This window comes from Rhamphochromis sp. 'chilingali' (genome assembly GCF_963969265.1).
Source record: "Rhamphochromis sp. 'chilingali' genome assembly, chromosome: 3".
Lineage (NCBI taxonomy): Eukaryota > Metazoa > Chordata > Actinopteri > Cichliformes > Cichlidae > Rhamphochromis > Rhamphochromis sp. 'chilingali'.
The window spans coordinates 38828758-38900407 of NC_137931.1; the positions used below are offsets into that span (position 1 = coordinate 38828758).

At 39.0% G+C, this 71650-nt stretch overlaps 4 protein-coding genes and 1 long non-coding RNA gene across 8 annotated transcripts in view; 3 read left to right on the forward strand and 2 right to left on the reverse strand.

The window, feature by feature from the left end:
* Positions 1–11453, forward strand: part of kita (KIT proto-oncogene, receptor tyrosine kinase a) — a 23060-nt gene extending 11607 nt beyond the window's left edge. For both annotated transcript variants that reach the window (XM_080878593.1, XM_080878594.1), the window contains exons 9-21: positions 1138–1322; positions 2663–2769; positions 2915–3029; positions 3584–3688; positions 4058–4168; positions 4275–4416; positions 4581–4675; positions 4782–4912; positions 5622–5744; positions 6872–6983; positions 7077–7176; positions 7436–7541; positions 8604–11453. In XM_080878593.1, the coding sequence (XP_080734719.1) occupies positions 1138–1322; positions 2663–2769; positions 2915–3029; positions 3584–3688; positions 4058–4168; positions 4275–4416; positions 4581–4675; positions 4782–4912; positions 5622–5744; positions 6872–6983; positions 7077–7176; positions 7436–7541; positions 8604–8786 (1615 nt within the window). In that variant the 3' untranslated portion in view covers positions 8787–11453. The remainder of the gene's footprint in view (positions 1–1137; positions 1323–2662; positions 2770–2914; positions 3030–3583; positions 3689–4057; positions 4169–4274; positions 4417–4580; positions 4676–4781; positions 4913–5621; positions 5745–6871; positions 6984–7076; positions 7177–7435; positions 7542–8603) is intronic.
* Positions 11454–14082: 2629 nt separating this feature from the next.
* Positions 14083–17930, reverse strand: LOC308394265. 2 transcript variants are annotated; one of them, XR_013971150.1, is made up of 4 exons: positions 17184–17930; positions 16658–16810; positions 16200–16287; positions 14083–15607 (listed from the first exon to the last, which is right to left on the reverse strand). It is a non-coding gene; the product is annotated as an uncharacterized lncRNA (long non-coding RNA). The 2 variants fall into 2 exon arrangements; XR_013971151.1 differs by having other exon boundaries at positions 16658–17930.
* Positions 17931–32893: 14963 nt separating this feature from the next.
* Positions 32894–52367, reverse strand: kdr (kinase insert domain receptor (a type III receptor tyrosine kinase)). 2 transcript variants are annotated; one of them, XM_080878682.1, is made up of 30 exons: positions 52062–52367; positions 51093–51186; positions 47762–47964; positions 47490–47611; positions 47136–47301; positions 46751–46890; positions 45709–45892; positions 44247–44364; positions 43975–44138; positions 43717–43891; positions 42585–42705; positions 42346–42457; positions 41844–42188; positions 41593–41739; positions 41375–41506; positions 39685–39791; positions 39147–39282; positions 37563–37667; positions 37358–37471; positions 37078–37166; positions 36682–36844; positions 36509–36600; positions 36277–36399; positions 35617–35728; positions 35430–35529; positions 35236–35341; positions 34722–34864; positions 34536–34620; positions 33782–33867; positions 32894–33674 (listed from the first exon to the last, which is right to left on the reverse strand). In XM_080878682.1, the coding sequence occupies exons 1-30, from the start codon at positions 52126–52128 to the stop codon at positions 33458–33460; spliced, it is 4068 nt and encodes a 1355-aa protein (XP_080734808.1). In that variant the 5' UTR covers positions 52129–52367; the 3' UTR covers positions 32894–33457. The 2 variants fall into 2 exon arrangements, with proteins under 2 accessions (XP_080734808.1, XP_080734807.1); XM_080878681.1 differs by having other exon boundaries at positions 47136–47304.
* A 13565-nt stretch (positions 52368–65932) lies between these two features.
* Positions 65933–68390, forward strand: srd5a3 (steroid 5 alpha-reductase 3). The gene is made up of 5 exons (XM_080877853.1): positions 65933–66190; positions 66321–66472; positions 66546–66731; positions 66822–66947; positions 67607–68390. The coding sequence occupies exons 1-5, from the start codon at positions 65970–65972 to the stop codon at positions 67864–67866; spliced, it is 945 nt and encodes a 314-aa protein (XP_080733979.1). The 5' UTR covers positions 65933–65969; the 3' UTR covers positions 67867–68390.
* Positions 68391–70725: 2335 nt separating this feature from the next.
* Positions 70726–71650, forward strand: part of tmem165 (transmembrane protein 165) — a 6314-nt gene continuing 5389 nt past the window's right edge. Inside the window, exons 1-2 of the mRNA XM_080876911.1 lie at positions 70726–71072; positions 71463–71650. The exon at positions 71463–71650 is cut by the window's right edge and continues 38 nt beyond it. Coding sequence (XP_080733037.1) covers positions 70920–71072; positions 71463–71650 — 341 coding nt within the window. The 5' untranslated portion in view covers positions 70726–70919. The remainder of the gene's footprint in view (positions 71073–71462) is intronic.

Here is a 71650-nt window from a genome sequence, read left to right on the forward strand (position 1 = left end):
CTGGTTGGAAACTCATATTAGCCAGATCGGTCATCTGTCTCATAAACTGACTAAACAAAGGAAAACCTGCCAAACCAAAATCAATAGCAGCTCTGTAATTTGTAGCCAACAAACAAAATTCTCTAATGTTATCCAATTATTAGATTTATGTCTGCAAAAAAAAGTCTCATGGCTTTAGCAAGGCAATGAGGCATGCATGCATCTGTGAATTTAACAAAATACTTTCCAGAAAATCTTTCTAAATACAACATTTTCATTTTGCATTTCGGAGAATTCTTCTTGGTTTACTGCGTATTTTAGCACTGTGTTTGCACACAACACTAACCATTTATTTATTTGGAGTTTTATCTCCATATTCAACCTTTAACATGGCTGAAATGAAGTGCATGTCAAGGGTCCTAAAGGTCACACTAAAGACACATTGGAAAGAGTCAGGAATGATGATGATGGTGGAATGTGAGATTGAGGGATTTGACTGGGCTGACCTGTGATTGGTTGACTGTGATAAGATGACCCTCCCATGTGACAGGGGATTGAGAAGTATTGATTTGTGATTGGTTGGTGCTACAAGTGAACAGGGTTCATCTTGTGTCAAACATAAAGTGTGCTGAAGGAGGAGCCCTGGGTTGCTGTAGCAATACCAATCCAAAGCAGCTGGGTCAATGAATCACTGCTGATAATCCAAACTTTAGCCAGTCATTTTTAAAAAAAAAATTGTAGTCAAATCCACTTAACGCTCACTACATGCACAATCATTAAAGGCATGTAAGGCATGTATATCCAAGTAGAAGGTAACCTGATCTAAGTCAGCCTATCACCAGAGAGCACTTAAATAACTGCTACTCTTATTAGTACAGTACCGTCAAAGGTTAATTACAAATATTTCATCTTTGGTTCATGAGCACAAAAAGACATCACAAAAGGTGAAACTAACAGCTGCTGTTGTACTAAAATAGAAGTGCATGCTTCTGTGGTTCTGCATATTGTAAAGTTAGGTTATTTGAAAGGGTTTTATAGCCTCAGGAAAGTAATCTTTCAGAGACATACAGAAGAGATTCCAGACAACAGACAACCGTTTTGAAATCTAGACGATCCCATCAACTCTTTTGTCAACAGTATATAATCTTCTGCCTTCAGGTGCTCCCAGCAGGTAAATTCCACCCAGGAGGAGCTCAATGTCATCACCATCACACTGTTCAGTCCCATGTTTGGGAAGACAGAGGTGGAGAGTCGGGTGAACATCAGCAGAGCACGGTTCAATACTCTGGAATGTGTGGCTACAGTGGAGGGAGAGCAAGCCTACATACTTTACTCTATTAGTGGTGAGTTGAATTCACGGATATACATCCAGTCATACATAAGCAGCACAGGTAGTCTAAATAGGGGTTGTGGAATTAAAGGAGGCTTCACATGTTTTGCTGCTGAAGTGATGCAATCCTCTCCATGCTTTCTTTGTAATATTATAGGACAACAACAGAGGACATAGGTGTAAGAATTTATTTACTTTTTGGAACACAAAAAAATTACTGATCTGGCAAACTCTGTCTGTGACTCCATGCACTAAGTTATCTAAGCAGGTCTTCCCCTCAGTGAACGCCACTGAGGGGAAGGATAATTCCTCAGCAAAATATTTACTGAAAACATGACTTTGGCAGGGATTAACCCATAAATGAAGTCCTACTACTAGATGTTGTTCGTCTATGATCTGTTAGGTAAACATTGGTGAAGAGATACCACCGACATGATTGGCTCAGATAGCATTTGGTGAGTCCATTGTTTACTTCATGACCCCAAAACCACTTTTTTGTAACGGCCTCCCCATCTGCTCTGCAGTGTCCTCAAAGTAGTCTGAGTCTGAGCTGAGTTGTCCCCAAATGAGCCTGGAGGACTGGGTTTATGCAAGACACAGGGGCTAACTGTGGCTCCAGCGGGTATGTGGGCGAGCATTATGAGGAAGACGAGTGTTTGTGGCCAGACAGGACAGGCCTTTGGGAGTGTGTGCCCAGGATTTTTCTGCTTTACAGAGTAACAGCGGACCAGACGGAGGCGCTGAGACTGTGGAGCACAGTAGGAGTCCTGGCAATGCCGGGCATTGTGGGGCTGTGGGAGGCTCGGAGGTGTCAGTGAGCTGCAGCAGAGAACACGCAGAGCTTTAGAAACCACTGACAGGTTTACAGGGGATTAGTTCCTGCAGACTCTGCATTCTCAGATTTGAAGTGGAGAGAAAGCTTCTTATCGCTAAAGAGCTTATTACACCCCACTGTACAGAGGAGCAAAACAATAAGGCATCACAATGAGCCAGACACAAAGGAACAGAACACTGATTACTTCTAATTATTCCCAGCACAGCTGTATAAAATAAGGACAACATTGTGGCTTAAAAAAAAAACAAACTAAAAACAAGGGGAATTTCAGCAACTAGCAAAACAAAGTGCATAATTTTTTAAACAAAGAATAAAAGCACAGAACTCCACAGTATGTATACTTGTATAATTGGATTAGTTTGTGGTTATTTGATCAAAGTGGGCTTCACTGTGACTTAGACTTCTCTGTCTTACCTTATTGCCTCCGTGTCAATGTCGTTTAGAATGTAAACATGACAAACCTTGAAAAGATTCCCCGATTGGCTCTATCAAACATTACTGTTTCTGTCTCTCTGCAGAGAAAAGAGTTCCACATGACCTGTTCACCCCTCTGCTAATTGGCTCCATTTCAGCAGCAGGCATCCTCTGCCTCATCCTTATCATGCTGTTCTACAAGTACATGCAGGTAAGAAAGCACTGTACTTTTCCTGCATGCCCCACCCTCTTTGATTACATTTATAAACAAGTGAATAGAAAGACCAGAGAGATGCCACGTGTAATTAATGCATGAATTGTCTTTTGATATCTCCGTGTCTTATTGTTCACACTAGAAACCCAAATATCAGATTCAGTGGAAAGTTATCGGAAACGACTATGTGGACATTGACCCCACCCAGCTACCGTACGATGACCAGTGGGAGTTTCCGCGAAACAACTTGCGCTTTGGTGAGCATCCGGAACCTATTCACCAAAATCTGTACTGTGTTCCGTATCTAGGCTCCCGTAATTACATTAATCCATAATTTCTGACACACTGCAGCCCTAAAATTTATGTTCTGGGTGCCATGTCTTAGGTGTAAGTAGGGAGCAGGATGATATGAAGATAAATGGGGGCTTGTATCTGTAATAAAGCCTAACAGTCCAGTGGGTATGACATCATCGTTGCCACCCTCAGGCTAGTTCCCATTGATTGACAGCCACTCTGGTTTCTGTGTATGGACACAGCATTAGGGGCTTAGCCATGTCTGTGGTCTTTATTTACTAACCAGTTCCACAGTTCATTAATGATGAAACCCCACTCCCTCACTGCAAACACAATATTGTTGACATATTCTGGGTGTTTTCAACAAACCTTAAACAGGATCCTGCATGTCCTGGTGCCTACGTACACAGCCTGGGGGTTAAACTGCTGCTGTCCTAGGAACACTACCATGGAACTTGTTTGTTGGAGAAAAAACAGGATGGGGATTAACAGTTTTGTTTCTGTCTCCATTTTTTAGGGAAGACTCTGGGATCTGGTGCATTTGGAAAAGTGGTGGAAGCCACTGCATATGGACTCTCCAAAGCAGATTCAGTCATGACTGTGGCTGTGAAAATGCTCAAATGTAAGTGCTGTCAACACACATGCAAATGAAGTGGGATAAGCACTGTGTAGCTGTTTTGACTATGTGAGAAATGTGCACAGTAGCTTCACGCTGTCCAGAAATTCTAATGAAAACATAATTTGCCTGCAGATGCCTGTAAACAGAGTCATTACGTGGATATTTTTTGGTGGTTTGCACGCTATGCTATATAGCTATATTAAAACATTTCAACAGAGCTCTTTTATTTCATTTAGCTCTCAACAATTATGTATTTTAAGCTAGCAAATACCAGATCACGATACGCAAGCACTGCTTAACATGAGTTTGGCTACAGTGTACCCTTAATATTTCAGTGAATAATGAGTGCATTGCATATTTTTCTTTCCACAGCTAGCGCTCATGCCACAGAGAAAGAAGCACTAATGTCAGAGCTGAAAGTCCTCAGTTACTTGGGAAACCACATTAATATTGTCAACCTGCTGGGAGCCTGCACAGTTGGAGGTGAGGCAACCATTTTCGCTTGCGTTATTGTTTATGACTGGAATAAAGTTGTAAACTTCATAAATTGCTGCAACTTTTGAGGAGATTTATTTTCACTGTACTGCAGGTCCTACCCTGGTGATCACAGAGTACTGCTGTTTCGGAGATCTGCTCAACTTTCTACGCAGAAAGAGAGACTTGTGCATCTGCTTTAAGCTTGAGGACGATTACTACAACCGCAACGTCATGCAGCAGAGAGTCACAGATGGGTCAGGTTCTTTTTTATCTTTAAAAAGTGATTTATTGTCCTGTGGAAAAGACAGAACTAGTATTTACTATCCAGAACGTGCGTAGGAGGAAGTTATTTGGACAGCAGCATGCTTATGTGTGGCTGTATTCAGCTGAGACCAGACTGCTCCTTTCCTCTTCACAGTGACAGCTTGAACAGCTACATGACCATGAAGCCTTCTGTTGCTGGCAACGCACCGGTCAGCTCATCCTCTGAGAAGAGAAACTCGCTACGCAAAGGCAAGCCGGCCAGCCATTCATCAAATTTCTCCTATCTTTATTAGCACGCCAAGGTGGTTACATCATCACATTGGAAAAATCATCTTCATTTTGTTTGTCTTCTCAGGTGGTCCTTACGTTGAAGCAGACACGGAGAATGAGATGTTTGCTGATGACGGTTTGTCTCTGGACACCGAAGATCTCCTCAGTTTCTCATATCAAGTTGCCAAAGGCATGGAGTTCTTAGCCTCGAAAAATGTGAGCATCCACTTGAATGTCATTTTTTAATGGCAGTCCATATAAAGCAGCAAAATACATATGTTCTGATTTTTTCACTCACAGTGAAAAAATTTGGTGTCCTTCCAGAACATTCTAGGGAGGTTTTTACTCTTAAATTTCTGTACACCTTTAACATTATCATTACCACCCCACATTCTGTCCTTTTGAGCTAATGCTATAGGGTTATATTGCTTGCATAAGATCAGTATTTCTTGTCCATTTTCCTCATAACTGTGCTGCAGGTTTTGATGTCCAGTCATGACAATATTAGGCTGGACACAAACGGCAGTCCACATTTGTTTCACTATTTATTTTCTACCATATATAAAATGCATTTTCTTTACATGGACTACCAAATTAGATTTGTGGATAAAACTCTGATGCCTGATAATCTGACCTTTTTAACGCAGCACATGGATCATGTTTCCACAGCTAGTAAACAGATCCAAAATGGATGTTGAAGCAAGCTGCTGAAAAATTCATTGGTTGTGGAGGCAATGATACTGAGGCCAGTGTTCTCATGTATCAGTGTCAGTGGTTGTATGTTACAGACCCAAGTGTGGAAGCTCAGTAGCAAAGAGCATTCAAAAAAAGCACCTCATTCATGACTATGTGATTAACTGTTAATGTATGTAACATGTATCATGTATCACTGGATTGTATAAGTAATGATGCATTTGTTTTTCAGTGTATTCACAGAGACCTGGCTGCCAGAAATATCCTACTGACTGAAGGAAGAGTGGCCAAAATCTGTGATTTTGGCCTTGCCCGAGACATCACCACAGATTCTAATTATGTCGTCAAAGGCAATGTAAGTCTGCACTAGCTGCAGGACACACAGGGATATAATATTAGAGGCGTGATACATCTTTAGTATCACTAGTTTGGAGTAGGATAAGACTGTTTGATAGGTTTGGAGGTCATCCGCTTAATTCATCACCATTCAGACCTACTATAAAAATGAATTCCTTCCTTATGACCTATTCTAGTTCACTAGAAAGTGAGATTTAGTTTAAATGATGCTTCATTTGAATTCACTAGCAAAACTTTCACGTGCTAGAAAATAACTAGCAGGAAAGTCTAAATTTAAGATTTCACCAGAATCAAAATCATCAACAGTGTCACAAGGAAAGATTTGGACTTTATAAGTGATTATTTGAACAAGATTTTTGTTTGTTTGTTTGTTGATTTTAGCTTTCTTGCTAGTATGAACTCTACTCTTGTAATGGATTCGCAGGAACATGGTACAGACAAATCCGGAAAACTGGAAGCTTTTGTTTGTGTAGTTCTCAAATTGTAAATCCAGGGGTTCATTTGCCTTGCCACACTTCCTGATATGTAAATTCAGGAGTTATCTAACGTACCTGTCTATAAGACGAGCTTTTGTGAACACAGTAGCTTACGTGTATTTTTCCCAAACCAGTGTAGGTACCTGATCTTATCTGTCTATGGAGAACCTGTACTGTATTTAATTTACATTTTATAGAAGAATCTCTTTGTGATAAAGTTTTCTTTTAGCATATTACATTTTTTCCTTGTTTCAACAGTGGCCTCAGTTGTTCTGTATCCCTCAGGTGCTAGACAGCTGCAAACACAGTACTTTATTAAAAAGAAAAAAACTTTAACACTTACATCTCTTATGCAAGTAGTCTTATTTCTGACTGACCTCTATCCCAAATTTATTTCTCTATGCATGACAGCCAATAAACTGATTGTCAAATTTGTGAGGTATGAGCCTCACAAATTTGTGCCGAGCTCTGCGTGTTCTTTGGGACCCCAGGCAAATACCTTCTGCATACTTTGTCAAGGCTATTCATTTATCAACCCTCTGTTGCACATTTTCTGTCCCCAGCCACATAAAAAAAACATTTCCAGGAAAAGGTTTCATGTCACATTGTAATTTATTGCAAGTTGCCATATACTCACTTTACCTTTCAGGCTCGTCTGCCAGTGAAATGGATGTCTCCAGAAAGTATCTTTGAGTGTGTTTACACATTCGAGAGTGACGTGTGGTCATATGGCATCTTGCTTTGGGAAATCTTCTCACTGGGTATGTCTCTCCATCCACTTTATGTGTGTTTGTCTGGCTATCTGTGTGTTTTCACAAGTGTGTAATGTAACTAAATATCTTGGCTGAACATAGGAAACAGTCCGTACCCTGGTATGCAGGTGGACGCCAAGTTCTACAAACTAATAAAAGAAGGATACAGAATGGATGCCCCAGAGTTTGCGCCCAGTGAAATGTGAGTTTTTGTTGAATTGAAATGTGGATCATCAAAAGGAGAGATTTAGTGAGACAGATGGAGGTGGACTAGGACTAGGAAAGAGTGTAATGAGCAGGATATCAATAGCAGCTTTCTTTCTTCCTGTTGTGCTTGGCTTTTCACAAGAAAAACTAAAAATGAGGATGTGTTAAAACTTTCAGATGGAAGTGAGAACAGAAAACAATATACACAAAAGAAACAGGATATAATAATTGTATGTTTGATTACTGCTGTGCAGGTATGAGATTATGAGGTGCTGCTGGGATGCTGACCCCTTCAACAGACCCCCGTTCAGGAAGGTCGTGGAAACGATTGAACAGCAGCTGTCAGATGCCACTAAGCGTGTAGGTTTCAACATTTGAGTGTTGTTTTCTTTTATTATCCAAGGCAACATTCCTGGAAAATAATGTACCCAGAATACCTCACAGACCGTGAGTTTAGCTTAGATAGACTTTTGTTCCAGTTGGTAGGGTTTATTAAAGGACAGGAAATTATTGTTAGACAAGCCTAGAAATAACAAGATATCATTTCATTTTTGGAATCATATTAAATATAATAAAAGCAGTGATTCATACTGTATTATCTTTTGTGTGACAGGACCACTTTAGCCAAAATAGGATTGTTATTACATTTGAAAATAATTTCTATTTGGGAGTATGGCTTAATTTTGGATGGACCCAGGCCTTGCACATGTATACATGTGGAGCTTAATGTCTAAGAGAGAGTAACAGCACAAGCAGCAATCACTGACAAAAAACATGAGACCGAGCAAGTTAGAAATGGTAAATGGCCTGTATTTGTATAGCGCTTTACACTACATTCAGTCATCCACCCATTCACACACTGGTGATGGCAAGCTACATTGTAGCCACAGCTGCCCTGGGGCGAGGCTGCCGGACACTGGCGCCACCGGGCTCTCTGATCACCACCAGTAGGCAAACATTGGGTTAGTATCTTGCCCAAGATATTTGGGAGGGCCTGGGATCAAACCACTGACTTTCTGGTTAGTGGCTGACCTGCTCTGCCACCTGAGCTACAGCAATCCTAGAAATAGCAAGAATGTTTGAAAAGGACACGATATGTTAGAGATGTGTTGTGAAGTCTCCTGCAGAGGCATTATATGATGAGTAATTCTGCATCCCGTATGAAAATTGTCAAGATAACAGAGCTGTAGAATTTTATTACAATGCTGTTGATGGTTGTTTAGGCTCTGCCTAAAACCTGGTTTTGATCTTGAGAAAAAAAAAGAAAAATAAGAAAGAATGAATAGGAAAACAACACAGCTAAAAGACAGAGTAATTGTGTAGATGAGACAACACTGATCACTGATATGTTTAAAGTTAAACACGCCAGTAACAGTATCAACCGTCACAGATTTTTGTTTCGCTCTTTCATCTTATCTTTAGATTTATCTGAACTTCAGCTCCATGCTTCCTATGATGCCTAGAGCAAGGGAGGAGCAGAGTTCTCAGAGCCCAGCGTCTCACCATCTCAACTCAGCCGGCAGTAACAACACTCCAACTCAGCCCTTACTAGTCCAACACGAGGTCTTCCTGGAGGGAACAATCCTCTCAGCCGAGTGGGTGTGAGAACCCACCCGACCTGTCTGGCTGCCTCATAAAGTGCCTGTAATGATCCGCCACAAAACACCCAACCACTACACCTGCTCCTCAACCTGGTACCAGCAGCATTTTTTTGTCCTGTGTTGCAGAAGGAAGGCATTTATCTTTGCCACTGTTGTTGACGACTACGGGGAGAACAGTTGGACTAATGCTCCCCTGCTTCCAGGAAGGAACTGTTAAGGCACCAGGGAGAATTGAGGGACATCAAGCGTTACTCTAAAACTGTCATTATGTAAAACCATATTACACTGTAATCAGTTTTGTTTTGTTTTTCCAGTTAATTTTTTCCTTACACATTTCATACAGGTTGTTTTGGTGTTTTTATTTTTTTACCTCTTTTTGTTTCTTGCGTTTTTTCCGGGGCGTGGGGGGAGTGTCTCTTTTCTCTCTCCGATATATATATATATATATATATATATATATATATATATATATATATATATATATATATATATATATATATATATATATATATAGTAGTGCTGTCAGCATTAATCTTGCATTAACGGCATAACCCGCATTAACGTGGCAAATCTCCGTTAGCGAGTTAGCGTGGGGCTGCGCAGCATCAATGCTTTAGCGCAGTTAGCTCGTTAGCGTGGTTTGCTTGTTAACGCGTTAGTGCTGTCCAGACCCACGCATGGGCCGATCTGCGCTAACTCGCTAACGGAGATTTAATTAATGCAGTTATGCCGTTAATGTCATTTTAACGAGATTAACACTGACAGCACTAAGATATACATATATATATACTTTTTGCATTTATGTGTTCTGTTATTGTTTGTTGTTTCCTTTCATGAAAATGTATGTAGCATTTTTATTTTTACTGTGGTTTGCTGTTGCAGTTGTTGGAGGAAAAAGCACTCAAGGCACTTGAACTTCACATCATTCCACATACTAACTAATGCAGCTTTTACTTTTTTTTGATATCCTGTTCTGTTATCATCAGTATTATACCCATCTGTTTAGATCTATTTTACATGAAGGAGCTACTTTTCAGGGGCCAATTGAAAATGAGATGATAAGATTCTGGTGTATAAGCTATTAGACAGCATGTTATGCCATGCTTAGAGTCCGTAAGTGCTTCATGTTAGTTAGAACGTATTTCTGCTTTTTTGTATGCTGGAGGTCATTTCCTAGACACTAAACACCTGTCTTTGCTGAACCATATTACCACATTACCATGACTTGGGGTGGCACTTATTCTTTACACACAGTTGTCTTCAGAGAGATGGTACGCTAGCTTTTCATTTATTCGACTTTTAACTGCTTAACTGTATATAGGTATAGGTAATAATGCTTTACGATGAGATGTTAGATCATTCTTTACAACAGAGACGATTCCTGAAGCCTTTAAGTCTTCATTTTAGTTTTCTTAGACAAGCAGGTCGTTTTTGACAGATGCATTGCTGGAGTTCTCCTGTTAAGGGTGTAAATAGCTGTTAAGGTTGATATAGTTCCTCTCCTGCCACATCCAGTGTATGATATTTGTTTACAAGCATGAGACAGGTACTGCCATTTCTGCGCTGTGTTTTCTCTGTATTTCACCTTCTATCCCTTCACAAAGGACAAGGAAACAGAAAGGCAGTTGTTTTCACCCCATGCTAACGCTGTACTTCTGTATTGCAGTACAGTGGTTAAAGTCATATGAAATGCCATTAAGTGGACTGCAGTATTCCCTGAGGTGACAAGCAAGAGGAAAACACAGGGTCTTCCAGGCTCTAACTTCAGATATTGACACTGGGTACAGAATTCAGCGTGTCGGTCATCTCATTGTTCTCCGGCCAGTAGCTGGTTTCCCAGCAGTACCTCTCTTCTTTGTATCCAGCTGTTTCCTCCACCAGAAGCGGGACTTTCAGCACCTCTCAGCCAGTAGTCTGTATCAGTCCAGACCTTTATGAAACCCCCTCTTCCTTGTGGTGGATGTTATGAGGAGCACCCAGAAAGTGTCCTGTTTGAGTGTATGAACATGTGTGCTTTGTTCTATGCTTGTGTGTGTGTGTGTGTATGTGTGTTTGTGTGTGTGTGCATGCATGTGTGTGTGTGTCTGCATGTGTCTGTATGATTACTGTCAAGAGGTGCCACTACTAAAGAGTCATCAAGTCATTTAGGCTTCAAAAACCCCACAGTCTTACTGCTCTGTCTTTTTGTAAATATAAATGTGCATATATTTTAAAGTAACATTGCTTTTGAAGATGTTTATCTTATTGAGGATATGGTACAGAATTTTATTATGGTGTGTTTTATGTGCGCACAAACTTCCTACTGTAGATTCAACTTGAGAAATTGCTTTTGTCTGTGTTGCCACTGCAACTTTTCACTCTGGCTAATTTTAGCTAATTCATTATCTCAGCCAGTTTTGCCAGTTCACTTGGTAACTGCCAAAGCTGAACTGCTCCTTATGGTCATGTGTGATCATCACAAAGTCAATACAATTCTACAACCAGGAAGAAGATGTCTCAGAATAATAGAGAGATCAGTTGTAACTGCATTTCCCTCCTCTCATTTAAGAGCTTTTGGTTGCATTTTGCTGAATATTTATTAAAAGCTTTAGAGTTATTCTGTAAATTTGATGTGTTGTTATTACACGTGTCAGTGTAAATAAAATTTGTGTATATTGAATTCCCAATCAAACCTTTTGGTCCTTATTTTACATCTTTGCTCCCACAATTCAACTTACTGTATAGCTCTGGCAATTTTAACTCTCTTTATACTAAGTCATTAGAATAAAGAGAACACATGATGGCTTAGTATAAAGGAAATCCTTAGGTTTCTAGGCTGAGGAACACATGTCCTTATATGTTTCTCTGCCACCTGGATGGGGATGAATCTTCACTGCAGGTTTTTGCCCTCAGGCCGCTGTCACAAGTGATTTTGATAAGCTCTACATTACCAGAAAATTGAGGTTAACTGGATCTCAGTTTTGCCAAATAAAGTTACAGATGATACACTATCTGATATTTTTTTGCCATTCTTCCTGCTGTATTTTAAATCCTTTGGCTTGAACCCAGAAAAGGACATCTGTTCATGAGGGGAAAGCCACGAGGAGGACAGCAGCACTTGAAGCAGCCCCTCAGAAAGACCCGGTGCAGAAAGTTGCGGGGGCAGAGTCCATTGTTTCAGGATCTAGCTGATAAGAGACTGCCAGGAAATCCCATCATTGAGGCAAAGATGTTTGTTAGTCAGACTTTAGGAAGTTTTAGAAAGAAAGGTTAAGATGAATCTGTAATTAGGACACTGGTAGAAATATAGATCTTTAGCAGATTTCCCACAGCATAAAACAAGACATTTTAAATTCACACATATAACTAATCCCACAGTACATTTATCCTACCCTCAGGATTGGCTAGTGTTTTGCATTTTAATGGAAACAACAGTCACAAAACTGGTTTTCTCTTTGCATAACTTATGCAAGTGTATAGATATACTGACTTCTAGGCTTACGCATTTCTTCTAGGATTAACAGGTTTGCACTCTTTTGAAAACTATTACTACGACAGCAAAAACGTTTGCCAAAGCATATCACACCATTATTAATCAGAATCAGAATCAATCAGAATCGGAATACTTTAATAATCCCTTACAATGACATTGAATGCAGCTTTTCTTCCTAAACAAAAATCAGTATCAAAAAATGTTCTAATAATCCTCTGTTTTGCTCAGACAAAACTGACACAAATGATATGTTTCATCATAAAGTAGAAAGAAATAGAAATAAAAACATCAAAGCATGTCTTTGTAACCCATGTGTTGTGTGCAAAAACGTCCCTGTCAATATTTTGTGTCTGCAATTGCTCAACGCATTGCGGTTCCTTGCTGTGGCTGTAAATTTGATAAGCATGTCACTTTCCTTTGGACGCTGTTCATGGTAAATCTGGCGGTTTAATACGAAAACCTCCGGTGTGTTTCTAAGCTCATGGTAAGAAGGAAACAGAAAAACTAGTGGATTGTGGCCATTACAAAGACTTTTCTCAGGAGATAAACAATGATAACAGTCTGTTCTTTTTCAGATTTCCAGAAAGTAAAATATTGTTGCAATACCCGGTAACACAATTGCCTCCAGTATCTGTGAAGTTGACTAATCATAATTGTATTTCCAGAAAGAAACATTCAGCAATATCCCTCCAGGGCCTCTATTAAATGACCTCCTTGACCACAGTGTCTTTACTCAGCATCATGTGATGCTTCATGCATTACCATGTGATGCGCGAGCTCTGTCTTTCTCCAGCGAGCGAATATGTAACAGAGATAACATCGAGTCTTTACTCAGAAAAAAAAAGGGTTGTCTTGATGTACACCAAAACACATTCCCATACCCACAAGACCCCCATGACTTGAGTCAGGAGCTTACTACTTCATTAGTAATAACATGACAAGAAGGTCTTTCTCAGAAAAAGATACCTCTCAAACTAAATTGCACAAATTGAATAACACTAGAAGCCTCCAAATTGTTTTTATTGCACATATTTAGCAGTTAACGGATGTGTCGGGTTGAAAATGGAAAGGAGCGTAGCATATGGGTAATTTTTTGGGTCACCACCACTTCCCATATTTGCTCAAGCTGCTCAGGAAACATGCACCCCTCTGTGCACCCTGTCAGGGCTGAAGAGGGGTGCTCCTGTGGCCTGCCTGCCAGAAGCTCTGAGATACACAGACCGCAGAGGGAGTGGGCAGATTTGGGTGGGTGAGGAGGAGCGTGTGTATTGCATGTGTGTGTGGGTGTGTGGGTATGGTAAAAAAAATTTTTATCTAAGGTACACTGCACTTCCTCTTGTGTTAAGAGTGAACCTTCTGTTCCTATAACTGTGTATCAGTTCATTAACAGGCAACTCTCAGGCAGAAGGGCTCAGGGCCCCAGCAGATGGCTTCCATCACTCTGTTGTAAATACAAAAACAGTGAGCAAACTTCAAGGCCGACTTTGTTTAAGTTGCAGTATTTTATAGAGTTTTTCTTATAACAGATATACAATTACTTAATTAAATTGATTCAGTGTGTAAACATGAGGAGATCTATTCTACCTTATAAAGTCAGAAGACCTAACTAATGAACATGTTATGCTTTATTTGCTTAATTCTTCCAAAAAATACACTTTGTGGTTTTATAGGAGATTTAATGCCACACTGTTGTCTTCCCGGGGCCATGATGTGATGGTCATGGTAGATCTTGTTTACTATATACGAGAACATATCTTTCTACTTAATTACAAAAGGAAATACTTGCTTTTTCTTTGTGTCATTCAATCAAAGTACACTGAAAAAAATATGTTGTTGGATTTACTTAATTCAATGGTGGACATTTGTTGCACACAGATGTTTTGCTTTGGCAGCAACTTAAACAATTGAGTTAAATTAACACAATTTATTCATGTTCAATAAACCTGTGCAATTTGTGTTGATAAAATGTGACTTAAACATGTTTTGATGAAGTAATTTGAGCTCTTGGAATATTTTAATCCTTCACAATTTTTTCACTTTATCCCAACACCATTCAATAACTTTTACCCAATACTACTTGGTCACTTAAATACTACATGTTATCTTCAAATTACATTTTGCTATTATATTCTAGTATCAAATACACAATTTTCAAATGGAGGCCTTATAACAGATTGTATTGTTCTCTTCCAAGATGGTTGCTGGCATCCACCAGTAACCTTTAAAAACAAAATGTCTAATTTCACTGCATTGACAGTAGGTAAAGAATTAAACTGACATTACTCCTCCACTGAATCTATATAAATCAACAGTTAAATAATGTCAGTTCTTCCGTGTTCTCTGGAATCAATCACAGCAAAGAAATTAGACTGTTTCTTTTGAAAAATGTTACAGGACAATACAAAACATTCTATTTAAGGCCTCTGACGTCAAGATTCAGTTAAACAACAATTATAACTAAACAATTTGAGGAAATGTTAGTTTCCATTAACATTAAATTAGGTTACTGAATTGGCAAACACCTTCCTATTAACATTACCCATTTTACCCCAATAACTAAAGAAATTAGCACTTGCAGGTCAAAAACTTTATTCAAGAGACGCAAAAATAACATTGATACAGTGACTGTCAAAAATTACAGCACTGATCATACTGTGACATCTTGGTTCAAAACAGCATACTTAGAAATATTCAACGTTCTTTACTTCAACTGAATGAAACTGAAAATACCATTTCACACGACCCATATGGGATATTTAGACTGTATAACTGTTCACGCTACATCTCTTCACTAGTAAAAAAAAAGAAAAAATACAAACAGAAATTGAAAAATGCTGCCAAACAGACAAACAGAGAACTTGCACAGAGCAAAAGGAAAAACAAACAACAACAACAAAAACAGCTTGTCCTCATGGCAGTTGCAGAGTATATAAAAATGAACCCTGCGATCTGCTCCTGGAATTGAGCTTCAAAAATGCAGCAGAACAAGTGTGAGATTTAAATGTCCTCTCACCTAGAGCTGATCAGCTTGCATGCATAACAGTGAGCTTTCCTTGCAGGAGCAGTTTTGTCTTAGTTGTGAGCTTTTCTTGAGAGCTGAGTTGCATCCAACTCCATTACCACCCATTGAATCACCTCAAAAGTGTAGCAGAGCTGTGATGGGTAACTCATATTGAAGGAATAAAAAAGGTCCAAACAGCATGGCTACTGCAAAGGTCACGTTATCCAGATCTTGAAGAACTACTATACCCTCGATGATGATGCCAACATCAGAAAAGTCATTGCCTGGCGCATCTCTGGAGACAGATGTTCATTGTGGTTTTCTCAATCTGTGCAGTGGCCTCAGTCAAGTCCTGGTTAAACACAAAACATTTTTTTAAGATTCCCTTTTAAACTCATCTCTTTTGAATCTACCAGTTCTAATGTTAGAGTAATTTAAACCATAGTAAATAGCTATAGCCAAAGAGTTGCCTGCCATGCTGCCATTCATGGTCTAACAGAGTTTCTAAGAGAGAGTGAAAAACATAATAATTTCAAATGCTTTACATTAGTTTTTGTTAGAAAGACACCGGCCCATCAGAAATCCAGGTTATGTCACTCAGAAGATGTTAGAATTTAGACTTTCAGCCCCACAATTTGGTTAGCTGTTGGTCAGTTGGTCTTTTTTTTTTTTTTTTCCAAACAAAAGCTAATGTAAATATTGGGGGGATTTTTCTTTGTTCACTAGAATGACAAATTTAAAGTTTTTTCACACTGATGTGACCCCTAATACAGGGGTAGGGGTGGGGCCTCAAGGGCCGGCGGCCGAGTTCACTACTAGGCCTCATGTGAACTTCAAATTATTAAAGAGGACTACTGGTCCTAACCAGTCCAATGAGGATCAAGTGGATAACTAAATGCATTTTTAAATGTTGCAAAGCCACAATCTACTCATAAAACACTCACCATGAACTCCTGCACCAAGATGTTGCAATTGTCTTTCACACAGATGCGGAGCACTTTGATGAGACTCCCTTTGAGCATTAATGTCATCCTAAAGTATTATAACAAAGAAAACAGAGATTTGTGAACTTTTCAGTAGCACAGAAGAAAATGATCCCAGACAAAAACTTGACTTTTTAAACCAGTCAACATGCAACACCAGCATCTACAAAGCAATATCAAAAATTCCTGTTTGACATCAACTTTATGGATATATAGTTTCCAGAACATATATTTTTAAAAAAAGATAATTTTTTCTCAGTGGGCCAGTAAATGCATGACAAAAAAGAATGGCATCCTTTCAGTGGAATCAGTACTCACAGGTAATAGTTGACTGTTTCAATGGATGCAGCATAAAAATCTTTTACTGACCTAATGCAATACATATACACTTTGTAGTTAAAGAATTTTAAAGTTCTTACTGTCATCATGGCAGCTACATCCTTTAGCTTTGTGCACTGTTCCCCCGATCACTTTGCAAACACTTTCAGCAGACTGTCAGAGAGAAACTCAGCTCCGTCAGAAACCTTGACTGTAAAGGCATGGTTGGGATGCACTGGAATGCTGCATTTTATCTGAAATAACATTTTGAAATTTTGAAATAACAGCAGGCACTGTGCTTGGTTAATCAGTAATGTTTTGTTGAATAAAAACTGTGTTTCCAGATCTTATGGGATTAAAAAAATCCAAAGATGTTTGTTTCTGATTTGCAACCCAAGAACCCACAAGTTACAACCTCATTTTAGTTCAAGTGTGCATTAATGTGAGTCCAGTAATCACCTTTCTGACAATACATACAGGTATAAGTTAAACCTATGGCAGATTTTGGATTTCTCAGTTGTTTTAATAGGGTGGTCTATTTGTGTATGCATGCACCTAATAATTATACAAAACCTATTATAATTAAGTTACAGAAACCTTAAGCGAAAATAGAATATACTTTCTTACCATAACACCTTGAACCCACAATCCATCAGCTGACTCCTGGTGAAATGCAGAATAGATGTGGTCTCTCAATGTGCAGCAAAAAAAACAAAAAGAAAAGGACAGCAGGTGAGGGCAGGAGGGGTAGGGATGTAAGCTAGCATAATGCCGCTAATGATATTAGCTAAAGCTGTTCAATGTCCAAAATCTCACTAACACCACGGTGCAGTAAATACACAATGTAACTGAAGAGTCAGTTGGCAAATCTATTCACACAGAAAACCAAATTATGTTATGAGTGCCTCATAATTAGGTTTAATGTGATATTACGGCTCTTGTGCCAAAGACAAATTCAAATGAAAAAGCGCCAATTCTTTGACAACAGATAAAACAGCAAATAAGCTAATGGCTCTTTTTTAGCATGTTACATGGCGACACTCTAGACGTTTAACTACATTTGGCTGAAATATGGTAAATATTAATTCAAAAAAATCAAGACATACCAAAAACGTAGAGTTGGCTGCTCGACTTGACTGAGATGGATGCCTTTTTTGAACCACGATCCAAAGCCCGCGAGATGAAATCACGCGTGGTTTCACGAGATTTAACGTTGCTATCTTATTGACTTACTTCACCTGAACATGATATGAACAATTTAATACACCCTTTCTGCATATCATGTAGTTTTTACACTATATAGTTACATTTATCTTTAAAACATGAGGTAATTGTGTTAAATACATGCAAGATGCTTACATAAATCCAAGAGATGGCCAGTCCCTTTTTTTCAGTGTATAGTTTTCACTTATATAACCTGACAAACCTCACAAAATTTCACATCCTGCTTTGGATCCTACCATTGGATTTCATAAGAGATTTATGACACTAATTTATGACACGATGGGATGTGCTTTTAACAGAACCACAAACATAAATCACTACTGCAGAAAAAAACTAAAACCTGTTGACATTGCTTGGTTTAAACAGGACTGAAGCTGTACTTATATTCAGTGTTTCTACAAATTAAAAGCATATGTCAGTAGATTACCATGCTCACAGAGGTTAAATCCTGATATCTAGCAGGCATACAGTAAAGTAAGTTCACGAATTTGGTGGATGGTAACTTCAGATTTTAACCTTTGAGCCAATTTTTTACATCATGTCATTGTTTATTTAGCACAAAGAAAATCAAACTGCAGAAAGTCCGTGGAAAACTTAGATTGTTTTCTTTTCTTCATGAATGCTGGTCTCAACTGTCTAAAGGCCATTGTTCTGTACGTCTCGCAGTTTGTTTAGATGCAGTTTAGCATTTACAAGAAGAGAACCCTGCCAAGCAAGCCATACTTGTTCAGTCTTTTTTTAGTTGACATTTAACATGCTCACTGAGGCCTGTACAGTCTGGCATGTAGCACTGGGATTGTTGTTGTTTCTTTGAACTTGGGCTGAATTTGCTGAGGACATCCACTCTTAGAAGGATTGGCAGCAGTTTTGAATGTTCCCCACTTAATAATCTTTCTCCCTGCAGAATAATGGACTTCAAATTGTTGAGAAATGGCCTTATAACCTTCCTCAGATTAATGGGTATCTTTCCTCTGTGGCATTTTGTTAAAGCACACCTGCATGTTCCAGATCAGTCAAAACTTCTGCTTTTATGGAGGTGCTCACACCTTGCTCATGATAACCAAATGCAACTGATTAACTTCTGTACCCTTTTATTTCCTATGGAAGCACCAAGAGTGTACCTAGTTTTTCATAAAGTACTTCTGCATTTTGGCTTAATATTTGTGGAATAAACAATGATACAGTGTAATATGTCATGTGTTGTAGTCCATCTGAGGTTGTTTTCACCTCATTTTCAGAATATTTTAATTATTTTGTCCTGATATGTTAAAAATTAGAATTTAATGAGGCTGCTTTTTAAATGACAATGTATTAAAAATTTGTAAAGGCTTACATATTAAAAATAACCACATAGTGGTTGTAGCTCTTCACTTCCAGCTAAACCTTTACACTGTTCTGGACTACACATACCATGGAAACCACAAAGCAATTCACAAGAATCTAAATCTGAACATAACATAAGTTGACAACAATACTATATAAAGGATTTGAACATTAACAGGACCATGAATCTTTACAATTACCATTGCAGAAGAATGCACAGCTATACTCTTCAGTATGGGGGCAGATAGTACAACTCAGTAACTCAACATAAGTACTTCAATTCAATTTTCACTCCAATTTTATTTACATATATATCATCTCAAAGTGCTTTATATTTCAAAGACCCTACAATACTTGAAGCACAATCTATATATTTAAAAATGTAATAGAAATTAAGTTAGAGTCAAAAAAGCAATTAACTACGGACATTATATTGCAGTATGCAGTGCACCTGAGTGGAAACATTTGTATTTGTCATGGGTTTTTTCTTTTTGTTTGTTTGTTTGGTTTTTTTTGTTCAGGTCCTCCTTTTACTTCTGTTTACTTATAAAAGGCTAAAATTAATCCAAAAAGCAAACTGGAAATTTATAATCAGCATTATAAAGAGGGGTAGTTGAAAAACTCTCCTGCATTGTGTTTATCTTTCTCAAAGGTCAAGTGAGAGAAGTCAACATCCTTGTGCAGTTCAGGTATTCATTAACCTGATGCCACATTGTTGGTGCCAGCTCACGGCACAGCATGGCAACTATGCTAGCTAACATTTCTGTGCCTGATATCAAACAGAATTGCCACTTTGTTAAACATCGTTTTCCTGGACCCAGGCAACATCTCTATAAAGGTGAGCCAAAGTTTCTCCAAAACAGTTCTCACTCTCCAGTGTGAGTCATGGAAACATCTGGTTCCCTCACATTAAACCTATAAATTGTCAACAGGCCTCATAGTTTCATGTATTTGAAATAATTATACCTATAGAGGTTATCAGTTTATCTTATCAGGAAATACATTTTCGATGTTCGGTGTTTTCTTCTGTAACATGTTTTTAAGCCTTTTTGTTCATTGGAACATTCCACTGGTATGTGCAGGTATCACCTGTCTGCTCATTAAACATTTAGTTTGTGTTTCAAGGCTGACTAAAGCAAGGTGTTCATTTCATTTTAATCTCCAGTTTCATTGAAAACTGCACACAGCTCATGACGTTCACCCGGAGTTCAGTTTGCCAAACATGCCATTTAAACTTTAACTTTGCTCGATCCACTGTTTTGTCTAACATTGACTTGTCTTGATTCCACTGTGGTCACAGTAAACTCACAGTGATAATATTTTATGTTTAATTGTTCTCTCTCCTAGAAAGTTTAATGGCCTATTTTATAATTAGATGGCAGATATATTACATGAAATTCATCTATGAAGCTTAAAGATAAATTCTTCTAGAGCAGCTCAGATACTCTCTCTCTCTTTGTAAGTAACGCCAAACACAGTTTGGGAATAAGAGACCAAGCAAATAAATACATTTCATCAAAGCTATTTTAGTATTATTAGTACTACTACAAATAATAATAATTTAAATTATCTCTAAACCAGGGGTAAAGGGTTAGGGTTACTCTATCTGTAAAAGCTGGTGTTACTGATACTTATACTTGATTACGTAAAGCATGTATTCTACTTTTGAAGCAATATTCTTGTTTACTGAGAATTATTGTAAAGCATGTAATATGTAGTTCCTCAGGTCAGGTGATGAACGCACAGGACTGTGAAATGACTTTTCACAGTTGCAGGGCCCAGCTTGTCAGAGCCTCTAATCCCCTTCACATATGGTCTAAATGTGAGAGGAAAGCTGTGGGAGCACGCGTGACCAAAGGAAATAAACTGGAGTGAGAATGCCATCAATTAGATGAGACGTGAGCAGCTCCCTGACCCAAACCTGACTCTGCTGTACAGTAAACTTCTGAAAGTATTTGTCGAAGGTTGACAGACTATTATTTGTTACCTTGTAATCCTAACTTCAGAATATACACCTTCCAGGGCTGAAAAACCCCAGCACAAACCACTGTGCAGTGTCTTGTATGTCTGAACAATATTCTGTTTCAAACATGAATCACTTGAACATCACTTCCTGATTTGTATTTCACTGTTTCACTAGTACCTAGTACCTGAAGGAACACACAAACACAGACTGCATTTTTAAAACGAGACCTTGTTTTTCTCCACACTCAAAAAATACTTTAATTAATTTCATTATCCTAAATGTTTCCTTATCATTTATTTGTTCACCGCTGTTCTTATATTTTCATGTTTGTGTTTCTGTTATTTTTGTAAACGTTTAAATTTAACAGATTCTGATCAAATGAAATTCATTTGATTGGCGTACATTCCGTTTATAGCAAGTACTTTACCGTAATGATTAATCAGTTGCATAAATAAACCTTTGATTTTATATATTTCAGTTGCATTTTACTCAAAATTATTGTTTCATCTTTATGAGGGCAAAGAATCATCTTTTTAGTTTAGTAATATTATGCAACAGTGCAACATTATGCAAATAGTGCAACAGTACAATGGTTAGCATTGCCGCCTCACAGCAAGAAGAGCTGTGTGTGTCTGAAACCGGGCTCACAACTTTCTGTGTGGAGTGTACATTCCTTCCAGGTGCTCTGGCTTCTTCCCACAGTCCAAGCACGTGCTTTTTAGGTTACGTGGTGATTTTAAATTGGTTGTAGGTATGAATGTTCTTTTCGTTCTCTCTGTGTTAGCCCTGTGATTAGATGGCTAACTGTCCAGGATGCGTGCTGCCTCTAGCCCAATGACAGGGAGAGGCTCCAGTTCTCAGGCAAGTAGTTGACTGAAAAATATCCTGAGGAAAAAACTTGGCACAGTAATGATACTGACACCTTAAAGCGGTGTAGTTTGCGACAGTTTAAATTATGTTGTGTATGTGATGTCATGCTTGTTTTATGTCAAAGATGACAAATCTTTTTTTTTTTTTTTTACCTCTGAAGAACATTTAAGTGAGGCATATCTAGATATTTGCTTAGATTAAAAGAAGACCTGAGGCTGTTTTCCATTCTCAAGTGGTATCTAAGAAGATGCTGACAAGTACCAACTTTTGTCATGACAGGTTAAAATCCAATCTATTCTGCACTACAGACAACAAATAACAAGGTTAGCGTTCCAGAATGACATAAACATGTCATTTATTGTAGCTTTGATTCATGTGAAGACTGCTCTGCTAAATAAATAAAGATGAATAGTCACTGTTGAAGACTTATTTCTACATAGAAGTGATGTGCAAGTGTGGTGAAATATAGGCAAGGCAAGGCAAGTTTATTTGTATAGCACAATTCAGCAACAAGGTGATTCAATGTGCTTTACAGAGACATTAGAAACAAAAACAAATAAAAAGCATGATTTAAAATTGATTAAAACAATCAAACAAACAAACTAACTAATTAACAAACAAACAAACAAACAAAACAGTATATAAAATCAAAACAGATAAAATCAGAAATAGATAAAATCAGTAGTTAAAATGTTAGTTTTGAAATTTAAGCTTAACAGTGTGGATTTGGTGCTTTATTTAAATGCAGCTGAGAGCAGGTGAGTCTTCAACCTGGATTTAAATAAACTGAGTGTTTCACTTGATCTGAGGCTTTCTGGGAGTTTGTTCCAGATATAAGGAGCATAAAAGCTGAATGGTTTCGGTTTCAGTTCTGCAAAGCCTCTGCAACTTCCTGTCAACTCCTGCAACTTAGTCATTCTGAAAGACACACACACACTGTTTAAACCTCTGAATACAATATCAATACTGTAAATTATATTATTAATGCAATGGTAATGATGATTATTTACCAATAGCAGTAAAATAATTTCCCTGCTCCACACAATATATATAATGACTAGTTGTTACATGTGTATTAGTTACAAGGGTGGACGCTTAGTGCTAAAGTTTCAGATAATGGGTTCAGCAAAAAGCTCCGTCATCAGACTGCTCTGCCCTTCATTGTCAGGAACTGTTTGAATATGAATCATACTAAGCTAATGAGGGAGGGGCAGACAGGTTAGCTTGGACTCTAAGCTAATCTAGAGTCCAACAACACATATGTGGAGCTAGAAATAAGCATGATAGGTCATCATTCTAATTATTCTTCTAATTATAATTGCTCTTATTTTTCAATGAAAAACATCACTTTCATACTTTAAATCACAACAAAAGTCGCCTCAAGGTGCTTTATATTGTACAGTAGATACAGAGAAAAGCCCAACAATCATATGACTCCCTATGAGGAAGCACTTTGGCGACAGTGGGAAGGAAAAACCTGGATGTGACTCGAGACCACATTAACCGCAGCCTCACCCCTCCAACCCTTGTCTGTGGGAAATGGAAGGGAAGGACTCCCTTTGTTATTGTTCTGCTTTTATGATGCTATTGAGCTTTGGTTCCTGTTTTGATTTTGTTATTTCAGATGTCCTCTGTCTTTTCCATCCCCTGTCTTGTCTATGTGTTTGTGCTGTCGCCCCCATGGTATATTCAGGTAAATTATTTTCTTTGTTCTTCTCTTATGCTTTTACACCCTGTCTTTTTTCCTCCCGCTGATATTTTCCACCTGTGTCTTATTTCCTGTCTGCCCCTCTCTCATTTTTTCACCTGATTTTCATTGTTTTCAGCTGTTCTCACCTGTGTCTCATCATATATTCAGTATTTGACCTGGTCTCTCCTTTTACTCTTTGCCAGACATGTTAAACTGTGATGTTTTTGAATGCATTAGTGAACGTTTTTGAATCATCTATAGAATTATTATAACTGAACATTATTGGATTCCTAGAAGGCCGACTGTCCAGATAACATTCAATGTCATTTCAGGAATCCATGATTGGTTTGGAGGTAACTGACCTAAAAAGAAAAAAATACTTTATTGAATGTTTTTTTTAATCAAACATTGTTTATGCAAGACAAATTCAATAAAATAAGATTATGGAAAGTAATGATTAACAAATCTCACTCCATGACCATGATATTTGGGATAGGCGCCAGCCGCCTCAAAGCCCCTTAACTGGATTAGTGGTTAAGAGATGCATGGATGACATGATGAAATTAATCTGTTGTTTGACAGTTCAAAAATTGGAGGAATTGCATTATAATAATAACAATTTTTATTATCAATATTATTATTACCAATAAAATTCTTTATCACAAATAGAATTAGATGGATTAAATGACTTGACTGGAGGCACAGCATTTGCAGCTGTCATACTGACCATGCTGGACACAATGGCGTTATCTCCCCTTGTGCACACCAAACATCCTGTTTCTGCTTTCTTTATTTTCAGTGTTAGGATATCGGTCTTCCTTCCCCTCCAATCTGAGCTGTTTACGACTAAATAAATATCCATGCACACGCATGCACGCATCCTCCAATCCTACATTGATGAGTTTGTGTGTGATGTTTAACTTAATGTCATTCCACCCTCCTCAGACAAGTTCAAAAAAGAACAATTAAAACCAAGCTCCATCTAAGAGAGAGCAAGCATGTCTTAATATGTTCAACTACTCCATTAACTTTAGACCGCTTTCTTGTAAGTGCCATAAGCGACCTGCTGAATGTGTGGACCACTGTAGTTGTATGACACCTGGCTACTGTAAGTTAACTAAATAAACTAAATTAAGATCTTCTTCTTAGCAACTTACAAATACAAGCAAACACTTGGACTTATAAAAGCATGTCTTAACTAACAAAATTAAAACCCAGTCTACTTTATTAGGTGCTTTAATATGGCTAGCTAGTGGGTAATTTGGCACAATGCACAGGGAACTCAAATGCAGATCAGTCATCATCAGTATGATTGCTGACACCTGTGCCTTTCCTGATTAAACATGTCAAATTGTCAGCTGAGCCAACCACAGGAATACTTTTAAGTTGTTACAATGTGAGGAAACTGTCGTAGCCAATAAGCACATTGTTGAGTCATCTGGTTTGAGTCAAGTTGGGGTTGGTGTACAACATTAACAATTGTCTTCTTTTCTTTTTCCTGATTTAAAGTTTTTAAAACTCTGATCTGCCAGTGAGTGAGATCTTCTGTCCAAGTGCTGTAGTTCATCGATCCTATTTATGCTCATAACAATGCATAGCCAGGTGACTCTTGCATATACTTTTGCTCCAAGTCCCTTTCTTTCATGTTCATTCTATCACAACTGCAGAAAATAAAGGAGTTCAAGTTACTGGATAGAAAATTCATACTTGAACTAAACTGCATGTATGTCAACATGTTTTCCATTACACTAGTGAATGGACACATATAATCATAGAGATGTTTCTTTCACACGGGTCTTTTCAGACACGTAAACATAGAGGTACTTCCCAGTATTTTAGGTCCCACAGAGATAAAGATCATATTCAATTATAACAACGAAGAAGTGAAGGGAGAATACTTTACAGCATACATAAATATTGGTGCCAAGTGAACCTTTTTTAAAGGGAAAACGAACAAGAGAGGACAAGAAAATGCTTGTAGCAGATTAGGAAATTAATCTTGTGCCATCCTTGACAGAGTGTCTCCCACTCTTCCATGGCTCCTGCTACCTGCCCTATTTCTTTTACCAAGGCTGGAAAAACAGGAAAAGTGATGGACAAGCAGTGAAGAATCTGATCAAAACCTCACAATCTCAAGAAATACAGAATAAGTTAAAACATGTGGAGACTGTCAGAGTGTCAGTGCACTAACAGGCCAGTTCACATATGACTATATATGTCATTCCTGTGCAGGAATGAGTTATTGGTAAACATGATAGATTTGCACATATGGATACCACATTGGCCCCAGAGGTTCAGGATGAGAGAGCCTACTTTGAAACAATAAGACTGCCTCCTAATGCGTGTTGTCTATTGAGGCAGGAGGTATATTCACATGAATTAAGTAAACAAATACAAGTGTTTCTTACCAAAGTAAAGCTTTCTGTCTTATTAGTCAACCAAAGAACTTACTCTTCAACCAATAACCTGCATGGTAACAAAATCTGTATTTTATGTTTAGATTAAATTAACTCCATTAATGTACTCAGTTTGAATTAAAAATATACCCAACACTGCATTTTCAGACTACGGTGCTAATTTAAGATGTTTGAGGGTTTGTTGCTTTTTCTTGTGAGATGTGTGTGTGTGTGTGTGTGTGTGGGGGGGGGGGGGGGGGGGGGGGGGGGAGGCTAAAGTAAGTCAACACCTTTTCCCCAGTACAATATTGCAAAACACCAAATCACCTGTTAAATGTCATGCTCTGCTGTTTAGCTTTTGAACATCTGTCGTTGCAACAACCAAGTGCAGGATTTTTCTCATTTTCGTTTGGTGAAAGAAAATGTTAGCAGGGGCTGTGCATTTCAAAATAAAGAACAGATTAACATTGCCAGGTATCTGTGTGGCATTAAAAAGTATTCAAGATTAGATGATAAAACGCACTATTAGCAAATACCAGATACAAAATCAATCTTGTGAAGATTAAAAAAATGTGGAAAGGGAAGAAGGGAAGTAGTGCAGCATAAAAAGCACAATCTGCTCTCCAATTATGGGATTTCTCCAGTAATTGGGCTATTAAACTCATCATCACCCTCTATGTAACCCACAACACACTTGCATTTTTAAAAAAAAACACAATTGTTACCATAATGATTTTGATAGTTTCATCTTGTTTCACTTCATAAAAAAGTCACTTTAAATAGCAAAACAAGAACATTCACATTTAGGAATTTTGTTGCAAAATTCTTCTTTACAAAGTCATGCTTTGCTGGTTTGGAATTAGCATAAATACAGCAGCTACAGGCATGTGGTCCCCACATCAAACAGTGTTTTGACAGTACTGCTTATCTCTTGCGAAAGACAAAATACATGAACATACAGTTTAACAGGAATGTAATGCAACAGTTATGAATTATGATCTTTTGACTATCACTTTGTGTTTAGGAATTGTGCAACTGTCATTCTGTGCAATGTCCCTGTCACCACTATAGTTTTCCTGCCGTGTTTTCCCTCCTGGGGCACAGAAAAACACATCTGCAGCGGAGCTGGGCAATGACGTGAGCGTCCAGTGAGAGCAGTGATAACCTAAGAGGTTCTCCTTCCTGTACAGCTGTGTTTGACCGGCACAAAAACACTTCTCAGCGATTACTCACCAAAGACACGTGCGCACACTCACAAACCTAAAGAGGTAATTGTGACACCGATAGTCTTCTTTTCCTTGATATGAAGTGTATTTACAGTACCTGGACATTCCTTTTTCTAAGGAAGGAACTAGCAGTGTTATCATGACAGTGAGAAAAACATCCTCTGGGTTATTACTGTTTTACTGCCCCTCCTCTACCAGCACTACCACAGCCTCCCCACTGGCTTTTAATATCCAACAGTTGAGTGACCTCATGAGAAATTTGTGAATGGACAGTCCGGCCGGCACTCTTATCTGGCTTTGCAGATTTCAACCCCCTTGTAGGAAGACACACAATAACAGTGTGGCAGCACATCCTGCTCTGCTCAATACATAATGGATAATTGTGCAATCAATTGTTGTGAATATACAGCACAGTTGTGAAGGAATCATTCAGTTTATAACCTGATACCAGCTGCAGATAGCAGTATTGCACTAACAATGTTGGGCTGGAGCTGGGCCATTTTATTCATGCTCCCTTTTGAAAACAAAGCGATGTGACTAAAAAGTACCATGGGAAATCTGAGGCTTGGTGTCATTAAATAAACGTACATTCAAATATCGTCCTGCCTGTTTCTTCAGCATGCATTATTCATGTGATGTGTCTCTGAAATGTCGTTATCCCAAGCCATCTGACGTGATAAAACAACTTTATTACATCCATGTTTTCTCGCAGACAAAAGAACCTCTTGCTTAAAAAAATACTTTAATCTTATTGTATTCAAATTATAGATGTTATCTCTTTCTGAAAGCTTCTGTAATGTAATTTATGACAGTTTTTCATATTGCTGTCTGGGATATTAATCTGATTCAATTTCCAGCTTGTTAATATGTATGATTCCAAGCACCATTTAATACAGGTCTCTGCTCACAAATGTCCGACAGTTTCCTGCAACGTTGTGGCGTGTCGTGAATAATTGACACATCAAAGCCATACAAGTATGTTTCTGCTTTTGTAAACAGTTCCTGATATCACCCATGATATTTAATCTCGTAAACACTATACTAGCGTTTATTCTCGTAAACACTAGTGTTTATGAGAATAAACGCTAGTATAGTGTTTACGAGAATAAAATCAGTCTTTACAATCACACCGCTCATTTACATTTATACCTGGTGGGTCTGGATTTCTGGCAGTTGAGGATTATGTTGTGACTTGAGCTCAAACATGTGTTGGCAAATTATAGTCAGTGTGTGTGCTAGTACCTGTCCATAATTCTGATGTCTCCTTTTCATTAAAGAGGAATCTTGGGTTTGACTAGTGGATGGGTGGCACATCAGTTAAATAAATAAACATTAAATCAACAATGAATGAATAAAAGTAAAGTGGTTTTTTCACCATTTAATAATAATTATCCCTGCAACGGAAATGCATTTGATTACATTGGAAAGTTTGCAAACCACAGGTATGACTTAAGTCAGCACTGCATCAGCAGCTTAGTTGGCAGGTCTCAGTCAGTTACACATATTGCATATTGGAGGGAGATCTTCCTTATGACTGAGCAGCATATCCCACAGGCTGGCAGGTCAGACTGACAGACTGATAGAAACATTGCTTCCAATCCAAGCCCAGAGGCTCCAACAGTACTCCATATCACCTCCCACTCCTATCAGACCTCAGCTCTCCTTCTAGGCACAGTCGACAGTGTAGCTTAAATCCCATGGTCTCCCTGCACACTACATGATATTTTCTTTGCTGTGGTTGATTTAATTTGTTAATTATGTTGTAATTCAATCATATTCCCTTGGCATCCATTTCCCATGTTTTTTCTTAGAAATTTTCATAACATTTTGCTTCCAAGTTACCTCTTCTGATAAATGCCACAGGAGTTAATTTGCTGCTAAATACTTGTGTATCATGGAAAGCAATCTTGACAGCCAGCCTCTGAACGCTTAGGGCAAATGACAGGCATTTCAGATAAAGGTGTCAGTCAAACAAGCATGAGTGAAACTGTAAATAAGTGTGTATGCACATATATAGACAAAGATAGATTGATGGGGGTTGCAAGTGAGGCGGTGCGTGCACCTAAGCCTCTTTGTTAAAAGTTCTCTGACTCACTCTTTTTTCGATCTATGCAGGCATTTAGACACTGACAGACTAATGACATCCTGGTCATAAGACCTCACAGTTTGTTATCTGTGAGTGACGCACTAACCCAGGTCTGACAGTTTAACAAGGCATTCTGTCAACTCCAGACTTTGTGTGTGTGCACAAATGTTTCAGCTAATCTTTTCAAATATGATTAGATGAGTGAAAGAGCAAGGTAGATCGCCTGTATGATCCAGAATGGTGCTGCTACCCTCTTTTGTTTTCATGCTCGTACTTGATGTTGCATACCATCAGGACCTTGGGGTTCCAAAATTGAGGTGCAGTCACCTATCAAGAGCCCTTTGGCTCTTTGTGATCTTAGACTGGATGTTAGAACATTACTGCCCCTCAGTGGTGTAAATGATAGATCAAAGTCCCTGAATGAGAATTCTTGTTTTATAGTTTAAGTGGTGATAACTTTTGTTTGCTATATTTATAGCACAACAGTATAATAGATGTACCCCAACAGACAAATGAGAAGAATTCTGCTACTAGCACAAGAGCTCAGATTTCATGTACTTTACATCAAATTTAATTCTACAAATGCTTTGTCCTTTTTAAAATGAAATAGAAACTGGACTTTTATAGTTTCCAAGCTGTCTACCATTGGAAAAGGTTTATTTTTTGAAACCTAAAGCAGATCATTTTTAAACCACCTTGTTAAGTCTCCTCGAGGGCAGGAGGGGATAACACAACAACTCTGGAAACTCTGTACAGGTGTTATGAAAAAGGTTTAATGGCAGCGCTCTCACAGATTAAATAACCCAGATTCAAACAACAAATGTGGGGGAGAAAGGGACAGTTAGGTTGTGCCAAAAAAAAAACCCCCCCCCCCCCCCCACACACACACACACACACACACACACACACACACACACACACACACACACACACCCACCAAAAAGACAAAACCAAAACTTAGCTGAGCTATTATCCTAGAATAGCAAAAACAAGAGGGAAAGACCCTAAACCTCAACTCAAAACAAGCTCAAAATTACATTACCAACCTACTTACCTAGTGTTTCTAACAAAAAGACTCCACGTGAGTAAGTGTATGGGGTCCCCAAACTTACCTAGTCCACTTTACTCCCACCACAATCATCAAACAAAAGCAGGACAGCAGAGAAAGCTCACACATGTACCAAACAATTCAAAGGAGGGAAGAGAGCCACACCCAGCCACAGGTGAGTCTCCTTATCAAGGTGTGCACTCCTGGATTGTCCAATCAGAGCCTCCCTCCTCTAATTAGTTGGACGTCCCCAGATTGACATCAGTCTGCGACCTAAGGGAACGGCAAACAAAAGGAGAGGGAAAGAAAACATGCAGCCTGCAGACACGTAACACACCTAAAATAATCATTAAAAAAATTATTGTTTTGTGTCACTAAAACAAGATGCCTGTGTGTCCACGATGTGCAACACTGCATACATGCCTAGAAACTTGTCAGTCCAATGGTAAGCACACTCTGTCATAACCAATGTGCAGACTGGACCCAAACACAGGACTCTGAGAGATCAGTTTCAGCAACTTAATTTACAACATTGAGAGGTGATTCCAACAGTAAAGGTCCAGGCTCCACTTGGCTTCAGGTCCAAGTCAGAAATCTCCTCCACAGATACTTTACCAGAATTTTCTCTCTCACAAGGGCAAAACCAGGTGTTCTATGCAGAGGAGAAAACTGGTAAGTTGCAGGCAAGGTGCAAAACCAGATCATACTTACCACATGAGGAGCCAGTTTTACTAACATAGCTTAAAACTCAGTCAACAACAGAAGGCGTTCCTCAATCAAAATAGTGGTGAGACAATCACCTGATGACAAACAGGAGAGCTTATTAGCCTCAGGTGTGTAGAAAAAACGGCAGGAAACCAAAAGCTATTCTGCCCCTGCAAGAAAAGGGTGTGGTTAGATACACACACTCAAACACACTCACACAAACATACTGAGAGAGAGAAAGCAAAAAGAGGACAGATGAGAGAAGCGCAAAGAACCACTGAGGAGTGGAGGGCCATCAGACAAGCTACTTTAAAAAAATTTATTAAGTTTTTCTTTTTTTGTTTTGATCAAATGAATATCATATTGCAAAGAACTCTTGAAACTAGTGTTTACAATGATAAACTCCCTAGAAGAATGTTTATAGAAGTCAGAGATCATTCTTCCCACATCTTTCTGTTGGCCATAAAAGAATGCAGGTTTACAGCACTTCCACATTGGCTACACCTTACAGACTCTGTCTATGTTTCAGAATACCATCTTTAGCCATTTCACATCTGCACTCTTCCTGTAACTTTATTACAGCATAATTCAAGCATTAATGCTGGGGAAGGATGTCTGTCTGCATGTGTTTTCTTTTATGTCTGGGTACATTTGGTGAGCTGGCAGTCTGGTTTGTTGGGGGTGTAACACGAGATGATGTTCACAAGCAGTCTGTTTGTGGATGCCAAGGTATTTCCTGCCCGTGCAGAGCTCTGTCTTTGGCCTGCTTATCCATTCCTGAGGAAACTGCTCCAAATTCCTGCAGTGGACAGCTGTCATTTATTTGTTGCAGATATAAATTTTGTTCAGTCTTTTAAATGTTCCAGCAACGTTCTTTTTCATATAATTAATTGGTGGTGTATCTAATCTACTGTATTTTTTTTGAGAGGGGGGGTGTAGCTATATCATTTCCACAACAGAGGGCGCTGTTGCTCACTTATAGTTAATAGAATGAGGTTAATGCAACTTGTGCTTAATTCCTATACAGTCAATACTTTTCTTTAATATGAATAAGGTTTGCTTTATTGGTGCCTTTGATCAGATCTCAGTTAGAATATGCATTACACAAATTAGGTTTAAAAATTCTAATTTGTCGTTTTCAGTAAATCTGCATTGGACTATCCTCTGGCCTCCTCTGGCAGCACTTGGGAGGACATTCTAAATTTAACTACAATATAACCGCTTTAAAGTTTGGAAACAACTCCATGGAGACAGTATCGTTTCCTCCAGTCTATGCTATAATTAGCTGGGCTTGTTGTCCTTGATTGTAGACAAAATATGTTTTGTTGTCATGCATCCCATTCATTCATCACCCACTCAGCTTTTAAACCCCACCTCAGTAACTGCAGCAACAAGGCTTAAAAACATTAGCTATTTAAAAATACATATAACAACCCAGGAAGATGATAACATTCGGAGTAAAGTGTGGAATACAACCGTTGCCATTAGCCTGCAAACCTGCTTTAATAATATGCACTTTAAATGTGTTTGTGGCCACAGTGACCTTGGTTGTTATTATGGGCACCGAGACCTGAATACACCAAAGAAAATAACCAAGGCAGAAGGGCATTGTTCCGATAGCACACCCACACACATGAACAATAAATGACCAAGGCTGGGAAAACATTGTTTGCTTTGACGCAGAAAGGAAATGACATGTATGACACAAAGAAACAGACAAACACACTCACGAATTATCATAGTGGGATGAACAATAAGTGATAAGTGATTTAAAGGAAACAAATAACAACACACGAGAAGAGCTTTCATCTATGATTATTTTTATTTTATGAAACTACTTACATTTAATGCCATTTTACTAATGTTTTTTCAATAAAATAATGCAAGTAATATGAATAAAGAAACTGTACAAATAATACTCTAAAAATATCGATATCAGAGAACTGCCTCCTTATCAGCCATTCAATGTGCCACCAATAAAAAAGGATAAAAGAGTGAAAGAAAATATTTGCTGGTTCAATTATCTAAAAATTCCAGATGCCATTTCCTGTAGTAAAGGAAGTGGGTGGATTGTGCCTCAGGAAGTAGGCATTCCTTCACATTTGGGCACCTTAGACATTTTGGGGTTTTTTATTCGCTGAGTAAACACGATAGCATTTCTCCGGCTGTCCAAAGAGAGCTGCACTTACAAACTTATCATACAACCTTCATTTTTCTCTGCTGAATAATTACATTATTGCTTGTGAAAATATCTCAGCTCCACAGTGAACACGTGAAGTTCTATTACTTGTATCGTTCCTTGTGTGAAATACCCGCAGAGAGTAAATGAATACTGTACAGTGAAACAACTGCGGGGAAAAAATGGGGTCAGACTGGTGGCGTGCTGTAGCGGATCTCCATGTTGAATTTGTCCGGCGTCTTGGGAAGAGGAGGCTTCTTCAGCATTTTGTGCTTCATGATGATTTCCTCGTTGGCATATATTGGGGTGTCTGCGTCGTCAGAGTGGTACCCTGACTGATATCCACTCGTCTGATTGGATGACTCCGAACCCAGAGACTCTTTACTCTTGCACCGCAACAGTTGGCTAAAGAGTCAAAGCAAGACAAGGACACATTTAAAACAGATTCACAGGGTAAAAAAACAATATGAAATAAACCACTCAAAGAAAGCATGCAAAGGCTTAGTCCCCACCTTAAGTTGGGTGTGGTTGGTAGATGTTGATTCAGACCCTTCATCTCCTCTGGTGAGAAGTCCATGCCACTGTCTGTGTGACCCTCCTGCCAAGAAGACAGCACTTAAATGAACTTAAGTGGTTGCTGCATGGCGGGAAGGTATTAACTTTCAATCACATTTGTTAGTGCCCACTTTGTTGTTTTATGAAATGGGAATTGAATGATTATTTAATTATCAATTAGCTGTATTTGTAAAAAATATTAAGCAATTAAGAAAATTCATTAATAGATATTTGAGGGTTTTTTTCTCTATTGCACAAAAAGTTTTGCTTAATACAAATTAGATTTTTTTTTTTTTGTTCGTCTGAAAGTTATTGTCCTAGTTCAAAAGATTTTTTGCATTCTTGTATTCTCCAAAATGTCAGTCAGGGATTTTGCTAAAATGTCACATCCATTAAGTGTCCTCTCTGGCTAACAAATAATCTTTATTTCCCATATCAGTGATCCTGTTGTTTTAACTAAACTCTAAGAAAACCTTTAAACACAAGACAACACAAAAGTGTAAAGTCCAGTAAAACTGGAAATGCTTCTGAGCGTTTCAACAATTCAACATTTCAAAGGAGAGCTACAACTCAGGACACATAAAATCTTGTTCCTTCTAAAGGTGCTGATTGCTCTTTGTAGACTTTTTGAAGACTTTTTGTACTAAGTAGATTAACTGTGCTCTTGTTTTATGAATGAGGTGGTTGTTAAATGTGTAGTTTTACACTAACCATGACACTGCTGTGCGCCACAGGGACATCTTCAAATGTCTTCACACTGAGGGGACGACTGCACCTCTCATTCTGTTGGGACAACCTGTACAAAGAGGATGTGTCAATAAAACCACAACTGAGTGCTCTAGCATTAACAAAATGAGAGAAGCAGTGGACAGAAGGAGGTAAGAGCATGACGCTGACCCAAGGGATGATGGGTTGTCATAGTTAAGCCGGGCTTCAAGAATTTCGCCACTTTGAGGCCTGCTATATGGTCTCCTGGGGTCAGGGGCTGCTTGGCATTCTTCTGCTTCACCTACTGTCAAAGGTATATAGTCCTTCCCATCCTGGAGATACAGAGTACGTTACTGGCTCAAATACACACTGAATTAAATAATTATACATAAACAATTAGAGATATAACCTTTAAAAATCTAATACATAAGCCACATTATAAATCCATTTCAAATATATGTGATATTTTCATATTTGCTGTCATTTGCTTTTTGATTTTGTTTCACCTAAAAAACTTGCCAAAGCTCCCATAAAAGGCATTCAGGGTATGCTGCACAGATGTAACAATAGCACAGAGAAAGAGATGAAACTAAGGAAGCTTCTTTGTAGCTGACAATATTTAAGTGTTGCTGAAGCACAAAGGAATTTTAAATATCCTATTACTTATGAACACTGCTGCCTTTTTGTTTAGGCCGGAACTGACCTGCTGGGCACTAGCCTGTAGCAGGTTTCCCAGGTGTTCAACCAGTTCGGTAAATGTTGGCCTGTCTGTGGGACGATTCAGCCAGCAGTCCAACATGGTCTGGTATCTGAGAATATGGACAATGAGGATCGCAATAAGAGCAAATGATTCAAGTTACATTTCTGTAAATCGTTCAACCGTCACTGTCTACTTACATCTCAGTGGTGGCATATTCGGGTGGTCTCATCCTGGTACCTTCCTTAAGCCTCCTGCAGAATGATTCATCAATGCAAACACCCGGATAAGGAGAAGCCCCTGAAGAAGACATTACAGAAGTTTCATTGCAGATATAAAGTGGTCATTAAGCAGTGTTATGTGATTACTTCTAAACTTAACCCTTACCCAAGGAAAAGATCTCCCAGAGAAGGACGCCAAAGGACCAAACATCACTTTGCGTGGTGTATACGCGGTCAAATATGGTCTCAGGAGCCATCCACTTTAGAGGGAGACGTGCCTGTGGTAACAATAAAACAGCAAATTATTCCTTCTTATGCTTTATTTGTGTAAATGAGTATGTAATAAAGTGAATAACGTTTACTATCCTAATACAGTGGTATCTGGTAATGTGCATGGATATAGTGGATAGCAGGTGAACATGATACAAAGATATCAGACAGGTCAGAACGCCCATGCTGACCCAGGTCTACCTACAATGGGCACAAGAGCATCAGAAGCTGACTATGGAAGAATGGCAGATAGCTTTGGTGACTTTCACTGTCTTTTCAATCATATGAACACCTGGGTGCACAAGGATCATTTAACTAGGGAGGAGAAAGCAACAGGATGAACTTTTTGAAGAAGGCAAGACAGGATCCTATTTGGCACTAACATTGACTAAAATGAACTTCAGGTAATGTGTTGGTGAATGGTGTGATAGGATAACTTGAGTCTCAGCTTCAATGGGTCAGAACTGATTTACAGCATGAGGGCAGCCCAAGCGCTATTAGATTAGTGCTTCTAATGAAGGGACACACTGGTGGAGTATCGGTTAAGAGGACTCACGTCTCCTTTGCGGACATAGTCCGGGTCTTTGTAGACATCTCTAGCGAGACCAAAGTCACAAATCTTCACCACATTGTTTTCTGAAAGAAGGATGTTTCTGGCCGCCAGATCTCTGTGAATGCACTATCGACCAAACAGAGACATTTATATTCAAAGCATGGAAGAATTAAGTAATATCTCCAATTTCAATGCAGATTTGTGCACCAAAAAATTCAGACACTTGTGATTTCACCTTGCGAGAAGACAGAAACTCCATTCCTTTGGCCACCTGGAAACTGTAGCTTATCAGGTCTTCCATGGTTAGATGGTCATCATCTGAACTCTCTGTAATAACGGGATTTCACAGGAATAAATACGAAGCCTGAGTGGCACCACAGTAATGTTATTCTAAGTTGTCTTCAGAACCTTTCTGAATGTCCATGTTGCTGCCTGAAGCCCTGTCTGAAGTGGTAGAACAGACCGCTGTTCCTGTGCAGATGTCCAGCTGGGCAATCTTCCCCAGACCCAGATCCCCTTCAGTCACATCCTCCTCTGCAGACACCCACCTCTGGCTATTTACTCGCTTCCTCTGTTCACCACATAACAGTTAAACTAATGAAAAAATCCCAACATTTCATGCAGGAATTGTTTGTATTGCCTGCAATATGGTTCATGTTAGATACAATCTGTGGACAGTACAGAACTGCACTACTACTTAATGATCGGTCAGTCTATTTGATTGTGTGCAACCATCTGGATTGTAAACCACATCAGTGGACTGACTGTGGTTTACTGGGTGCATGTGGGTTACACATAATTTACCTTGTAGGGGCTGTATTCTCCGCGCTTGCTCTTAAGGTAGCTGGATAGATTTCCATGTTTACAGTATTCAACAATAACCATCAGCGGTCCTGCAAGCAGAAGGAAGAGAAAGAAGTTTAATTATCAGAGGAAGAATGAACATTAACACATTAAAGGACAACAGATGGCACACTGATGTTGATTTATAAAGATTATAAGATTCAAATTCATGTGAAGAAAAGTTGCATATACAGGACATGCTTAGTCAGCTAAAGTAAATAATGCACTTGGTTTGACTGACCCCCAGGTTTCGTGCAGGCTCCCAGCAGGTTGACCACATTAAGATAATGTCCAATGTGGATGAGAATTTTCAGCTCTGACATCAAGGCGCGGTACTCACTTGCTGTGGCTCCCTCTGCACATAGAGATAACATTAGTTCTGCGTGTTTGAAGGTTTTTATTGTGTTTGCTCGCTGTGTGTAATAAAAGGAGGACAAAATACAAACCCTTAAGCATCTTGACTGCAACTGTGGTGCATGTGGTCGCTTTCTCAATGCCGAATGCAGCTGCTTCTACCACCTGGCCAAATGCCCCTCGTCCCAGTGGGTCACCTTTAAAGTAAAATGTTTGTCATGACCAAAATCCCTAAAAAAAATACTTTTAGTACTTATGATTTTAAAACAACTAGTTTTTAATAGAAATATTGCAACTAGTGAGGACAGTGCTAGAAATTTTAAAATGCCAAACTAAGGTGGTAAAAAAAAGCTTCTGGCAGGTATGATGGTTGTTAGCATGCTGAACATGAAGGAGAAGCCTCTTTCAGCTGCTCCCTTATTCACAAAGGGTCACCACAGCAGATAGCTCAGATGGCCTTCGTGACAAAACACTAAAGGGACTTTTCACATGTTAGGCAAATGTGTAACCCACTATGCTATAGGGCCATTTATGTTAGCTGAGCTGTTCCCTGATCTTTCTACACTTGTAGGTAAGTGTAAAGGTCTCTGAGATACTCCAAATGATACAGAATTCTACAGCAAGAGTCTACTGACAATATCACACCTTCATTAGCTCCCCATTTGCTAACATATCCAATAAAGATTCTGCTTCTCACTTTAAAGCTTTCAGTTACATGGTACCCCATATCTATCATACCTCCTTCATCCTTATACCCTTTCCCTGTGCTGCCCTACACTCAGCAGCTCTATTGACTGCTCCTCGTTTCAAACTTAACACGATGGCTACCAGAACCTTCAGATGTGATGCAGTTTTTCTTTGGAACTTATTACCACTTCACTTTAATCAGCTAGACCAGGGCTGCCCAATCCCAGTCCTCGAGAGCTACTATCCTGCAGCTTTTAGATGCATCCCCACTCCAACACAGCTGAATCAAATGGTTTGATTACCTCTTCAGCATGCCATCATGTTTGGCAAAGGCCTGATAACAAGCCGTTCATTTGATTCGGGTGTGTGGGAACAAGGATGCATCTAAAAGCTGCAGGACGGTAGCTCTCGAGGACCGGGATTGGGCACCCCTGAGCTAGACTTATCAGCCCAGTTCAAATAGCAGCTCAGAACTCAGAAGTAGGTAGTGCTAGCATTAGCCATTTAATATCATTCTCCTATCCAAATATTGGCACAGTTTCAAAACGCCAAAATGGCAACAGACAAAAATTCATCAGGTTTTGTTTTGTTTTTTGTTTGTTTGTGGGGGGGGGGGGATGTCAAAGTGTCTGCTTTGACCATCTCAAGCATCTTATCAGCCATTGTGACAGGAAGTATCAAAAACAAGTGTTTCAAATCACAGCACTGATCTTGAACTTTCTGTTGTATTTGATGTATATGGTGCAAGTCTTGATTGACTGGCTTGTTGGTCTATGGGCTTAAAAACAATATTTAGAATCTCATGATTGCCTATTTTTGCCTCTGGCTGGCCAGTGATCAAAACACTGAAAGTTTAAATCAAATGTGGGCTGTAACTTCATGTAATGTTTTATAAACTCTTTCATAAGGTAGGCACTGGTTGGTAGCAGCGCAGATGTTTGTTTTAACAAGTCTTCTCAAAGATTGTTTGAATGCTAATCATGTCTCACCAAGTTTCAGCCTGTCCCGGGGGAATTCCCATTTGCTAGCATCGTAGGTGAGCCTCTCACACTGCTCATCCATTGGCATATCCTCTGAGTCAAGGATCATGGAGAGGTAGCCGGTCTTCAGATCCACTCCATTTGGCTGAAACAGTGATGCAGTGGCAAATTTTAAAGACAAACAGAGATGTAACATGTAAATTAATGAGCTGCCATTTCTCTCAGTTATTCCCTTTCACCACAATCAAAGTGTACAACAGTTTGCCAGTGACTCCCGTGGCCATTCAATAAAAGGGGCCTACTCAGTGTGGTGGGCCTACGTGACTTAGGGGAGCAGAGAGACTCCCTGTTGTTCCTGGATACAAAAGAGAGCAGCTACTGAGGGCCAGAGCAGTCACTTCCAATCAGCCGTAAATGCCTTACAGTGCATGTCATTGTACTCGTCAGTTTTGTTTGTAATTTTTTTTAATGGACATCATCCGTGTGCGTAACTGGAGGGGAAAGGGGAAGGAAAAGTACAGGAAAAAGAGGATGAGGAAGTTCTTACTCTCTTTCTCCCGCGGATGACGAAGACGATCAGTAACCAGAAAAACATAGCGATGACCACTGACCCAATAGGAACAATCAGCTCCACATTAGTCTTCTCTTCTGCACCTTAGATATACACAAAGAATACTTTTAAAATAAGAATTTAAAGGTACATGACATAAAATGTGTAATGGTATCACAGAACAGATTTTACTACATGCATGACAAATTTGAGGCCCGTGTTTGAGGAAAAAACAGTCGCAGTGGAATGTTGGTTATAATTTCAGTGAGGTGCCTTGGCAGCATTTCCTAAAGTTCAGACAGGTTTATCATTGTTTTTGGCCTGTTCACATGTCTATGTCTGTGTTTAGGTTGGAGAAAGGAGACTGTTGGAATCTGGACTGTAAGCAAACTGATATTTTATCTAGTCATAACAAATGGTCAGGAGTCAGAATGAATAACTACTGCCAAAGACAACTTGGAAAAGGTCTATCAGAGCCATTGTAGTGTGTCGCTGCGTGCTGTAATGGGCCCTTTCGTTCCACTGCTATTGAGCTTGAATTATTTGGGGGGCAGATGGGGTCAGAAAATGGGAAGGTTACACTGAAGGGTTGTTTGCAGGGATCTTTCTCATCCCTTTGTGAATATGACAGACATGATGGACAGTCAGATTTCTGATCACAAATTTTTCGTTAACAGCACACCCCCACAGACACCTGTGCTAGTTTCACTTACTCTCTGGCTATATTATTTGTTGGCCATTTACATCATTACGCTACGGTATATTTGTAATAGAAGCTCTCCATTTTTACTGGTTAGGTATTCCTTTTTTTAGTTAAAAGCTGGTCAAATGTGTGAGTATTACTTTTTTGTAATATGTAAAAATCAAAAAATGTTATTAAAGTGACGTGCAATTGCTTGCCTCCCCCCACCCTCATACACAGGGCTTTTGTTGTGAGAAGGTCTGTCCCTCTACCCCCTCTTTTAACAGAGCTGGCGCCTGAGCAGAATTGTGAGCTACTGTAACTGGGTGCACATTCTGCTGGCGGGGAGACGGTCACGTAGGCTCTGCGTCTAGTCAGTTCATTTGTTTGTTTTTCGCTGTGTCCCTGTGTTTGGTACAAAAAGACTGTGGACAAGAGAGCAGAGGCTGGAGCTCAGGCAGGGCTGGCCTTTCCCTTTGTCCTGCCGTCTCTTAATTGTTTTAGATTTAGATACTCCCAGGAGGATGTGCGTTAACTGGGGTAGCTTCCTGTCATGAGGAAGCAAGGCTATTTTTATTTAGATCTTTGACATATAAAAAGTAAAACTATGTGCGATGTGAATTTGTGAAACCTTGAAGCCAGATATAACCATACAGTCTTTTTAGTATTGGTGGAATTGCCAAAGGGTTTAGGCCAAAACCTTTCACACAGACAATAAGATATTCCTGATTTTAAGCTGAGAATGTATTACAAACAACACAAGACACCCGGGACAGGCCCAAGGGCCCAGAAGGTCAGGGAGACCCTGAGTCAATGACAATGACATGCAACATGCAGAGAAACTGCAAGAAATAACCACAAAGATTTTTAAAAAAAACATCTGCAGGTGGACAAAAAACAAGACAAAACACAACCCCAATGAGAGAAAAAAAAACACATTAAAAAGCATCTGCAAGAAGCAGACATGAGTTACAATAAAAGGCATCATCTTACTTAGTGACTGACCTTCAGTACTCAAAGAGGCCTGTGCTGTGTCACACCCAAGGCTGTTACATACAGTGCAGGTGTACAGACCACTGTCCTCCTTCGTCACACGCTGAATTGTCAGACTACGGTTCTGCTGATTCAGAGTAACACCTGAAAGGCAACCAGATGTGTTGTTTTGCAGCTCTTGTAACTCATGAAGTAAATCAGTTTTCAGTGAAACGCTGCGAATGTCTCACCTGAGCTCTCCACAACAGTGTGGTTGTTTTTGGTCCAGGCAACAATCGGGTTTGGCGTCCCAGCAGCCATACAGCGGAGAGTGACTGTCGAACTTACTCTAACCTTTTGGTCAGTGAAGTTATTAAGGATCCTTGGAGCCTCGAGGTCTAAACATCAAAATTATAAAGATTATTTTGAAACAAATGTATGATTCACTTAACAAACCCTGACCTATTCCTTACAAAAAGAAAATGCTGTGAGTACATCTCACCTCTGAGAGAAACACTGTGTAGCAGGCAGGTTTTCTCCCCAGTGATGATGTTTACCACCTGACAGGCGTACAGGCCCTCGTCCTGATGGGACGCATTGCGAAGTGACAGCTCCAGAGTCACATTGGTGCCAGGCTGGGGGGTCAGGACAGCATGCGACAGTGGAGTAGGCTGCAGAGTCAGTGAGCGACAAGGCTGCGCCAATGTTCCCTGCTCTGACTTGGAAACGTTGGTCACACGAAACCAGGTGAGGTTGCCGTAGATCAGCGAGTCTGCCTTACACCGCAGAATGACGTGATCCTCCTCCAAAGGCCTGTTAGAGGGAGACATAGTCACCTCGAGGCCACCTAGGGATGGAAACACATGGGTAAAGAATGAGTAAGGATATAAGAAAAAGAAGAATACTGAAAAGGCTGTTTATATGATGACAGAAGTCACACCATCAGACACAAAACGATTACAACAAGATGCTTTTTAAGAGGAGAAAAAAAGGATGGAACTTACGTGTTACATGGAAAAAGATGACACGTGAATCCTTGCCTACTTTGTTCGCAGCCGTGCATCTGTAGAGGGCGTGAGCCTCAGCTTTCTGAATCTTTAAAGAGCTCGTGATTTTCTAGAGAAATACATTTCATCTGTTAGTTACTATTATTTAGCTAAACTCCAAATACCGTATCGTTCAGATATCGTAAAATTCTTGGAGCAAAAGGGAAAATATGGTGTAATCACAGACTTTTTGTTACCTTTTGAGCTTGATCAGTGTCAGTTCTAATTGGTTGTACGTGGTTGTGACCAGTTCTGTTGCTGACATCTCTCCAATTTGTGCACTCCTTCAGCTGTGATTCAGACCTAACAAGTCTTGACCTGATGGACAAAAGTGAACAGAAGAATCATAAAACACAAATATCCAGCTCTGATCTTTTTTTAAATTTTTATTAAATGCAAAAACACCAGCTGTGTAAATAGCTGCACAGCAGTTTCCTCTTTCACTCTGATACACCGAATTAGCACTGACAAATGGTACACAAAAAGAAGATGAAAAGAAGCTGGCAGGTCTTTCAGAATGACGGCTAAGTACTTGTTTTTCCACTTTTTTTCTATTTACCAATCCTACTAGTTTAATTGTTATTCTCATTTTTAACTGCTAATACACCCAAATACAGCGAGAAACACCATAAAATTTAGTAAACAGGGAAAGAAAGTAAGTAAGTAATAAGAAGAGGTTTAGCTTTAGCAGGAAGAACCTCTTTTTTGAAAAAGAACATGACAGGAACAACAGGAAACGTAGTGCAGGACAGAGGAAGTGCTCAGATGTGTAGAAAGATGATAAGGAATCTGCTGCTGGTGTTGTCTGGTCCCTCACACACACACACACACACCATCCTCCTTTCTATCAACACTGTGAAATCACAACAGGAGTCTTTCGTGAGGTTGTTGTGTAACCGGCTGAATATTGCATCGGCAGGGCTGTTATCTTAAACAGCTGATCGAGTGAGCACAAACACTAGGTCAGTACAAGTCGTCCAAAATTAGTGAGCACATTCTAAGTCTGAATAACTGACATGGTTCTAAAAATGGACATTGTGAAGAGAATGAATCACATCCGCTGATTTGCATCAGGTCACAGTGTGCTCTCATTGTCTCCCCTCTTGTTTTGGTCAACATCACGAAAGCAGCTATTCCTCTTCTATATCAACAACCTGTTGACAATGAGTGACTCAAAGTCATGTGACTACTCCATGCATACACAAAAAAAAGTCCCGAACCGAATGTATCTTTCTGCCCTGAACCTGTCTAACTGTGCCACATGTGAAAAAGTCCCAACTTTAACATTTATGTGTGAAAATAGCCTCTTTGTTTCTCTTTTACACTCACACTGAAGAGTTGACTTGCATGAAAGCCTCTGGGCAGTCCTCTTTGGACATCCACTCCCACTGGATGTGTGTAGGTACGGGAAATCCACGAGCGGTGCAGCTCAGAGTCGTGCTGCTGCCGTACAGGTACACATCAATGTCCACTGCCATCTCCTTCTCTATGATACAAGGAGGAACTGCAAAGGAAGAAGTAGAGTCATATCCACAACAGGCAGCCGAAAATGAATGTAAAAGGAAAAGAAGAGGAAAAAAAACACACCATTGACCAGCAGCTGGAAAGAGCGCCTCTGTTCCTCTTTTGTAATTTTATTGGTCAGGATAACTGTGTAAATGCCAGCGTCTGTTTCTTTAACTTCACGTATGACGAGGGCATCACTCTTCTGTTTTATTCGGTAGTCATTCAATGGGAGGTCATTTTTAAACCTGGGAACACAAAGTAAGAGTAAAGTTACAAAATCCATCCAGTTCTGAAACTGTAGCTTTAATGCATGGAAACTGCTATGCATAAAGCAAATATTGCTGTGAACACACCATTTAATGATGGGTTCAGGGTAAGCTGAGTACTTCACGGGGATGTATGTAGATGGTTCTCCCACATTTACCTCCCACACCTTTGTCCAGGGCTCTTCCATATCAATAAAAGGTTTTTCTGGAAATACAAAAATCACAAAAACAGAGAAAAGATCAATTTTTTAATGACTTTCTTACAATTATTATTTTGGCTTCAAATGAAGCAAAAACCCCAAAACTATCTGAGACCATACAAAACCATACAAAATGATTCATTTGATTCTATGATTTTGCAATTGTTTCTAGGAAAATCTATCTCAAACTTCACGTGTAATTTTCTCCTGATGCTGAACAAATGTAATTTTAGGAAAGGGAAGTTAGAGATTTTCAATTTAGACAATTTCCAAATCCTTGAAAGTGGTATTAAAATTTATTAGATGGCTTAAAAGCATAACTGATTGCAATAATAGGAATAAGAACAAGAACAAGTATTATTATTACTAATAATAATATTACAATTCAACTGCATCGGTGTGATACTTAAAATTAATTGTCCTGTATCACTGTCATCAAGATAAATGCACAAATAATAAACAGCATGTTGTGAGAGATTAAATTTGTGCAAAAAAGATGAGAAAATGAAAGGAAAAGTATTTTTTTTAAAATCTGAGAAAATAACACAAACAAGTTTATAAAGATGAAAAATATTATTAATGTTAAAAAAAAATATTAGCAGAAATTCTGGGGTTTCAAAGAGGGCTGAATTAGGGTTTTAATTATTAGGATCTGTTTGATGTCAGTGAGGAGAGACATCTCAGACACATCTCTCCAAGCACAAAGCCCAACCCACCTGCTGCTCAAACATTGTGTTTGCAAAGGGCAGTCAAAAGATGGAGGAGCTAAAACAACTTGTCTATAAGGAATACTTTGAACTGTAAATCAGGCAAAGCCACTCTAACAGAGACAAAGATTAAAGATGTGGCATCTGCCTTAGCTAACAATTTAGGTTCCCAATCCAAAGTACTACAGTCAACACCATCTCAGTAACATCTGTAGTTCCTCAGGAAACCAATGATGTTAAATTCCCATGAATAACTTAATGTTAAGTTTTACCAAGTAGGAACAGAAAGCATCCTAACTGGAAACATCACAAACTAGTAAAGGCTGAACTTGGCTCAACCAGAAGGCTCTGCAGCAACAATATAGAAGCATCTTTGATATTGCTTAAGTGTTATGTCAGCATACAGCATACTGTAGGATATTTTTTTCTAATGCATAAAACGCCAGTAATCAAATAACATAAACTAAATAATTTGTTTCAGTTAAAACCTACTCTGAATATTTAACACAGTACAATCTTCAGCTGTCTTCGAGCTTAACAACTACATACATATTTTTTGTGAATGCTGAATTATTGCTTGACTTGGAACTTTTTGAAAGTTTTCAGCCAACATAACAGGTGTTTTGTTTTCAGAGCACCCACCATAAACTGTAAGAAATGCTGAAGCGCTTTTCTCCATCTGCCCACTCGAAGCAGAGCAGATGAATTCTCCTCCGTGAGCTACCGTCACATTCTCCACGATCAGCGTGTTTGACAGCTCCAGAGAGTTCCACAGCTTCTTCTTGTGGGGAATTGTGTGGGGCGGCCTTGAACCATTGACCGAAGTCTGACAGAGGGAAGACATAATGTATAAACACACAGTTTTTAAACTCACGTGACACTCATAATGGCTGTGATAACAGAATGTGGGAGGGGTTTTTTTTCTAGTTTTACAGAAATTAAAGATCAAGTGTTGCCTCAGTCCAGACAGCTTATTGTTCCCAGTAATGTAAGCAGTCAGAACATCAAAAACACATCTGGTCACCTTTGCACTTTGGTGGTACAAGATGAAGGCTGATGGATTCCTGAAAGCAGGAAGTAATGAATTTGTGCAAAGACAGCAGGAAGAGAGATACAGCACTTCTGGTATCTCAGTCTCTTCTCATCAGTAAGTCAAAGAGGCCAACCTAAAGGTGGACTGTTACGCTTTTCCTTATTTTCTGTCATGTTTATACTGTTACAATGGAGAATGCTCAAATTTTATGTTCCAAATAAGCTCCAAATAATGAGATCAGTGTATATACAAAAACAATTCTTGTGAGACAAAAGTTCAGGCTTAAGACTGCTATAAATAATCAATTTCAGACCATTTTTGTACTCTTTAGATCTTTACGATGCCTCTGAGAGCAGATATCCTCTAACAATTTTGATACTTGCATCTTAGGCCCAAAATAAGTTCAAGTTTTTTGTTTCTCAGGGGGATCCAAAACTATGAAAGTTGTCTGACGTGTCTCTTTTTTCAGACAATGGATAAACTGAGGAGCTTCACCGGTGCTCATAATTATTTTTCTGTAGTTTGTATTTGTAAATAATCCACAGCTAGTACTTTCTTGACATGAGCAATATAACTTTTCTTTAAGACTGTTACATAAGTTCATTACAGGTTTACAACGATAATGAGAACAGAAGAGTGTGGGGTACTGACCAGAGCCCCACCAGAGTGCGTCCAGTTGAATTCGATGCCCACGTTCAGCTCTGTGAATGCAGTGCATCTCAGTATGAGCTGCTCCCCCACAGACAGCCTTACATTGTTGGGGGTCAGGGTGAGGTCATAAATCTTGTATCCTGCGGAAAAAGGAGGGAAGATAGTAAATCGACACACTATTGTTCTCCTGAGACTACAGACTCTCTCTGCACCAACACTCTGAGCAACAGAGTGTTAGTGCAGAGAGTCTTTCACCTTACAAAGTCAAAATTAGAATTCCTGGTAAGTTTCGGTGTTATTCAGCTCGAAAAAGTCACATATAGGTGTTTTTACAGCCATAGCATTGACAACTGATAACTTCTCTTTGTATCTTTTTCCATCTTACCAACAACAGCCACAATGTAGAGCGGGGACTTAAATGTCTCGTTTCCAATATGAGTTTGGCAGGACACAACACCAGCGTAGCTGATCAGATGAGTGGGAACAGTGAAGCCCGTCCTGGCATCCCACACAGAATCCTTCCCATCCGGATGAAACTCCTTTACTGGATACTTCTGACAAACACACAAATTTCATGATTCCAAACAGAAATGTTTAAAGAATTTCACACCAATTGCTTTACACATGAGCACAGCGTGTAAATAAAACACCACATCTGGTAAACACAACTGTTTACCAACCTACATCTTCATAAAACTGCTTTACTGACAAGAAGCAAAGACCAGAAACAGCTTCTTACGATGTTTAGTGTGACATTGAGATTCTCCACCGAGCCCCGGCATGGTATTACCACTCGCTCCCCTTCACGGATAAACACCACCTCATATTCCTTTTCAGATGGCACAAATGGCACCTTATAATCTAAAAATTAACAAACAAATCACAATAGTAGATGTATTTCAGTGTGTGAAGTTGATAAATCCCATATTTTCCTTCATATAAATGGATGCTTGAAAAAAAAATACAACAACAAGAACAAAAAAACAAGAATAAACTTAAAAAGAGTTATACCTTGAACAAACACATAAACTGCTGCTGAGGTTTTACCATCTTCAGCTTTCAGGCCTATGTAGAAACACTGATACTGTCCAGTTTCATTGACAGTTGAATTGATGATTGTGAGCCTTTTGCAGAACAGTCCTGATCCGCTGCAGTCACTGATAGAGTAACGAGTGCTTATAGCAGGTGTGGTCCACCTCAAATTCTGCCGACCTCTGCAGGAGAAGAAACAAGAGAATTATACTGCACATGCTACATGACCGAGTCGGTGAATTTAGCCAGTGATGGGGAGCAGTAAACAACATTTCTCTAATCTAGTAGTTTATCTGCATTTTGAGGTAGTTTGCCATTTAGCAAATTTTTTATTTACATTTTGACTCAAGTAGTCAACTACTAACACTACTAGGTAGGTATAACTCTTGCGGGCAACTGTGGTTCAGGGGATTGGGAATCGCATCTGTAACCGGAAGGTCGCCGGTTCGATCCCCGGCCTCTCTGTCCTGGTCGTTGTGTCCCTGGGCAAGACACTTTACCCTACTTGCCTACTGGTGTTGGCCAGAGGGGCCGATGCTTCTGTCAGTCTGCCCCAGGGCAGCTGTGGCTACAGCTGTAGCTTGCCTCCACCAGTGTATGAATGTGAGAGTGAATGAATAGTGGTATTGTAAAGCGCTTTGGGTGCCTTGAAAAGCGCTATATAAATCCAATCCATTATTATTACTACATTAAATTTTAAGCAAAAGAAAGTACAGTATATTAAATTATAGTATTTACTAATTACTATTATTGTTCCAGTGTTGTAATATCTGCCTATAAAAAGTTCCATTTTATTTTCTTCATGATTTTTTACTAAGGGGAGAGATCAAGTGAGCAGACTGTAATTTTCCTAAATATAGTTGCATGGTTGTTTTTGCAACTAATGTAGCTGCCCCCTGCTGACCATCAGAGAGAATGCAAGTTTAAGGCGCATTCACATTACGTTCATATTTGAGAATCTACAACTGCGTCCGTTTTATATCCACAGTCTATGATTAAAAGTAAAGTGGAACTTAAAGGGCTATATTGAGGATTGCGGAGAAAGTTTGCTCTACAATTAAGAGTGAAACGGAGCTGTTCATATAGGCATGAAGCTAATAAACTTTGAGTCATACTTACTTTTACTGAAACACAGGAAGGAGAGATGATGTCATAAACAACTCTGAAACTATACACTTACTTTCAGAGCTATGACAATAGAAAAAGCTGAATGTTTACACTGGAAGAACGCTAGTTACTGCATTAGCAAAATTAGTCAACTATACGGTAATAACCTATTACACTTTGTTTAGTGACGGTACTGTCCTTGTGCGATCAATACTGTGTTTAGTCCACATTTTCCTATATATAGACAGTTGCTGAGGTTTCTATTGGCGAAAAGTGTAGTTATAGTTCTGGGAAGATCACACTATATAGCATAGGCTATGGTCAAAGGTTTATATACACTCAAAATAGGCAAGAATGCCATGGTATTTGGGGGGTTTTAATGAACTCTTGAAACTGTATACCTTTAATGACTTTAAAAACAAGATTGGGTACAAAAGTTTGAATTTACTTGGGATTTTTATAATCCACACAGGGTCTAAGTTATACATAGAGGCTCATATATATTCATACATTTCCACTAATATTTGGGGAAATGTCCCTTAGCAAGTTGCACCTGGACCAAATGTTTTTGGTATCCATCAACAAGCTTCTGGCATAATTCTGGGTTAATATTTGACCACTCTTCCTGGCAGAATTGGTAAATTTTATTTAACCTGGTTGGTTTCCTTGCACAGATCTGGCTTTTAAGAATAGTTCATAAATCTTTAATAGGGAGGGCCATTCTAGAAGATTAATGTTAGCCTACTTTACCCGTTCCAAGAATCATTGTCCACTATTAGTGATGCTGAACAATTTAGAGATAGTGTTTCATCAATATTCCATCCACTTTGTACAATGTAAGAGTACCACTGGCAGCAAAACACCCTCAGAGCATGATGCTACCACCAACTTGCTTGACAGATGGTACAGCGCCCTTAGATTTGAAAGTCTCATATTTACTGTTCCAACAATACTTCTTGTCATTGTGGCCAAATTACTCAATCTTTCTCTTGTCTGACCATAAAAGTTTTCTCCAAAAGGCTTCTTGCTTGTTCATGTGGGCAGCTGCAAATTTCAGTCAAGCTTGAAGGTATTGATTTAAGAGCAGGGGCTTCTTTCTTGATCAGCACCCGACCACCAGGCTGATGTACAGCTCACTTCATTGGAGACAATGACACTGTTGTTCCAGCAGTTCCCATTTTATGGCAGGTTTGAGCCTTAGTGGTTTCCCTGGGTTGTTCTTGAAAATCCTAACCAATTTCCTCTCAAAGTGGTGACACATCCTAATAACTTGTGTTTATGTACAGTTGTAGGAACTGATGATCTTGGAAACTGCAGATTTTTAAAAATGACTCCAAGATACCTTCCAAACTTGTGTAAATCTACACTTCTCCATCTTAAATCCTAAGTTCCTTGGGCTTTCCCACTGGTCTGAGTATTGGTCAGTCCAATGAGTGTTGTCAAATAAATCTCTTTTATGCGAGCCTAGCGAAACTACCAGTTGTAGTCAATCATGATTACAAGTTAATAGGCCTTGGACATGTAAAGTTAAAAGACATTGTAGAACCTTCAGCACCTCTTATTAAAGGATTTAACTCAATGTATATATTTTAGCATCCATGTTCTTACTTTTGACTGTGGATTAAAGAACAGACTAAATAAAGTGGAAAAATTGTGCACCTTATCCTTGTTTTGTTTTAATCATTAAAAACGAATGCTGTGTAATCATTAATAGCCAAAATGTAGCATGACCTTCATCTCCAGGATGAATGTAAACTCCTGGACACATCTGTATATGTCTAATCCTTACTTTACCTTAATTGTAATAATAAGCCTAAAACCAGGTCTTCGTTTTCAAGCCTGCCAGTGAACAGCTGCCAAAAACTACCAACACCAAAAACATCTAACTTTTACAAAATGTTATCAAATGGCCATGTTTTTACTTAAATGTTATTCATTTATTGACTTGGTCTTCCTGTAAAAAACAATTACGCCAGTCAGATGTTCATGTTGTTTATATAAGGAGTTCTTGAGAACACATACTGTGCAGGCACCTTTTGAACAGAGACAATGACACGCACACGTTTGTTGCATGTGATGGGGGCATGAATAAGTTCTAGGGTAGTTTTGCTGTTTGGCAAATCTTTTGGTGTGAAGTAAAAAGTTTGTAAAACCAGTTTCCCCAACACTAGCGTCTGTAAGGTGTATGCATAGCCTTACATACCTGCATGTTAGTTCAAGGTTGTCAGATTTGTTCATCCTATGGATGCCATAGATATTTAGTGTCGGTGGATCAGATATAAACCGCAGTTCCGCTGCTGGAGAGATTAACAGTACAAATCGGTCACAGCAATGACTTACTTTTAACACAATCAGGGTGATGACATAAGTCTCTACAAACAATGATTAAATGAAGGTTTCAGAGATCATGGCCCTGCTGTTTTAAATAAATGCACATAAGATTAAGATTAAATCAAACGGCACAAGGTAAAAACTGAAAGTAGAGCACAGGAAAAAAACAGTCTCCATTATAAGATGTGCTTTGTATCTGAGTCTCTGGCTACATAGGGCCCTTTTTCCATTGCTGCAGCAAATGGCGGAGCTGTGTGAAAACAGGAAGCAGGAGAAGATGGGCCGGGTCAGGCTCAATAGTCTAGCACAGTGTGCCTTAGGTGGGGTTCCTGTTTCTGAGGATACAGCCTGCCCACCACCTCCCTGTGAGGCCCTAAAGGACATAATACATTGTATGGAAAAAAAAAAAAAACTAAGTGTTGAGCTGAGCTGATGAAGTGGACCTTAATGATCTCAGAAGAAAAAAAAAGTTTAAACTGTTGAACAACGTAGCACATTAGCAGAAACTGGGTACTTTTGTCATTTACATTTTACAACATAAGAACAAGTAATCAGGCCACAGTTCAAACGCTTTTCCTTAAATGTTTCCTCAAACTGGACTGCAGTTCTAAAGTGATATCAGCAAAGACAAAAACTATAGAACAATTGAGGACAAAGTGTTTGAAATGTCTTAGAAAAGCGGCAAAAGCTTTTATAGAGCTGGAGGGTGACTTTGAGTTGACAGATTTTTTTTTTAAAAAGAAAAGATCAGACAGAGATCATAATCTAATATATTTCATGTTTCTCAGCTTAATCCGTTATTAAGATAGACGATTAAATGGGGATAATATTATTATCTTACCAGCAAAACAAGTGATTTCCAGAATAATGCCCAGTAGTGGAATGACGGACAGTGTCTGTGCCATCATCCGACAAAAGACAAGGACAAAGTCCTCATCAAAGTCCAATTAATAACGTTACCGTAGAAATAATGATAATCCTACTGCCTCATTACCAATCCATTAAAAAAAAAAAAAAGCTGTTTCATATTCCACCCCAGAGAAAGTTTGAAAGTCATAAAAACAGCCTGCAGTGGATGGTGATCAGCAGTGGCTAAAGTGTGACTGTGCGTGTCCCCATGGAGCTTTTGCGGTTGAGGATGGAGAGACGCGCCTCGGCTGAGCAGTGTGCCTGCAGGGGAGGAGTCTCTCTCTCTGACTCTCTGTAAAATTACCAAGGCGAATGCAGCCTGCAATAAACTTCTGGGCTTATTGCCCAGTTGATGGGAGGACTTACTGAACTTTGAGAGAAACTTGGGAGACTTAAGAACTAGTGACAGCCAGGATGCATAACCCCCTACTGAGGAGTCGTAAAACTGTTTACACCATAACTTTGACTCCTAGAGTGATAATCATAAAAATTATACATTTATTAAAAGGAAAATCCCATTACCAAAAGCATTAAGAAAACGTGTGTTTATAAGTTAGGGTTAAGGACCTGTTTTCCCTCCTGCATAAAAGTAGAAAGAAGCCCAAGAGTTGCTTATTCTCTCCTCCATGTGACCTAAAGCAACATTAGCATTCAGGTCTCACCAATATGAAACCAACACCAAGATCCATTTTTGCCTTGATTGCCATCTGCTGAAGGAAATGTGCTTTCGGATCCTTTTCGCAAGAGTTTTAAATAAATGCCAAGTGCTGTCAAAATAGAAACCGATGAGAACGAAAAAAACAGTAGGCCGTAGGTCACAGAACCAGAGTCATGAGGCCTAATAATAACTAAATCCTTGTTTCCTTGTAGATTCACTATTGCTACAACCAACTTTTAAAAAGCAGGTTACTATGGTTGAATGAGAATAACTTTATTTTTTTACGCTTCTTCTAGAACACACAGTTACAACGCCACATGAAAGTTCATGTTGATCATACTTTATTCCAGCGCCGTAAAGAGGCGTACATCTCCCAGCGAACAGACCCTACGCACTTCCATACAATCACAGTGCTCCTCACGTGTATCCTGCTGGAGTTGCTTTGCGTGATTCTCAATCAACAAAACAAACCGGCTACTTGTGCTTAACAGCCACTTTGTTAAGGAAAACTTTTAAATTGTTCCTTAAGGTAAATCTTCAATCAGCCAAACACGTGACAGAAACTTACTGCATGTAGTTTTGGTGCATAACCGGAAAGTTGATTCTTTTCATCTGGGTGCAGCGTTTTCAGTGGGAGGATTGTAAATACAAGAAATAGTGGAAAGCACAATACGTTTAATTAATAAATGTGCTGAAATCGCTATATTACAGACGCAGTTAAAAATGTATTCTTCGACGAGTAAAAACATATTTAAACATGTTGTTTGTGTGTGCTGCAGCTTGTGAACTTAAAACAAAGACAATGGATATCAAGGATGTTGGTTAAATATGATTTTAATGTAATTGTGTAGATGCCCTCAGAGGGCAAAATTTCTTTCAGTTAACACTTAAACATTTTTAACTCTTTTCAACACAATTTTCAGTTTTTTCACCACTTTTCAGCACAAATACCAGCTTTTTCAGCTGTTTTCAGCAAAAACCTCTTTTCAGCAGAAATTCTGCTGATTGAACTCTTTTCAGCAGAAATTCTGCTGATTGAACTCTTTTCAGCAGAATTTTCACCTCTTTTATGCCCAAATTCTGCTTATTCACCTCTTCTGAAATTTTTCAGCCTTTTCACCTCTTATTAGCACAAATCTCAGCTGTTTTCAGAAAAAACTCTTTTGAGCAGAAATTCTGCTGATTCATCTCTTTTCAGCTCATCTTTTTGCTTCTTTACCTCTTTTCAGCAGAAATTCTTCTGATTCACCTCTTTTCTGCAAAATTTTTAGCCTTTTCACCTCTTATCAACACAATTCTAAGCAGCTTCTGCTAATTTCACCAGAATTGTCAGTCTCTCCACCTCTTCTTTGTGAGAATGAGTTTGGCGAGGTGAGATGCGTTGCCGCCTTGAGACCAGAAGGGCCAGGTTTGAATTCTGCTCAGGGCAATGTTTTTTTGGGGGTTTTTTTCAACTTTTTCAGCTTTTTTCAGCCGACATCTTCAGCATTAAGGCATCCACACAGCATTTTCGCAGGAAATGCAAATTTTTCTAGTTTCTATATGAAGTCCCCCTCTTTACAAATACAGTATGGTGTTGTCTAACTGTGTGACAAAAGACTGCATTGATCGTGGCTCAAGAGTTGGGAGTTCGCCTTGTAATCGGAAGGTTGCCGGTTCGAGCCCAGGCTTGGACAGTCTTGGTCGTTGTGTCCTTGGGCAAGTAACGCGCTATATAAATACAGGCCATTTACCATTTTACCATATCATGAATTTGAAGATGCATTAAAAATTTTTTTGATATTTTATAATCAAATAAAACAATATTAAGATATTCATAGAACAATTAATTAACCGGTTAATTAATTAATGTAATTCTGTAATTAATGTCACCTTAATAACCTGCAAATTTACAGGATCTCTTGATTACTGAATACAGACATTAAGTAATGTAACAACTGTGTTACAATTCGGCATTTTAGTCATCATGATTATTCACAAAAAAAAGAAAAAAATATTTAGGCTTTTTCATGTAAGTTTACAGTTCCTGGAACAGGCTGAAAATGGAGCACTAATGGTGAAATGCAGTATGACTGACTAAACCTAACTAATGACTAATGTCCCTCCAATGCTGATCGGGTAGCTTCTTAATAATTGGAAATAAATTACAGCTGTAAAATAATCAAAGTATTAAGCTTTAGTGACACAGACTGGGCCTTTTTACAGGGTCAAATATATCAGTGGATCGGGTTCCATTACCTACCCAAAGATATCTGTTAAGGTTTGGAAAAAGAAACAGATAATCTGGGACAGTGCCAAAAACATGTCAGGAAAGCAGGGCGCAGCTTATACCAAACCCAACTGACATTTACATTAGGACTGCTGCCTTGAAAAGAGGAAAGGGATAAAGGTAATACCTGGAACTGATTAACATCAGATTGTGTCCCATTTTTGTATTTTTCCAGAACTTCAAACGTGTGATGAATGTAGTGCTTCATTTGATGAGGAGGGAGGAGGCTGTGTTTTGATGCTGGCATGGATTCAGGAGGGTTGAGGGAGATGATTGAGGGCTGTGTGTTATGCACTGCATCCACATGTTTCCTGGCCTGGTCACTTCTACTGGGACTCTCTGAATACTAAACTGCCTAGCTGCCTTGTAACCATCATTTCCTGGAGGACAGTCTACACTGAATTCCTTTCTGGAAAAGCTGGAATCAGAAACATTTTTCCATTTTTCTATCTCTGTTTATTTTTCTAAATCCAAAGAGAGGTGATTGCTTTGAACTCTGGCCCACTCACAGACAAAGAGAAATGTTTTCATAGTTTAAAGCATTTCAGCAAAGGAGAGGAAAGAATGAGGTGTGTGTGGTTGTGTGAAAGAAAATATTTTACTGTATTTTGCAATTTTCCTGAAAAATTACAATATAATAATAATTATTAGTAGTAGTAGTAGTAGTAGTGACTGCTAATTTGTCCACCATTAAACTGTTGTACTAAAATCTACAAAAGAGATATATGGATAAAATGTGAGCTTAACCTCTTAAGCCTCAAGCCTACCTGATTTCCTGCCTTTTGCCCCTGTATCAGGGGGCATTGGGGCTTAAGAGGTTAATGGTATAAGACTTTCAGCTGTTGTAAGCTGTGACTTAATTAGGCACAGCTGTCCAACCGTTCGTTCAAGTGAATATCTAATCAATCACATGGAAGCAGCCCATTGTACTCAGACATTTAAACATGTTCAAGACAGCCTACTGAAGTTCAAACTGAGCATCAGAATGTGACAGAAAGCTGATTTAAGTGACTTTGGTTGTTTGTGAATAAGAGAGGCTGGTCTGTGTATTTCAGTATGCAGAAGAGCATATCTTTATGCACAATATGTTGAATTTTGAATGAGATGGACCACAACAGCAGAAGACCACAATGTGTGGCAGTCCTGTCAGCTAGGACAGGAAACGGGAAACTGAAGGGCTAACAAGGGCTCAAAATCGGACAACAAGAGATTTGAAAAATGTTGCCTGGTTGATTTCTGCTGCCATATTTTGACGGTAGGGTCAGAATTTGATCTAAATGCATTTATGATTCAGGCTGGTTGGAGTGATGTAATGGCATGGGGGATATTTTCATGAAACACTCTGAGCTCCTTAGCACTTACTGAACATCATTTAAGCACCATAACCTTCCTGAGAATTGTTGCTGAACATGTCTGTTATGACCCGGTTTTGCTAGGGGACAGGGAAGATAGCATAAACGAGACCCTCACGAGGGAGATCAGTTAAGACAAAGTTTCATTTACAGAAAGAAACTCAGAACTGAAAACCGATAGCGACATTTACTACAAATTACTTGGCAAATAACCAATACAAATATAACTTGCTCACGTACAAGTAGAAATTAAAGCTAGCCTCATGGGCAGTAACACGAATAAACGCTATTCAAACAAATTCCACACCTTAAACAGGGTTTCACAAGCTAGGCTCACAGACAGAAGCATGTGGGGAAAACTGCACATTCAGTTCAAAGCAGCAGCCCCTGAATGAAAGTTCTTCAGCCCATTTGAAGGCACAGGTGTGCACAATTGGTTGCAGATTGGTCTCTCTCCCTGGAGGTGCAAACCACAGGTCCTCAGGCAGGCAATTGTCTGAGAGGATTGTCAAATTCAAATTTACATGCAGGAAGGCTGACACGGGTTCCCAGACAGCCAATCGTCTGTGGGTGTTGTCACGGTTGAATTTGCTTGAAGGAAGGCTGGTTCACTTCTTCCAAGGCCAGGGGTAAATGGCCTGTATTTATATAGCGCTTTTACTAGTCCCTAAGGACCCCAAAGCGCTTTACATATCCAGTCATCCACCCATTCACACACACATTCACACACTGGTGATGGCAAGCTACATTGTAGCCACAGCCACCCTGGGGCGCACTGACAGAGGCGAGGCTGCCGGACACTGGCAGGGGCCATAACAATGTCCCCTCAGCCTCACCTCTTTTCTCCACTCGACACTGACCATCAACCACAGTATTATTTGTAGCCTCTTTTCTCTTCCCCACTTGTGTGTCCGTACCTGAGACAACCAGCCTTCTGCTCCAGATCTTCTCCTAAGTCTCTGCTTTTCCCCTTTGCGCTAGTTGGATCAGATTTAGCTACACAAGGAATGATTCATTGACTACAAATGCTGCCTAGACATGTGTTAAATGTATTTGCTGCAGGAGCACAAAACACATCAAGCATTCCCACATTAATGATATTGCACACCAGCAATGTTTACACATTTCTAAATGTATTTGAACAGAAGGTTTCCTCGCTACAGCAGGCTGCGACGCTGGCTGATGAGTTCGCGCTCGTCCATAAAACCAGTGTCAGTAGGTATGACCGGCGCGATGCCCCAGTGAAGGCTAGCGAGGTGCCAGTTGCACAGCACCCAAAGAGTGAGGTACTTGTGTTTCGTCCCAAGGCAGACCGAAAGTGTTTTTTCTGTTTTAAGTCTGGCCACCTGCTCGCAGATTGTGAAGCTTACAGACGGAAACAATCAGTCTCGTCTTCACGTAAACCAAAAGGGGTTGGGCTGATTAAAACCATGCCTCCTGTCAGTAGGCCCCCTTCCCCTGAGACCCCGGATGAGTGTTTTAAGCCTTTCATTTTTAAGGGGATAGTTTCGCTTTCTGGTAAGTGGCGCCCTTTGGTCGCGTGATGCGTTTTGGTGATGCTTTAAATGCTCAGGAAACTTTGTGGCTTTTTCCTCCGTGGCTCTACGCGGTTCGGTGCTAGATTTTGGACAGACAGCCTCTTTCTGACCAGTGAGCAGACGGGCTTGTGGGCCCTGAGAGTGTCTCCCCGTGGTGGGGAGTAGGGTAGGAAGTGTGGGAAGTGCCTCCTTTTTTATTGTGTTTGTTTGGTAGTCCTCCTGCCTTTCGTGGCTGCGAGCGTTTTCTTTGTTTCTTTGGCGTTATTGGTAAGACGGCGTTGCCGGCCCTTTAAGTTAATGTCCATTCCCTTATGATCACAGTGAACTATCTTAAGATAAGATATGATAACCTTTATTAGTCCCACACGTGAAAATTTTGTTGATGGCTCTTGATGGCTGCTTCCAGCACAATCTCACAAAAGTCAGATGAAATCAAACTGGTTTTGTAAACGTGACAATGACAGCGTACTGAAACTGCCTCAACAGTCACCAGATCTAACTCCAGTAGCTCTTTGATATGTATTGAACCAGGAGATTGCCAACATCAAATGGCAGCTGCAATAACTATGTGATGCTATCATGTCAGTATGGACCCAAATCTCTAAGGAATGTTTCTAGCACTTTGTTGAATCTATCCCAAAAAAAAGGGAGTGCTGAAGGTAAAAGGAGGACCACCTAGTAAGGTGTAATGAATCTATACTTTGAACCTGTATCCTGTGTTCAGGTTTTTGTCTTTCCTGGACAAAATATTACAAAACCTCACATCACAGGTGCATGGCTGCTTCTGTATGGCTGTCATGGTTCTGGGCCATTGACCCAGTATTTTGAGTTTTGTTCTGGATTTTTTGTTGATTTCTTTGAAAGTACAAGATAAATGATGTTTTATTTCTTAAGTATGTTATCTTCTTGTGCCTTTGAGTTGATTATAGTTGATTTCTTGTTTAATGATGTTAGTTCCCCCTTTGTGTCCAGTCTATCTATGTATGTTTCATTTCTATGTCCTGTCATCCGTGTCCCCATGTTTGTTTACTTCCATAAGTTCACACACAATATAACTATATCACACATCCACAACAATCATGTACTGAAATAACCATTGCAAAAATTTTAAATGAATGACTGTAAATTAAACATTTACATTGGAATATGCCTTTGGATTATTTAACATAAATATGGCCCTAATACTTTCTTTTGAAATAAGCCTATGTATGGTATTCAACTGTATGGTATGTAGGATAATGTGTGTGCCATGAACAGGATAAAATTTGCAAGCTTTCAAACAATTAAACATCAAAACAAAGAAAAAAACATGAAGGAAAAAAACAGTTTTTAAAAAAAGAAAAAAGTCAAGGTCAAATGTATTTATATAGCACATTATATATATATCCCAACTAAAACTGTCACTAAAATTTCATAAAATAGAATACAACATTAATAAACAATGAATAAAATAAATTTTTTAAACCTTCTATGAACAAAAAACATACTGCTGTAATTGTTTCTATCCCGTATGCTGTTTTGTGTTTTCTTTTATTTTTCTTAGTGAAAAGCTCTAAATTGTTTAGGCAGCATTTGAGTTTTTGCCCTGTGGTCTGAAGGCACAGCAGGGATTTTAAAGGTCAGTGTCCCACAATTCAATACCGAACAAAATGTCCACAGCACAAACGTGCAGAGAGAGAGAGAGAGAGAACGAGCGCGTATGTGTGTTCATTATGCATTGTTGCTTGCTGCAGAAAACAATCTGCACACTGATGGCATCAGGGACAGAATTACACACAGGTCATGTGTAAAATCTATAAAAGAGCAGGCAACGCTCAGTGTGCGCACTGCACCAACCTTCAGGAAATGTTGACTTGTGAACAAGTGGCTTTCAAACCAGTCACTTTTTGTTGGCATGAGGCCTTTTTTGTATATTATTTCCTATTTCTATACTGCATGTACAATACCCTGTTATTTTGTTCTCTAAGTAGTTTAAACTGCTGTATCTCAGCAGCTCTAAAAACATAGATATTCTCCCTAGGGCAGTTTTGGTCTTCCAGTGTGATGTAAATGCTAATTTTCAAAGATTTATAATCTGAAAAACATCATCTGTCAACAAAACTTTTTTTCATAGTTTTACAGGTGTTGTAAATGTGGTTGGAACAGGTACTTTTAATCTTTGTATCCGATATAGAAGATGATAGAAAATGGTTAACAGACAAAACGAGACAAAAAGAAGAGGGAGAATGGCAACGCACGGAGAGACTACAAACATCTAGCGGGTTAGGTTAATTAAAGGACAATTTGACATGATAAGTAAAAGTATTCTTTCTTACCAACAATAAAGTACATGATTACATTTTGTAACAGTATCACACTGCTCAGTCCTACTAACGGATCACTATGTTTAATTCTTAATTTTCCCATATGGCATTACTGACTTGAATTACATCGGTGACGTTACAAAAGAAAGTTTTCACAAGAGTCCTGTGATATGACAAGTTCACCAAATGATTCACCAGTTTATAGAGCTATTAATAATAGGATTAACTTTAAATAATCACATCCACTATTAGACACTCACATAGAAAAACCTTATGAATACAAACGCGCTCACACACACAAATGTTCAAACCAGTGTACAACAGGTACTCACAGACACACATTATCTTGGTTGGCTTCTGGCTCTAAACCTATCATGCATTATTAGTACTGAATGCTGCTCAGTAACATTCAGTATTTATTATTTACTGTTACTTGTGCTTATGTTGGTCGTTGCTCTGGTTTCCCTACAATGTTGTTTTCTTTGCTTGTTTTTATTTCAGCAGGTGACCATCTTCTCCTCTATTTTCCTTTCCCTCTCCTTCTGTTAAGTCTCTTCCCAACTTCTCTTTCCTTCGTCTTTCTCTTTCCTGTCCTCTGGTCCTGTCCATTCTAATTGTAATTGTAGAAAGAACTGTGACCTGACACACTGTTCCCGTGTTGCTTAATGGTTTTTATTGATTTCACACTCTTATACTGTTCTCCTGGTTTGGCACATATGTCCACCAGCTTCCCAGATGTCTCACACTCTCCCGTCTCTGCTCTCCAACCTCACTATAAAAAGGGAGAAATTCTACTTGATTTTAATTAAATTAATATATCAAACATTATGCACTAAACCAAAATAAACACACAAAAAAGATTAAATCAGTTGTTACATGTTGTTTCAGTTCAGGTTTGTGTGCATTCGTTTTTGCACAGCTCTCTTAAGGTCATGTTTTACTGTTTCATTTTGATTCTAGAATATTTTGGTAAACACAGGAGTTCACAGTTGCCCTAATGACTGCAAGGTGCCCAGGTCCGTCTTCATGTTGGTCTCATCTCATCAAAAGACACTGTTCCAGAAGTCTTGTGGTTTATATAGATGTAACTGAACTAACCTGAACTGCAATTGCAAACTGTCCAAGCAAGCCATACTTTTTCAGCATTTTTCCAACAATGCTGTCATGAACTTTGACTTTAAAATGTTAAGTGAAGCCCGCAGAGTCTGAGATGGGGCCCTTTGGTTTTTTGTTTCTCCGAGAATCACACGGTCTGGAATTGGGGTGAATTTGTGGAGACGTCCAGTCCTGGAATGATTGTGCCACTGTGTTAAGACACATCTGGATGCTCCAGATCAAAAAACTTTTTTTTGTTATAGAAATGGTCACACTTGGTGATGAATGAAATTTTGATCAGTTTTCTCATAACTGTTGCCAGGATGTACTTTGTCACGATCCTGGGTCATTTGACCCAGCATTTTGAGTTTTAGCTTATTTTGATGTTTATGGTTTATGGTTTAAGATTCCCCTTGTGTCTCCTACCCCTGTGTTTAAATCTCCCTCTGCCTTTGTGTGTCATGTCTGCGTGGCTTATGTTGTCAAGTTCGTGTTTCATGTCTGCCTCTCATTATGTTTCCTGTTTTATTTTGAAGAGATCTTGTGTTCCTATGTTCAATGTGTTTAGTTTTACGCTTCCATTGTACCATCATTATGTTCATTTGTGTCAGCTGTTTCCCCATGTGTTTCCACTTCCCCTGATCACCTCCTGTGTGCATTTAGTCTGTGTGTTTTCATTCAGTTGTGGTCAGGTTGTCTGCTGTGCCCATGTGCCAGGTTTTTTCATGTTTTAATCTTAGTTCACCCAGTTTAGGTTATTGTTTAGTTTCAGCTTTGCCTTTTGTTCTGTACTATTTTGCCAGCCTTAACAAACAGCTGGTTTTTGTCACTCTCAAGTTTTATTTTGTCTCTTCGCATGACAAAACTCTTGGTTCCACCTCCTCACCCCACACAGTCTGCTTCGCAGCCAGACTGTGACAGAATTCCCTGTACAAGCCTACCACTTAACATACACACGTCGATATAGTCTTTTATATGCTTGAGTGGAATAAAGAAAGGAGAAGAGCATAGTCAGTTACATGTGTTTCTGTATCACGCTCATTTGTACAATGTCTGATATTTTGGATTTCTTTGAGGGCTTTTTTCCAGGCTATGAATGGGGTGACACAACTTGATCAGTCCAGATACAGTAAAGAAAGTTAGTCTTTTATTATTTTAATCATTTTATATTTGTAACAAGACAATAAAATTACTAAATCATTAGTGAAGATCAACGACATAAGAACAACATGAAAAACTTTGTCATTACAAGATTTCTGACTTTTGTCTCTGAACCGGAAAATTTCAGTTTTTCTTCCTCCTTTAATGCTTTCAAAATGTGCTCACAGGGTATTTATGAAAGCAACCCCAGCTTGGCGAGATATTTATGCAATCTTTTGGGGCCTAATGGAGATCCAGCTCTTGGCACAGGAAAAAAAAAAGACAAGGACACTGAGGACAGAGAAGGGAGGGAGGCAGGAAACTGTCCACACTTCCTCGGGCAGGATACTGTGCTCCTCTAAGAGGCATCCTGGAATCTAATGCCTCAAAGACCTCGGCAAGTCTTTCATACAAACACTTACTTTTCCTGCTCTGCATCAAGAACTGAAGCTGCAAGGTCAGTTAAACGTCTTCAGTCATGCCCTTAAAATCATGTGTTATGAAACTGTGCAGTTTATGGAAAAAAACTGCTTTGGGTGAGAACTCCTACCACCTAAAGCATGAATGTAATACTTTATACCAGTGGTTCCCAAACTTTCTTTGCTGCCCCCCCTTTGTTTTAGAAGAAAAATGTTCTGGTATGTGCCTTTTTTCACGTCATGCTGTGCGCCACATTATTGTTTACATGAGATGAATTGCAGAATGGCAGATAGAGTCAAAATACTGTTAATCTTACTATCTTCAGGTTTTACCCGCTTACATACACACACGCAGTTACTGTCCCTCCATTTAGAAAGGCAGAGGCATCACGATGTGATTATTTTACGTGTAGTTGTGTTTTTTTCCTCTGTAATAATATTCAACATTACTACCAATACATTTTTCAAAAAATGTCTCTGTGCAAAATGGGTTCAAAAACATAAACAACTGTGGGATACTGTTAGTCCGTGATTTGGAGAGGGGGAACAAATTGTGGCAGGATCAGCCTGATATTATTTGTATCCTGCTGTAACTTTACTGTATAAAGACTTAACATCCCCAAAATGTCGGGAGTAGTTAGTCATTACAAGAAGTGTTTGTGAACTAAAAATCAAGAATGTGGGATACTGTTTGTCCCTGATTTGGAAAGTCCAGCGCGTGCTCCCAATGCAGGGGAAACTAATGCTGTCGCAGAGACCTACATTGGCACTTGTGCAGGTGAAGCCAAAGGGAAGATATGCTTCACCAGATTTTCTTGTCTTTGGCTTGGAAGGAAGCTGTTTTGGAAACATATTTGGCGATGCTTCATCTCCTGCTATGCCTTTGTGTGGAAGCCCCGTCAAAAACCTGTTCATTATGTTAGCAGTGTCCAAGTGTTCTTTTTTTTTCTTCTTTTCATACCAGGACCCCCCTGCAATGGCTCTGCGCCCCCTCACTTTGGGAACCTCTGCTTAATACACATTAGATTTTATGCAATACTTCTTATCCACTAAATGTTTCACAGAACTAGTTAAAAAGTGCTTCATGGTTTCTCAAATGGCAACAGGTTTACAAAACTAACTTAGTTTGGCAATAGGACATTCAAACTACTCCCTAACTGATATTCATATACAAATAAGATAAAATATACTGATATTCATCAGGAGGGGCTGCTGTGCATGTGTTTTGTCAAATTAATTTTGGATTGTTTATAAATCGTGCAATAAAGATCTTTGAAACTGTTTTTTTTTTTTGTTTGTTTGTTTTTTAGAATTCCAATGTATTTGTTTCCCTGGTACAATATAGTATACAAAACAGCAAAACCAATCTATACTTATTTTGGCCAGATTTGTAGGTTTAATCTATTTTATACAAATTCAGTTCCAAGTTGTTGTGTGCTGTGTAAAATGTAAGTAAAAGAACATAATGCACACGTCTTCAATGCATATATTATTCGCTATAGAACACGGAAAAGGAGATCAAGTGTTTAAACTGGAGAAAATGTACCATTTTAAGAAAATTTTAGCTCATTTGGAATTTCAGAGTAGCAACATGTCTCAAAAACTTGGGACAGGATCATTTTTAGTGCTGTGTAATGCTTGTTCTCTTAACAACAGTCTGTCTGGGAACTGAGGAGGCATGTTGCTATATATACCTTGATACAGGATTCTAGCTGCTCAACATCTAAGATTTTTTTGTTTGATGATATTTCAAATGTTCTCGGTTGGTGAAAAATCAGAATTGCAGTCAGGCCAATTCAACACCCAGAATTTTTTACAACAAACCTATGTTGCTGTAATAGATGCAGTAAGCTCTTTAGTATTGTTTTGCTGAAATATGCAACAAAAACAACATTCAGGTGGGAGCATTTGTTTTTCTAAAACCTGTATATACCTTTCAGCTTTGATACCCTTTTGGATGTGCAAGCTGCCAGTTCCAGGCATTGGTGCACCACCATATTATCTGAGATGCAGGCTTTTCAACTGAGCTCTAATAACAAGCCAGATTGTCCATCTCCTCTTTTGTCTGGAGGACGTGGTGTTATTTGTTTGGCTAAAACAATTGAAAATGTCAATTTTTCTGTGGGCCTGAAAATCATAGGCATCGAATATTGATTTTTGGCCTTGTCTCTTATGCAAACACATTTCTTCAAATTCTGGGAATTGTTTGATATTATGTACTGTAGGTGATGAGATATTCACAGTCTTCACAATTTTATATTGAAAAAGATTATTCTCAAAATATTCCACAATTTTCAGATTCAGCTTTTTGCAGAAAGGCAAACCACTGCCCATCTGTTCTGAGGTGCTCTTTTTATACTCAGTCCTGTTACTGAGATATTGCAAGTTACCAAAATCATGTTGCAACATTTTTCTTGAAATTGTAAATTTTCTCAGTTCAAACATTTGATCTTTTCTGTGTTCTATTGTAAATAAAATATGGGTTTGTAAGATTTGAAAATCATTGTTTTCTGTTTTTATTCACATTTTTACAGGGTTGGGTTTTCTTTCTTTTTTTTCTAATTGAGTTTGTTCTTTATTTTTATATAGACAACTTCTGTATTAGCGTTGATGTTTATTTATCAGTCAGTCAATCAAAAAAATAAAATGATGAAATCTTTGCCCCAAATACCTGCTTAGCACATTACTAAACATTTCCTGTTCAAAATAAAACTTCCCCTTACACAAACATAAACATTTTTGGACTCCGTTTACATGGCTAGACCTCTATTTTCGGGTGGTGTATGGGGAAAGATTCAAATGCTGCCCTCTGCTGTGCGAACGTTAAATGGGTCGTAATGCTCACTTCAAAGCCGTGCGTGCCGAATAAAATAAATGCAAAAATACTTTGCAATTAAATAAATATATAGATGTTTAAATAATTAAATTGATTAATTAAATCAATACATACATTTACTGTGCTATAAAGAAATAACCGGTTGCTATTCCGGAACGATAGGTTTTACCGGCGGCTTCTTTTCCGTGTTGCACAAAACAATAACTGCGGACCCGCACAGCTTCAAAACGATGTGGAGCTCAGTAGGGTTGAGTGTGATTAACGTTGTGTGGTCTTCTCTGGCTTTGTGCTTCCTCGTTGCTTTTTGTGCTCACAAAGTGTCGCGACTGTTGCCGGGAATATTTGACACGTGTCCCGCTTACGTTTTATTTCAGGACCTTATTCGTTACGGAAAAACTAAACAGAGCTTAAAGCGAGACGAATGGCTGCGGGTTTTTGACGTCCCAAAAAGGTGACAGTGAATGACAGAACTTTACTGTAATGTATTTTATATCCTACTATATCTAACCGAACATTTAGGTGGTTTTGAATCATTATTTACTTTTTAAATATTTAAACGTGGCATGCTTTTCGCCTTCCAGGTGGTTCTGGCACTTCTATGCAGTCTCTGTTGGCTGGAATGGTCTTCTTCTGGTCTTGTACCTCAGCTTTATATTTCAGCATCAGTCATACCCTTTGTGGTTGAGCGACTTTTTAGACATTTTGACTGGCGCACACAGCAGTGACAGTCAAGGTAAGCTAAAGAAAAAAATGGTTGTTTTTCCTGTTTAATTCATTTTTGTGTCTGATGTTAGTGTTGGCTGTAGTCCCACAGCTTTCCACCGTCCTGGTGCAGCTGCTGCTGTGGGTCCACTCCCTCAGGAGGCTGCTGGAGTGCCTGTTTGTCAGCGTTTTCTCTGATGGGGCGATGCACTTGGTACAATATATGTTCGGCCTGGGGTATTACATCATGTTAGGGTTGACGATCCTCTGCTGTGATCGTATGGAAAAAGGTTTGAGTTGGTGCTTTCTGTGTGCTTCTATGTGCACAATTCCCTGGTTCATCTGCTTTGTGGTACTGATGCTTCCACCATTTCTTTTAGAGAGAAGCTCCCTCCTCTCTCAGCTGGACTGGCTGCTTGTTGCTGGGTTTTTACTCTTCATTTGGGCCTCGTGGCTGCAGCATCAGTCTATGGTCCTGCTGGCCAGACTTCGCACTGGAAAGTCAGGTAAACCTAGGAAACTCTCTGTCTTTCTGTTTTGTTTTTTTATTTCTTTGTTTCTTTCTTTGTTTTTTCTTTGCTGCCTCCAGCATTATTGCTATCACTGAGAATTTGCATATTAATGATCAAGGAACTAACAGCTTGAAGTTAACTTCCTCTGCTGTCTGTTTTTCTGTTTATGTGTTAACCATAAAGCACATGGGTCATCCCATCTCCAAATTGCCTTTAGCTCAACCAGCTTATATTTTCCTAAAGAACGTATGGTCCAAAGTTAGGATACATGTAATGGTTTTTGTTAAATTTTAGATTTATGTATCAAATACTTTTCAAAACATATATTTTTGAAAAATGGCCAATTGACCCACTTTCAGCATTTTTTATTTGATTTTTTTATCTTTGCTCTTTGAAAACCGAGGCCATGTTTAAGCATGAATATTTAAAAAAACATTAGCTAAAGGAGGCTAAAAAACTGCAGCGAGCTGAGTGGAACTGCAGAGCTGCGAGATAATTCTCTGTGGGTTTGGCGCCGTGAGTGAGACATTTCACAACAGACAGTAATTTGATCAGTTGTTAATTAGCACAGCTTTAACCTGATACACACTGGAAATGGTAAACGTTGAAAGTTGCTGATGTCACTTTTTCTTGTTTTTTGTCATGTCATGCAGGAACAGTGGAAACGCTGACTCACAGAGTGCCAAAGGGAGGTTGGTTTGAGCTGGTTTCTTGTCCCCATTACTTTGCTGAGCTGCTGATCTACATCTCGTTGAGCTTTGTTTTCAGAGGCCTCTCTTTCACCTGGTGGCTTGTGGTACTGTATGTGCTCTTCAACCAAGCACTGGCAGGACAGCTTTGTCATGACCTTTACATTAGCAAGTACAAGTCATACCCAAGGCATAGAAGAGCATTTATACCCTTTGTGCTATGAATACTCAGACACTGTATTGGTCTTTTTGTGGTGATAAATGGGAACTGTAAAGAAAACTGCCAGAGATGTCGGAGGAGCAGAAACCTTAGGAGCAAAAGCCATCTTTTTCTAAACGTTCTTTCAAACCTCCAAATTTAACTAATCGGCTTGACAGCTAAGAGGCCAACACTGTGTTTGATTTCTGGCAGAAGACTCTAGAGGTGAGAACTTTCTCCGACTGATGTGAAGACACTGTGAGGAACATTGCTGGAATTCATTTGTTCATTACATTAAGAACTTGTTTTTCTTACGATTAAGTACTTAAAAATCTTTTTCTTCCTTTTACAGTATGCCAACCTCTCGAGTTATAACTGGTATTGTAATCTCTAAATGTTTATGTGAAAAAGAAACCTGCAAAACACTGTGGTGTTGAATATTTTTCTTTTATAGCAAAACAGAATGTATTGTATTAATACCGGAACGACAAGGAGTTTTACTTTAAAACGAAAAGTAACATGACATGGACATGTTGTAATGAATAAAGAAACTTTATTCAACAAAAAGTATTATTGTTGTTTAAAGAGGCACAAACATGGGGACGTTACTTTCAGGAGGGAAATCAAGTCATAAACCAATCAGGGGTGTGGTGGTTCAATCCTCAGGTACACTAGTTTGCATGATGTATTCATTATCCTTTAGATACTGAACCACAAATTGCCCCTGATTCATTCACAAGAACTCCACTTACTACGTTCACACTGCAGGTCTTAATGCTCAATTCCGATTTTTTTGATCAAATCCGATTGTTTTGTCTGCTTGTTCACACTACAAATAAAATGTGACAGCAAACGCGCTCTAGTGTGAACCCTCAAAGCGGCCGCATGCACAAAAGAAGACGTCACACACAACGCGCTCTGTTTAGACCCAGATCAAACAGTATTGTTTGACTGATGGCCCTTAATATAAAGACTTGTTTCGGACTTTACGTTTCCCAATTTTGCTTTAAGTTGTAACGTTATTGTGTTATTTACAACTGGCCTAATAATGATCCTTATTTCTGTTTTTAGAGAGGAGCGGTTCTTCAAATGATAGTTGGAAATTTCTGTCAGAATCTGCAGATTATACAGTACAAATAAAATGTTTACGTTTCTCCAGCGCCGTCTTCCCAACAGGTTCACTAACATCTACACTGGATGGCCCGAAAGCATTCGCGATGTCTTCTTGGGCGCTAATAATTGGCGTCTGTCTTGTGTCAGTGTCGTAAAAGACGGATTTAATGCGACATGACCGTTCAAACAGCAGTCGCTTTCTAAAACATCAGATATGTATCGGATTCAGTACCGCATACAAAACAAATATTAAACAAATATCCCTATTTTCTACTACTTACACAGCGGAGAGTTATTATTTTAACCTTCAAACATTCATACTCGTGTCTTAATCACCAGGTAAAAAGAGAAGAAAGAGGCAAAACCTTACGCCAAAGTCAGGGGATGAAATTGCATTACTTATTGCTTGCACTACTAAAGAGTAGCGAGGAGCATGAAGGGAGTAATATTGTGGCAGGTAATTTCAAATGCAGCATTTCTGTCAGCTTAACAAACATCAGCAAACTCACAAACTGTTTGTGTGCTGCTGTATTTCACGGGGAGAGAAAAGTAAGAGAGCAAACTTCACTCAGAGATGGAGAAACATAAGAACACGAGAGGACAAAGAAAGGTTATATGTAAAGGCAAGGACTGCTTAGTGGGATATTTATGAACTGGAAATGTAAGTTCTTATGTTTCTACATCAGATATTGGGCACTGTACATTTGACATTGTGTTTTTCATATTGTGAAACCTGCTGGAAAAGAAGCTGAGGTAGAATAACTTATCTAATGGTTGTATGAAAATAAGCTGCAGGTTAATGTTGTATAAACAGGCTAGTTTGCTGTGCTGTGATGGATCCTTCCAGTTCTCCCACCTGCCAAATTCAATTTTAACCTCTTCCTACTCATTTTCCTTTTTTGAGGCAAAGTCCCTCTCTACAATGTAGGCAACAGAACATAGAAGAACATAAAAAATATATCTTTTTCTCTGCTCTTGTTCTACTTAACTGATTAAAGCTGAGTAACTTTATTAGAATTACAATTTGGACTGAAATAAAGTTTGTATTTGTATGTACTAATATTATTTTAATATCACAATAATATAACAAGGTTAAGTTGTATTTACTTTAACTTGAGTAAAGACTTTTAATAAGTACTTCTATTTAAGTAAAGAATATCTGTGCTTTTGCCACCTCTGGTCACGTTCTTTATTTCCTTTTTATCCCTATAAAAGGCTGATGGAGTACTGTCCTCATTCCACTGGGCAGGCGGGCGTGCTGGACACCAAAGTTTGTGAATGTTAAGGCGACATAGGACTTTCAAATTGATAACATAGCATCATCTACTAAAAACTCAGATGAGTTGGAATCTCAGTGACCTCAAAGTCGCTTTAATTTTATTTAATGTTTATTCTGCTTATCCCAAATTTATTATTTGCCAAGCAAATTTTCTGCTCAAAGTAAATAATATTATTACTAATAATAATATATTTTTAAAGTAAATGGGCTGATATTTAGAGGGGCAAACACTCATTATTGTTAGGATTAGAATAGTAATGTTACATAAAAATATATAAAGAGAAAATTTGTAACTAATAAACAGAAGGTCCTTTTTCAAGTTTTTTTTTTCAATGCAAAACTATTGAAAGAAAACAATGAAACTATATTTAAATAGCATTATGATCGACAATGAGATTGTCCATTCACTGAGCACTTCGCTGTGTGCGTCAGCTTACAAACCACGTCATTCATTTGAACGTCCAATCATCTGTCTGCGTTGCTCCTCTTTGCGGCAGCACGGTTCTACTTCCCCCATGAGTTGAGTTGGCCCGGTCGGTCTCTCTGATCGTGACGTGTGTTACCTCAAATTGTATAGGTTACTAAATATGGAGTTATACGGTTTTGTTGCAGATAACATGCAGTGATACGAGGGAGAGAAATTAGCGCGCAAATCGAGTCGTGTCGGTGTTTCGGAAGAAGTAATAATGCCTCGCGCGGCTGGCAGAAGAGATGGTGGGGCTAGCAGAAATGTGATGTGTGTCTTGTTTCCGCTCACCGCCGTGTTTTTGTTTTTGTCGGTCGGTGTTACTGCTATTCAAGAGGAGCAAAAAGCTGTCCCGGAACAGCCCCCACAAGAGGTGAAAGGTTTTGCTTCATTGTCACTAATTAAGTGTTTTATCGTCATGTATAGGAAGCGGTCTTTGACGCGCTTCTTCCTCGCGCCCCGGGCTAGCCGAGCTCGTGCTAACTGATACGTCTCGCAGAGTTCCGGGTGTAACGTTAGCGGAAGTGGACAAAGTTACACTTGAATTTTTTAATCGTGAAGAAATTGCTTTAAAGTTAAGGTGACAGTCATTTGGGTGTCACGACGAGAAGGTCGTCATGTCCCCGCCAGTTTTGTTTACCTATTTAAACATTGTGGCCGAAGTGTTACAGCCAACAAGGGCAAACTTGAATACCTCATACTGATTTTTATTACAAACTGTGTGTAACTCAGCTGACAGTCACTGTGTGCATTTCCTTTGCAGAAAGTCTCCAGTCCCCAGCCACCGGGCCCAGTGGTTTCTGAAGATGTCTCCACCAAAGGGAACCTGGGCTTCATTCATGCCTTTGCTGCCTCTTTATCTGTCATCATTGTCTCTGAGTTGGGAGACAAGACCTTTTTCATCGCTGCTATCATGGCCATGCGCTACAACCGCCTCACCGTGCTGGCCGG

What these genes read in the sequence shown, in the direction of transcription:
- kdr (XM_080878681.1), bottom strand. Translation starts at nt 52,128, where the DNA reads ATGATGGCACAGACACTGTCCGTCATTCCACTACTGGGCATTATTCTG. An exon ending in AACCTTGAACTAACATGCAG is followed by an intron (nt 47,965 to 51,092) that starts GTATGTAAGGCT and finishes CTTCTCCTGCAG; the next exon opens with AGGTCGGCAGAATTTGAGGT. An exon ending in TGGCGCACAGCAGTGTCATG is followed by an intron (nt 33,868 to 34,535) that starts GTTAGTGTAAAA and finishes TCTTCTTGGCAG; the next exon opens with GAGGGTCACACAGACAGTGG.
- srd5a3 (XM_080877853.1), top strand. Translation starts at nt 65,970, where the DNA reads ATGTGGAGCTCAGTAGGGTTGAGTGTGATTAACGTTGTGTGGTCTTCT. An exon ending in ACACAGCAGTGACAGTCAAG is followed by an intron (nt 66,473 to 66,545) that starts GTAAGCTAAAGA and finishes TGTTGGCTGTAG; the next exon opens with TCCCACAGCTTTCCACCGTC. An exon ending in CTGTGATCGTATGGAAAAAG is followed by an intron (nt 66,732 to 66,821) that starts GTTTGAGTTGGT and finishes CATTTCTTTTAG; the next exon opens with AGAGAAGCTCCCTCCTCTCT.